Here is a 72089-nt window from a genome sequence, read left to right on the forward strand (position 1 = left end):
TTGTGGGAGGGTACACTACACATTTTTTTAATATACGGCTATATTATGAATTTTGCATTATGAGCGGCACGGTGCTAACTTGCAAGTTATTGTCACCGCTCACCTCCCTACAGTGCTGGCATTACAGGTTTACAAAAACCCGGCATTAGCAGGCAATATTGCAGAGTAAAGCAAAATTGAGCTCCATACCGCACTCCAATACCAGCGCTGCGCCGCTGTGGTGTGCTGGTTTTACGTGCTTGTGCACGATTTCCCCATAGACATCAATGGGGAGAGACGACTGAAAAGCCTAACACCTACAATAAAGGAGCGTAAAGCTCTGTAACACAGCCCCATTGATTCCTATGGGGAAACAAAAGTTATGTTTACACCTAACACCCCAACATAAACCCCGAGTTTAAACACCCCTTATCTGCTACCCCTGACATCGCCGCCACCTACATTACAGTTATTAACCCCTAATCTACCGCCCCCAACGTCGCCACACCTACATTTCACTTATTAACCCCTAATCTGCCGCCCCTAGCATCGCCACCACTATACTAAAGTTAAAAACCCCTAAACCTAACCCTAAGTCTAACCCTAACACCCCCTACTTTAATATAATTAAAATAAATCTAATTAAAAAAATCCTATCATTAACTAAATAATTCCTATTTAAAACTAAATACTTACCTATAAAATAAACCCTAAGCTAGCTACAATATAACTAATAGTTACATTGTAGCTATCTTAGGTTTTATTTTTATTTCACAGGCACGTTTGTATTTATTTTAACTAAGTAGAATAGTAAGTAAATAGTTATTAACTATTTACTAGCTGTCTAGTTAAAATAAATACAAATTTACCTGTAAAATAAAACCTAACCTGTCTTACACTAACACCTAAATAAATTACATTAATTAAATCCAATTAACTAAATTACAAAAAAACAAACACTAAATTACACAAAATAAAAAATGAATTATCAAGTTTTTAAAACTAATTACACCTAATCTAATAGCCCTATCAAAATAAAAAAAGCCCCCCCAAAATAAAAAAACCCTAGCCTAAACTAAACTACCAATAGCCCTTAAAAAGGCATTTTGCAGGGCATTGCCCCAAAGAAATCAGCTCTTTTACCTGTAAAAAAAAATACAAATAACCCCCCAACAGTAAAACCCACCACCCACACAACCAACCCCCCAAATAAAATCCTAACTAAAAAAACCTAAGCTCTCCATTGCCCTAAAAAGGGCATTTGGATGGGCATTGCCCTAAAAAGGGCATTTGGATGGGCATTGCCCTTAAAAGGGCATTTATCTCTTTTTCCGCCCAAACCCTAATCTAAAAATAAAACCCATCCAATAAACCCTTAAAAAAAAACTAACACTAACCCCTGAAGATCCACTTACAGTTTTTGAAGACCCGACATCCATCCTCAACGAAACCGGCAAAAGTCCTCAACAAAGCAGTAGAAGTCTTCATCCAAGCGGGCCGACTTCTTCATCCAAGCCGGCAGAAGTCTTCATCCAGACGGCATCTTCTATCTTCATCCATCCAGTGCAGTGTGGCTCCATCTTCAAGACATCCGGCGCAGAGCATCCTCTTCTTACGACAGCTCTTCTCGAATAAAGGTTCCTTTAAGTGACGTCATGCAAGATGGCGTCCCTTGAATTCTGATTGGCTGATAGAATTCTATCAGCCAATCGGAATTAAAGGTGAAAAAATCCTATTGGCTGCTTCAATCCTATTGGCTGATTGGATCAGCCAATAGGATTGAAGCTCAATCCTATTGGCTGATTGCATCAGCCAATAGAATTTTTTCTATCAGCCAATCAGAATTCAAGGGACGCCATTTGGATTAAGTAGATTAAAGAAACCTTCATTCGAGAAGAGTCGTCGTAAGAAGAGGATGCTCCATGCCAGATGTCTTGAAGATGGAGCCGCTCCACGCCAGATGGATGAAGATAGAAGATGCCATCTGGATGAAGACTTCTGCCCGCTTGGATGAAGACTCCTGCGCTGAAGACTTCTGTCGGCTTCGTTGAGGATGGATGTCGGGTCTTCAAAAACTGTAAGTGGATCTTCAGGGGTTAGTGTTAGGTTTTTCTAAGGGTTTATTGGGTGGGTTTTATTTTTAGATTAGGGTTTCGGTGGAAAAAAAGCTAAATGCCCTTTTAAGGTCAATGCCCATCCAAATGCCCTTTTCAGGGCAATGGGGAGCTTAGGTTTTTTAGTTTGGATTTTATTTGGGGGGTTGGTTGTGTGGGTGGTGGATTTTTTTTTTTTTACAGGTAAAAGAGCTGATTTCTTTGGGGCAATGCCCTGCAAAAAGGCCCTTTTAAGGGCTATTGGTAGTTTAGTTTAGGCTAGGGTTTTTTTTATTTGGGGGGGGGCTTTTTTATTTTGATAGGGCTATTAGATTAGGTGTAATTAGTTTAAATATCTATTAATTTATTTTTTAGCTTGTGTAATTTAGTGTTTGTTTGTTTTTTGTAATTTAGTTAATTGGATTTAATTAATGTAATTTATTTAATTGTAGTGTAAGAGTAAGTGTTAGTGTAAGACAGGTTAGGTTTTATTTTACACGTAAATATCTATTTATTTTAGCTAGGTAGTTAGTAAATAGTTAATAACTCTTTACTAACTAGTCTACCTAGTTAAAATAAATACAAACTTAGCTGTGAAATAAAAATAAAACCTAAGATAGCTACAATGTAACTATTAGTTATATTGTAGCAATCTTAGGGTTTATTTTAAAGGTAATTTTTTAGTTTTAAATATGAATAATTTAGTTATTAATAGTAATTTTTATTTAGATTTATTTTAATTATATTAAAGTAGGGGGTGTTAGGGTTAGACTTAGGGTTATTTTTAGGGGTTTATAACTTTAGTATAGTGGCGGAGATTTTTGGGGCAGCAGATTAGGGGTTAATAACAGTAATGTCGGTTGCGGCGATGTTAGGGACAGCAGATTAGGGGTTCATAATATTTAACTAGTGTTTGCGATGCGGGAGTGAGGCAGTTTAGGGGTTAATATGTTTATTATAGTGGCGGTAATGTCGGGAGCGGCAGATTAGGGGTTAATATTTTTATTTTAGTGTTTGTGATGCGGGAGGACCTCGGTTTAGGGGTTAATATGTAGTTTATGGGGGTTAGTGTACTTTGTAACACTTTAGTTATGAGTTTTATGTTATTGCTTTGTAGCATAAAACCCATAACTACTGACTTTCAGTTTACGGTACGGATCTTGAAGGTATTGGCTGTACCGCTCACTTTTTGGCCTCCCAGGCAGACTCATAATACCGGCGCTATGGAACTCCTATTGAAAAAGGACTTTTTGAAATCTGCGGTAGTTACGCTGTGTTACGGCCAAAAAAGTGTGCGGTACAGAAATATCTGCAAAACTCGTAATACCAGCGGTAGTAAAAAAGAGCCTAAACGCTGCTTTTTCACTCATACCGCAAAACTCGTAATCTAGCCGATAATTAGTAAACAAAAAAGCAAAAAAACATACAGCAGTGCCTAAGATGGCAACTATTAGATAGAGGGGTGAGGGTAAGAGAGCTGTTTGGGAGGGATCATGGATCAGTGTTTGGTTGAGAAGGACTCCCTACATTACAGAAATTTTAAAAAATATACATATTAAAAAAAAAAAAGCAATCCCTAAACTGCATACTTGCAGACTGTCTACTTAAGATGGTGGTGACCAGTGACGGAGGGAAGAGAGCTGTTTGGGAGGAATTAGGTAGGGATCAGGAGTGGGAGGTATCAGGTTGGAGGGTACATGACAGCTATAATTATCCTTACAAGCTACCTGATTACCCATTCACTGCTGGGCATTTCATAGGTGTGGTGCACAGCTGCAATTAGTGACCTTCTCATTACAAAAAGCAATAGCAAAGCCATATATGTCTGCTATTTCTGAACAAAAGAGGATCTTAGATAATCTTTTACAACCATTTGTGCCATAACTGAACAAGCAGTATGTAAATATTTTCAGTGAGAAACCTAAAATTTGTGAAAAAGTTATCAATTTATTATTTTAATACATTCGCATTTGGCTGTGAAATATACCAAAATGGGTCCCTACTTCTCTTCTCTTATATTTACTCACCCCTCAAATCCTAAATGTCTCTTCTCCATTTTTAACTCTCTCCTTTATCCACCTGCACCACACCCTTCATCTGCCTTTAGTGCTCAAGATCTGGAAGACTACTTTTTCAACAAAACACTTACCATCCAAAGTAATATCCTAACACTAAACTGCAACCTTCCATCTCCACCCCCGACCACCCCCTCCAACACTCTCAGCACCTTCCCCCAACCACTGAGAATGAAGTGAGTTCCCTATTGTCTTCCTCACACCTCACTACCTGTCCACTTGACCCTATCCCTTCACATCTAATACCTTCTCTGTCTTCTACCCTCACCCCAGCTCTTACTCACATATTCAACCTATCCCTTACTACCGATTCATTCCCATCTTCCTTCAAACATGCAAAGGTCACCCCATCCTCAAAAAACCCTCCCTCAACACCAATTCTCCTGCAAACTACCACCCCATATCACTGCCCCCTCTAGCTTCAAATGTCCTGGAAAAACTAGTTTTCAATCACCTAACTCACTTTTTGTCCCCCTACTCTTTTCTATTTATACTTCCTCACTGGGTAAACGTATTAGTAGCTATGGCTTCAACTATCACCTCTATGCTGGTGATACTCAGATCTACATATCCACCCCTTCACTCTCTCCTTCTGTTCTTTCTTACATCAGTGTCTGCTTATCTGGCATTTCTTCTTGGATGGCCTCTCACCAACTAAAGTTCAACATGTCCAAGACTGAGCTACTTCTAATCCCCCCCTTTAATTCTACCCTGGTTTTTAACTTTTCAATCACTTTTGGTGACACCACTATCTCCCCATCACCCCAAGTCTGCTGCCTAGGAGTTACACTTGACTCCAATCTGTCCTTCATATCCCACATCCAATTGCTCTCTTCATCGAGTCGCAACCACCTACGCAATATCTCCAAAATTCGTCCGTTTCTGAGTGCTGAAACTACTAAACAGCTAATCCACTCCCTGGTAATTTCCCGACTTGACTTCTGTAATAATCTACTAACTGGCCTCCCTCTCTTCCACCTCTCCCCTCTTCAATCCATCCTAAATGCCTCTGCTAGGCTAATCCACTTCTCCCGACGCTCTGTATCTGCTGCACCTCTCTGTGAGTCTCTTCACTGGCTCCCCATTCACAGCAGAATTAAATTTAAAATTCTCATACTGACCTACAAAGCCCTTACCAACTCAGCCCCCCCTACCTGTCCTCACTCATCAACAAATATACTGCAGCGCCCCCTAAGATCCAACGATGACCTGTTCCTTGCATCTTCTACCATCACCTCCTCTTATGCTAGACTACAGGACTTCTCTCGTGCGGCACCAACCATCTAGAACGCACTTCCTAGAGCTGTCAGACTTTCCCCTAACCTTTCCTACTTTAAACACTACCTAAATACCTTTTTGTTCAGGGAAGCCTATCTCCAAATCAGTAACAAATGAATTCCACTTGCCTAATAGCTGCCCTCATCTAACTCCACACTAACATCATTCTCACCTTTGCAGTCCCACCTCCTGTTTCTCACCCTCCTACCCATCTAGATTGTAAGTTCCCACGGGAACAGGGCCCTCAATTCCCCCTGTATTTGTTTGTTAAACTTTGTGTGGTGTCTTTTATATTGTATTGTACTGTACTTTTATCTTTGTACCCATGGACAGCGCTGCGGAATCTGTTGGCGCTTTATATACACACACACACACACACACTGTGCCCTCCACCAATATTGGCACCCTTGGTAAATATAAACAAAGAAGGCTGTGAAAAATGTCCTTTATTGTTTAAGCTTTTGTTCTTTTGTTCAAAAAATACTGTGCTCTCATGGATAAAATTTAATCTGAAGTGTAAAGTGATATAAAACTGAAAGCACAAAGTGTAAATGCAGCAGAACTCTCATGGCATGCCATGCAGTGCTATATTGCAGTGTTTCTTAACCATGGACCTCAAGTACCCCCAACAGGCCATGTTTTCATTATAGCTGAACCAGTTCACAGGTGAAATAATCAGCTGATGAGTGAGAGCAGGTTAGTAACCATGGAGTTACAACTCAGCTGATTATTTCACCTGTGCACTGGTTCAGCTATAATGAAAACATGGCCTGTTGGGGGAACTTGAGGACCGCTGTTGAGAAACACTGTTTTATTGCACTGGACTTCTCAACTTCACAATACAGAAATGCAGGGAACACCCCTTGAAAAAGTAAAGTAAAATCTGCCTTTTCAAAATCTCTCTAGGGATCTTGCAGTGCTGGAGGATAATTTTAGAACATCTCACCTGAGCAGAGAGGTTTTGAAAATCAGGACCTCATAGAGAAACTCTCAAATAGGAACGAGCAACAGCTCAGTCCCTTGTTCTTTGGTCTGTCACAACCTGGGAGGAGCCTGTTTTAACCCAATTGTGGTTTTCACAGAGGAGAACTTTCTTGAAGTATATCATTCTGATCCCGTCTATAAATAACAGCCCACCCCCAAAATACCAGGCAATCCTCATCTTAACAAAGATCATGACAACCCCAGATGATCATCATTTTGGCCTTTACATATGCCTGCTATCCTGACTGCAACACTTCATATTTGTCAAAGTCTCAGAATTGTAATAGGGATAGATTTAAAAGTATAAGATTTTTCTTTTCCTTTTCTAAATGTTAGATGACCTTTAAACACATAAGGTAATCACATTCTGGGCAAGAAGACAACTCAAACATCCCTGTTTCCAGAATAAACCTTTTTTCTTAGTTTAACTGTTTCAAGATTATATATTTATTTTTTCTACTATTTAATATTTAAAGGTACATTTGAATGACTTAATATGACCAAGGAACTATAATATAGTAGTCTATGGGCTAACAGCTCGACAGAATTCCCTTATGAAATGAATTGCATGCCATTCCTGTTCACACTGGTTTGATTTCAGTGTTGCAGTTCACATGTATTGAAAAAATAGAGTATCAGATTATCTGCGCTTATCAAGCTACAATTTATATAAAGCCACCGGAGATGAGAGAATTTCCCCAGCAATCTCACAAGAAAGCACAATGTATGTTTAGAAGGGATATGTTAGAAACATATACACAATCTACAGACCAGGGCGCTAAAAATAAGCTATATAAGTGTAGTAGCTGGTAAGGAATGGTATGCTAGGTAAAAATATATATATTACAGATCTTATATAAAACACATTTAATTATTCATAAATTTGAAAATAATTAATAATATTAAAAAACAGATAATATAAAAATAATAAACACATACAATTCATAAAATACAATTCAAATGATGAAATACAGATCCAAAACATAAAATGCTTAAAATACTGGTGACACAAAATAACGGCAAATTGTAACAAAGTCCATAGAAAGTCTGATGTATAGGAATGCAATTTGTTTGATGCAATTAATAGCAATAAGAGCGCCTTCTATAGAAGGAATTTCTATAAATGGACATCCACAGATAGGATAAACAAACATCATCTGGATTTTCAGTTTGAAGGTACGATCATAAAAATGTATCACAGATGGCCAAAGAACGGGTTCTGCAATGAGACAGGAGATCCTAATCACAAGCATGAAAAAGTAATACACAATAGGTGTTATTCTGCACTTACACAATCTCTTTGTGTATCATCCCTTTTCAATGCTCTCCCCTATGGTTGGCAATAATGTTATCAGTGTGCCTTGCACAGCGTCCTCTCGATCACGGATTTACTCGGCTGTAGGTTCACAGTCAGCTTGTAGTAACTGCGTTGGAGGCTTTTTCACAAACAACGGAAGCCCTGAAGGGCCAAAAACAAGAGCAACGTGTTTCAGCGGATCGCCTTTGTCAAGCTCTATCACTCTATCATAGCTGTGGGCGCTTTATAGTGCAGTTTTAAAAAGATATGGACCTTTAATCACAGATTGTGTTTATTTATAATATACAAATATCTGAAATATTTCCATTAGCTCGCTAGTAATGTGGTGAAATATATGTCAGCTAATATTATTTAGTGAGTATAAGTCTTACAGTTTCTGTAGATATAGTAATCCTTATATCACACAACAGAAAATATTATAAAACTATCTTAAATATTTTCATTAGCTTGCTAATAACGTAGTGAAAAAGATAATTTGGTGAAATATATGTTAGCTAATATTATGGAGCAAGTGTGTTTTTGCTTTTTCCCTATAGAAAGGTAGAATTCCAACTACCAGATATTATCCTCTGATTAAATAGATTTTTTTTATATATTTTTAAATATGATCAAATATTTTTTAATTTTGCTAGTTGTGATTTTGTAACAATTTTCATTCATTTAATTGCATTCCTCCTAATACATTTGTAACAAGCTCAGTGTTATTTCAGTTTATTTAATAATCCCTATGATTTTTTTCAAAGTTCTATTTCTATTTTTGTTTTGATTGATTCCCATAAAGTCTGCAATTTGTATACTCCTATAACTCCTATAATGTTCGCTATTTATGTGTATAACATTTGTAAAGAATCTTTGAAGATATGTAAAAAAAACGGTACTGTATATTATAATTTTTATGATGTTTGATTTTTGAAAAAAAAACACAATCTGTGATTAAAGGTGCATATCTTTTTAAAACTGCACTATAAAGCGTCCACAGCTATGATAGAGTGATAGAGCTTGACAAAGGTGATCTGCCAAAACGCGTTGCTCTTGTTTTTGACCCCTCAGGGCTTCCGTTGTTTGTGAAAAAGACTCCAACGCGGTTACTACAAACTGACTGTGAACCTACAGCCAAGTAAATCCGTGATCGAGAGGACACTGTGCAAGGCACACTGATAACATTATTGTCAACCATAGGGGAGAGCATTGAAAATGGATGCTACACAAAGAGACCGTGTAAGTACTGAATAACACCTATTGTGTATTATTGTTTCATGCTTGTGATTAGGATCTCCTGTCTCATTGCAGAACTCATTCTTTGGCTATCTGTGATACCTTTTATGATCGTACCTTCAAACTGAAAATACAGATGGTGTTTGTTTATCCTATCTGTGGATCTCCATTTATATAAATTCCTTCTATAGAAGGCGCTATTATTGCTATTAATTGCATCAAACAAATTGCATTCCTATACATCGGACTTTCTCTGGACTTTGTTGCAATTTGCCGTTATTTTGTGTCACCAGTATTTTAAGCATTTTAGCAAAGTGTACTGACTAATTAGGAGAGGAACAGTTTAAGGGATATTTGCTTTACTGACTGGGAAGAATAAAGGTGGGGGTAGGTCTGGCGTTGTCATGTTCCTTGTTCAGAGGAGAATTGCCTGGTATTTCGGGGCTGGACTGACCTTACTTGGCAGGATCAGACTGATATACTTCAGGAAAGTTTTCTTCTGTGAAAAGCACACTGGTCTAAAAGAGGCTGCTTCCGGGTGGTAAATCGCCATAGAACAAGCCACTGAGCTGTTGTTCGTTCCTGGTAGAGCGCTTTTCTCTTTGTATGCAAATTATTATGACCCTGGGGAAGTCTCCCTATGGGTGATGGGGGAAACCAGACGTGGACTCCTTGCCCAGTGTGCTTAGAGGAATATGGCTGCACCTCACTGATGAGGCCCATAGGAGGCCGAAACGATCGTCTGGGGTTGTCATGTTCCTTGTTCAGAGGAGAATTGCCTGGTATTTCGGGGCTGGACTGACCTTACTTGGCAGGATCAGACTGATATACTTCAGGAAAGTTTTCTTCTGTGAAAAGCACACTGGTCTAAAAGAGGCTGCTTCCGGGTGGTAAATCGCCATAGAACAAGCCACTGAGCTGTTGTTCGTTCCTGGTAGAGCGCTTCTCTCTTTGTATGCAAATTATTATGACCCTGGGGAAGTCTCCCTATGGGTGATGGGGGAAACCAGACGTGGACTCCTTGCCCAGTGTGCTTAGAGGAATGTGGCTGCACCTCACTGACGAGGCCCATAGGAGGCCGAAACGATCGTCTGGGGTTGTCATGTTCCTTGTTCAGAGGAGAATTGCCTGGTATTTCGGGGCTGGACTGACCTTACTTGGCAGGATCAGACTGATATACTTCAGGAAATTTTCTTCTGTGAAAAGCACACTGGTCTAAAAGAGGCTGCTTCCGGGTGGTAAATCGCCATAGAACAAGCCACTGAGCTGTTGTTCTTTCCTGGTAGAGCGCTTCTCTCTTTGTATGCAAATTATTATGACCCTGGGGAAGTCTCCCTATGGGTGATGGGGGAAACCAGACGTGGACTCCTTGCCCAGTGTGCTTAGAGGAATGTGGCTGCACCTCACTGACGAGGCCCATAGGAGGCCGAAACGATCGTCTGGGGTTGTCATGTTCCTTGTTCAGAGGAGAATTGCCTGGTATTTCGTAGCTGGACTGACCTTACTTGGCAGGATCAGACTGATATACTTCAGGAAAGTTTTCTTCTGTGAAAAGCACACTGGTCTAAAAGAGGCTGCTTCCGGGTGGTAAATCGCCAAAGAGCAAGCCACTGAGCTGTTGTTCGTTCCTGGTAGAGCGCTTCTCTCTTTGTATGCAAATTATTATGACCCTGTTGAAGTCTCCCTATGGGTGATGGGGGAAACCAGACGTGGACTCCTTGCCCAGTGTGCTTAGAGGAATGTGGCTGCACCTCACTGACGAGGCCCATAGGAGGCCAAAACGATCGTCTGGGGTTGTCATGTTCCTTGTTCAGAGGAGAATTGCCTGGTATTTCGGGGCTGGACTGACCTTACTTGGCAGGATCAGACTGATATACTTCAGGAAAGTTTTCTTCTGTGAAAAGCACACTGGTCTAAAAGAGGCTGCTTCCGGGTGGTAAATCGCCATAGAACAAGCCACTGAGCTGTTGTTCGTTCCTGGTAGAGCGCTTCTCTCTTTGTATGCAAATTATTATGACCCTGGGGAAGTCTCCCTATGGGTGATGGGGGAAACCAGACGTAGACTGCTTGCCCAGTGTGCTTAGAGGAATGTGGCTGCACCTCACTGACGAGGCCCATAGGAGGCCGAAACGATCATCTGGGGTTGTCATGTTCCTTGTTCAGAGGAGAATTGCCTGGTATTTCGGGGCTGGACTGACCTTACTTGGCAGGATCAGACTGATATACTTCAGGAAAGTTTTCTCCTGTGAAAAGCACACTGGTCTAAAAGAGGCTGCTTCCGGGTGGTAAATCGCCATAGAACAAGCCACTGAGCTGTTGTTCGTTCCTGGTAGAGCGCTTCTCTCTTTGTATGCAAATTATTATTACCCTGGGGAAGTCTCCCTATGGGTGATGGGGGAAACCAGACGTGGACTCCTTGCCCAGTGTGCTTAGAGGAATGTGCCTGCACCTCACTGACGAGGCCCATAGGAGGCCGAAACAATTGTCTGGGGTTGTCATTTTCCTTGTTCAGAGGAGAATTGCCTGGTATTTCGGGGCTGGACTGACCTTACTTGGCAGGATCAGACTGATATACTTCAGGAAAGTTTTCTTCTGTGAAAAGTACACTGGTCTAAAAGAGGCTGCTTCCGGGTGGTAAATCGCCATAGAACAAGCCACTGAGCTGTTGTTCGTTCCTGGTAGAGCGCTTCTCTCTTTGTATGCAAGGGTGGGGGTAGTGTTTGGATTCTTTTGTCTCACACAGGTATAACCAGGACAATAGAAAGGGGAAGGGCAGTTTCAGGTGAGCTGCAGCTAGCTGTCCCTGAATAGGCTAGCTCAGGGAGTGGCCAAAGGGGGGAAAGGGGGGTTTGGGCAGAAGGTAAAGGGATTAACTGCCTATATAAGTGCCTGCATAACGGATGAGCTCAGAAATAATTATTTTTCTTTTTTCTTACAGCATTTTCAACGGTTCCATTTGAAGAGCTTCAAGATGGCTTCTAGAAACAGAAGAATCCCAAAGAAATTTCTAGAGGGAGAGAATCCTTGGACTACCACTGGGGGGAGGGAGGAGAAGAGGGCAACGAAAAGGAAGAGGAATGCTGGTGGACTTGCAGACAGAGAAACTCAGGGAGTGGTCCTTCCTGATCGGGTAGGGAAGCTTAGGCAGGATGCCTCTGAAGTAAGTGTCGCTCCCCTTCCCGGTGTCCCCTTCCCCTGCCCGCTCGGCGCTATCATATGCGGCCTCTACTGGGTCTAATTCGGGCCAGTCCCCAGCACCACCCCCATTGCATAGGGCACTAGCATTGGGAGATGCATCACTGCCAGGGATTCCGCTGGCGCAGGGCGGACCCGTTACATCGGCTTTTAGCTCGGCCGAGTGGGGGTTACTTATGGGCCAGAGCAAGCTCTCTTGTAGATCAGGGGGGAGGGCTCCAGACAGGATCACCGCCATTATTATTTGAGGAAGACGGTCCCAATGCCGTCTGCGTCCCCTCCCGCACACCGCTGTTATTGGTGCGAATTAATGACGTCATTGTCATGCACGGGGGGCGGGGTCAACAGCACGGCCATTAGGGAGGGACCAGCTATCTTACAGGAGGCAGGTGGTGGAAGAGGGGAACTACCTCCACGTGGTCAGGGGAAACTTTAGGCTACCTTAGGGATTGGCCAAAGGGGGGAAAGGGGGGTTTGGGCAGAAGGTAAAGGGATTAACTGCCTATATAAGTGCCTGCATAACGGATGAGTTCAGAAATAATTATTTTTCTTTTTCCCTCCCTCCCTCCCTAGAAACAACAAAGTCTAGCCCAAGGTAGAGGTCACACGCAAGAGCGATCACAAGCGACACGGCTAAGGGCAGATGCTGTGGTGTTTCCACCACTCAGAATAAGACCGCCCGTGTAGCGCCCCTTAAGGGTTTGTTGGCCAAGAAGCAGGCTACTGGTCTGTTGGTCAGAGCTGGTGGACGGCATAGAAAAATCATGGCGTTTCTTTAGTTACATATTTCGGGCACGGGAAGTGGGTATCCTGGCACATGGGTAAGGCAGTAATGGGGGGAGGTGTGTAGGGTATGGGGGCAGGGGTATTGGTCTGTCGGTCAAACCCACAGGCCCTCCTAGTCTGCAAACCTCTCGGCCTGTTACTTGCAAAATTTATGCCCCTGTGTTGCACGCAGTCACGCTTCTTGGTTACGTGGGGTCACCCAGTTCTCTCGTCATGCTGTTGCATAGAATTGTGTTATCAATTCAAAATCCTAATTGGATTACGGATATGTTATTATCCTAGATGTTGAGGATCGCTCATTTTTCTAATTAGATTTGAATTTAATAAAAACGTGACCTTTTCTAACGCCAAATCTGTGTGTCATTATTTTATGTATGGTAAAAATGAGCTAAGGTTGGAACTAAGCTGAAGTGAGGGGTATTCAGCTAATGAGGATATCTGGGAAGGTAGTTAAAGTGTAAATTCCTTATGTGTTGGATCTGTATTTCATCAATTGAATTGTATTTTATGAATTGTATGTGTTTATTATCTTTATATTATCTGTTTTTTATATTATTAATTCTTTTCAAATTTATGAATAACTAAATGTGTTTTTATATAAGATCTGTAATATATATATATATATATATATATATATATATATTTTTTTTTTTTTTTTTATTTTTACCTAGCATACCATTCCTTGCCAGCTACTACACTTATATAGCTTATTTTTAGCGCCCCGGTCTGAAGATTGTGAATATGTTTCTAATAAATCCCTTCTAAACCTACATTGTGCAGTTCACATGTAAACAAGCCATCTTTTCTGTATTTTGGGAATTTTTGTTCAGAAAACTTCATAAATCCATAATGTTATATTTGCTGGTAGTGTTTAAAGAACATGCACTGGTTTATTTATTTTGTGTAATGTTAGTTTTTTTATTTTTTGTAATGTTTGTTTTTTTATTTTTCTGTAATAGGGTTTTTTTCTGCAATGTTAGGTTTTTTTTTGTGTAATGTTAGATTTTTATTTTTAAAGGTAAAATTAGGTTTTCATTAAATTTACAAGCAAGATTTTTTTTTTAATTTTTCAAGGTAGTTAGGATTTATTTTTTTAGTACTTTTAGTGGTATTTTAATTTGGGTTACGTTAGGCAGTGTTAGGTTAGGGGGTTTAGATGTTAGTTTATAACCTTGCATTGCGGGAGATGGTGGTTTAGGGGTTAATAGTTTTTAACTAGTGTTTGCAATGTGGGGGGGTGGCTGTTTAGGGGTTATTAGGCTAGGGGCTTATGGTAGGGTGTTAGGGTTGTTTTCACTTTCTTTTCTCCATTAACTTCTATGGGGAATGCAAAGTTGTTTGCGCAAGTAGGGTGTCTCCATTGATTTCACAGCGTGAAGTGAACCGCAACCATGACAAATTATGCTGAGCCGGAAAAACCCTGAATTGTTGAAGGGGATAGTTCACCTGTTCACCTGGAGTGCCGTAGCCAGTGGCGGTGGATCAAACCGCAAGTAAATACACAAAAGGAAAAAATAGGCAGGAACTACTTCAATCCGTGAAATATAAAAACATATGTGATGCTTTATTGAGGTTCCAAATAAAAACAACAACACATGCAGACAGGCAGTAAGGAGACTAAAAGTCTGACATGTTTCGTGCCTCCAGGTGCGCTTACTCATATACTGACGTCTATGTCTATACTCTAACTCTTTATAGGCCCAGGAGGCAGCAAATATTAACCCCCTCAGGACCAAAAAGAGGAAAAAACAGAGTAAAAAAAAAATCCAATGTGACACTTTCTGTTAACTGCTAGATAACTTAAGAAAACATGCACAGAAATAAACGTCCTATAACATGACTCAATACTTATATAAGTTTGAATTTAAATTTAGATTTGACAGTGCAAAAACAACATTTTACGAAATTTAACAACATTTTACAAAATTTATCATGAAGAAACATACCCTCATTTAATATGTCAGTATTTTTAAATTTCAAAAGAGCATACATGATATAGTGTGATCAGGCATAACCTTCTAAAATATGCTGCAGCACCGTTAAGCTGTTATTGCAAGCGATGCCTAGGCACATGTGTTAGAACTAGGGTAAAACCAGACATTGTATCTCTTTGATTGACATAGTATCAAATTCATAGTGTACATATGTAGTATAATATAATATAGTACACTGTGTATAGTATTCAAAACATGTTAATAATACAGTTGTTAATACTATGTATCAATGAAAAAGTTATAGATATAATTGTTCCCACCACGCTACATAAATATTGGCAAACGAGGGGGCATATTTAGCCCCCATCGCCGTGACGCAAGTTTGAATAAAATATTCGTTATTAAACAAAAAATAATTATGTGACAATAAGAACTTCAATATCTCACAAATATAATCTATTTCTGCAGGTGTATAGAGTGAATCTCTCTGCATGAAATATTTTACAGCTTGGATGCCCTGACCCTGGGGAATAGAGGTGTAAAGGGAAGCTATATCTATAACACCCCAGGAGAAATTTGACTGCCATTGTATGTCCTCCAATGTAGATAGAAGGTGCGAGGTGTCCTGCAGGTAGCTCAACTGTGACATTGCAATTGGTTGTAAAATGGAATCTAGCCATTCTGAAAGGGGCTCAAATAATGAACCGATTCCTGCCACAATTGGTCTACCCGGAGGACACCTCGCATCCTTATGAATCTTGGGTACGTGATAAAATATAGGACAGATAGGATTATCTGGCACCAATGTAGTAATATCTCCTTCATCAAAAATGCCCAACAGTATGCCATCTTTAACCAATTTTTCCAATTCGTTCTTAAAAATTAATGTAGGATTCCTATCCAATTTTTGATATGTTCTATCATTAAGAAGTTGTCTATAGGCTTCATCAAAATAATTTTGCTTATTCATAATGACAATGCTGCCTCCCTTATCCGAATTGCGTATGACTATATTGTCATTTTCCTGCTAAGATTTAATAGCTCTACGCTCATTGGCAGTCAGATTAAGGGAGGCAGAATTGGCTACAACACCATCTTCCAAAGCAAGTATATCCTTCTGTACAGCCTTTTGAAAAGCATTAATAAATGGTCCCCTATAATTAGTAGGGTAAAAATTGGAATTATGTTTTTTTGGCTTGGGAAAAATGGATGATTGATATTGCTGATTATCATCACTATACATGTTAATCAAAGTGGTAAGTGTACATGCTTCTTCAAAATCAATATGCTTTTTTTTACAAAATTTCTGATGGTGTGTCACACTACTTGGAGTAATGATTTGACTTTGTTTATTTAGTGCAAAATATCTCTTAAGAGTTAACTTACGCACAAATTTGTTAATATCCAGTAGTGTGGAAAACCCTGAGAAATTTCTAGTTGGTGCAAATCCCAAACCTCTTAAAAGAACATTTTTTTTCATTGTCATTGAGAGTATAATTTGATATATTAACAATATTAAGTCCTTTAGTGTCATGACTATCAGTTGATAGAACCTCATTAGGACTATAATCTGAAATCAATGTCCCTTCTTTTTCTTGCTCTTTTCTTCTCCTTTTGTTTTTCCACCGTCTCCTTCTTCTTTGTTTTTTTGATGTTTTTGAGGATTTTTTCTTATCTTTGGTTTGATCATCTGCGGTTCCTCGTCTGCATCCTCCAGTGAAGATTCCTGTAAAAAAGAGGAAGAGCGGGATGGGGAGACAGAAGGAGAAGACAGGGAAGAGAAGGAGCTGGTAGAAACACTAGTACTTTTGGCACTTGCTTCCGAATCTGTGGATTCTCCCTCATCGGTACTGAACACCACTCTCTTGTTATCTTTTTTCTTTAATATGGATTTCGGTTGTCCCCCATCTTGTTGTATCTCATTTTGATTTGCATTTCCAGAATTTTTATTGCCCTTTTGTTTGGCATTGGTATATCTTCTATGTGTATTTTGTCTTCGAAGTGCTGCCCAATTATATACATGATCTTGTTCATAGTCCTCTTTATCACGCAAGAACTTTTTTCCTTTTCTTGCAGCCTGTTCTTCATCAAATGTATCTAGGGACTCATCCATTTTATTTTTGTATGTAATAAATTTGTTATTTTTTTCATAATTTTTCAGACCCTCTTTTGCTGATTTTAGAGTGTCAGCCAGTTTCATACGTTTCTTTTCTTTGACCCTTATAAGGATGTCTATTAGCTTAAGGGAGCACTCAGTGAGTGCAATATTCCAATCCTCTTGATCCTGTTGCTCATCAAATTCAAATGAGGGGTACTTTTTTATTCGTAAACCTCTAGGAATACGTTTGCAATCCCTGTATTTCTGAAAAGCTATGACATCCCACATTAGTCTGAGATCCGTACACATAACATGTGTTCCAATTTTTTAAAAGATTTTTTAATGTCCTGCTGATCTTTTTGTTCCATCTCCAACTCTTCAGAAAAGATTTTATCAAAAAATAACTGTCGTGTTTTCATATCAAAAGCTGCATGTTGGTATTGTATATCCCATGTGGTTTGCTCTGTTTCATCATTTTCTATTTCATAGTTAGGAAGGTCAATCTGTGCTTGATTACTAGCTGCAGTGTCTACACCTGCCATGTCTGCTATGTGTACGGATAGAATTTACAGGTGTCAGGTTATATCTCTAAATCCGGTGGGTATTTAAATAACCCTATCAGCAATATTATGTATGATAACAACGGCTTTAAAACATTATGACCAATATAAACATGGTTATAAATAGTCCTTTATAGAACATTTGAAAACTTGCGTCACGGCGATGGGGGCAAAATTTGCCCCCTCGTTTGCCAATATTTATGTAGCGTGGTGGGGACAATTATATCTATATACTCCTAATAATGTTTGGAGTGATAGAATAGCACTTTACGTACGCTACATAGATGATTTGCTCTTTATATTTAATATTCCTTTTAATGATGATATCTTTAGTGAATTTTTATCATACTGTGACAATAATGAAATGAACCTTAAGTTCACAGGAGAATACAACTTGGAACAAGTTAATTACTTAGACCTAACACTCTTAGCAAATGACAATTCAATTACTACTAAAACATATAGAAAGCCTACTGCAGGCAATACAATTTTGCATGCACAATCACAACATCCACAGCATCTAATAGAATCAATTCCTAAATCCCAGTTTTTGAGGATTAGACGTAATACTAAGCCAGATGAAATTTATGAGGAACAATCTGCTGAACTAAGAGACAGATAAGCTCTAAGGGGATACAAACCTAAAAAATTGGAGAATGTGAGAAACACAGTTAAACATTTAGGTGCTAATATGAATGTTAAATCGAAGCATTTAGATACTGATTTTGATGAGGCCATCGTATTTTCTACACCTTTCAGTCAACAATACCATCAAGTGGTTAAAATAATAAAAAAACATCTCAACTTACTTAAGCCTGATGAAATATTACAGCCATTTATCAACAGGTGCAAATTTGTGCCAAAAAAGTCCAAAACCTTGGCTCAGACATTGTCACATAGTTTGGTAAAATCTGATAACAAACTTCAATCCACTACCTGGTTAAATAAAAAAGGTAGTTTTAAATGTGGAACAAGAAGTTGTTTAGCATGTCCTAATATTCTTCAGCAGGATTTTTTCTTATGTCAATTCAATAAGAAAACTTACCCTATTGATTTTTATGCTAATTGTGGTGCAAAATTTGTCATATATCTCCTTACTTGTAATCTTTGTTCTTTACAGTACGTAGGTAGAACTACCCGCACTGTAAGAACACGTTACAATGAACATGTTAGAGATGAAAAAAACTATAGCAAGGATTCCACAGTAGCAGATCATTTTAACAATACTCATTTAACCAATAAAGCTAGTCTATCTTTTCAAGTTATAGACATTGCTCATGTGCCACCTAGAGGTGGCAATAGGGATAAAATACTAGAGAAAAAGGAACTCTATTGGATCTTAAAATTATGCACACGTCTACCATATGATATGAATCGTGAGTGCGACATAAACTTTTTCATTGATACATAGTATTAACAACTGTATAATTAACATGTTTTGAATACTATACACAGTGTACTATATTATATTATACTACATATGTACACTATGAATTTGATACTATGTCAATCAAAGAGATACAATGTCTGGTTTTACCCTAGTTCTAACACATGTGCCTAGGCATCGCTTGCAATAACAGCTTAACAGTGCTGTAGCATATTTTAGAAGGTTATGCCTGATCACACTATATCATGTATGCTCTTTTGAAATTTAAAAATACTGACATATTAAATGAGGGTATGTTTCTTCATGATAAATTTTGTAAAATTTTGTTAAATTTCGTAAAATTTTGTTTTTGCACTGTCAAATCTAAATTTAAATTCAAACTTATATACAGGGAGTGCAGAATTATTAGGCAAATGAGTATTTTGACCACATCATCCTCTTTATGCATGTTGTCTTACTCCAAGCTGTATAGGCTCGAAAGCCTACTACCAATTAAGCATATTAGGTGATGTGCATCTCTGTAATGAGAAGGGGTGTGGTCTAATGACATCAACACCCTATATCAGGTGTGCATAATTATTAGGCAACTTCCTTTCCTTTGGCAAAATGGGTCAAAAGAAGGACTTGACAGGCTCAGAAAAGTCAAAAATAGTGAGATATCTTGCAGAGGGATGCAGCACTCTTAAAATTGCAAAGCTTCTGAAGCGTGATCATCGAACAATCAAGCGTTTCATTCCTCAAAATAGTCAACAGGGTCGCAAGAAGCGTGTGGAAAAACCAAGGCGCAAAATAACTGCCTATGAACTGAGAAAAGTCAAGCGTGCAGCTGCCAAGATGCCACTTGCCACCAGTTTGGCCATATTTCAGAGCTGCAACATCACTGGAGTGCCCAAAAGCACAAGGTGTGCAATACTCAGAGACATGGCCAAGGTAAGAAAGGCTGAAAGACGACCACCACTGAACAAGACACACAAGCTGAAACGTCAAGACTGGGCCAAGAAATATCTCAAGACTGATTTTTCTATGGTTTTATGGACTGATGAAATGAGAGTGAGTCTTGATGGGCCAGATGGATGGGCCCGTGGCTGGATTGGTAAAGGGCAGAGAGCTCCAGTCCGACTCAGACGCCAGCAAGGTGGAGGTGGAGTACTGGTTTGGGCTGGTATCATCAAAGATGAGCTTGTTGGGCCTTTTCGGGTTGAGGATGGAATCAAGCTCAACTCCCAGTCCTACTGCCAGTTTCTGGAAGACACCTTCTTCAAGCAGTGGTACAGGAAGAAGTCTGCATCCTTCAAGAAAAACATGATTTTCATGCAGGACAATGCTCCATCACACGCGTCCAAGTACTCCACAGCGTGGCTGGCAAGAAAGGGTATAAAAGAAGAAAATCTAATGACATGGCCTCCTTGTTCACCTGATCTGAACCCCATTGAGAACCTGTGGTCCATCATCAAATGTGAGATTTACAAGGAGGGAAAACAGTACACCTCTCTGAACAGTGTCTGGGAGGCTGTGGTTGCTGCTGCACGCAATGTTGATGGTGAACAGATCAAAACACTGACAGAATCCATGGATGGCAGGCTTTTGAGTGTCCTTGCAAAGAAAGGTGGCTATATTGGTCACTGATTTGTTTTTGTTTTGTTTTTGAATGTCAGAAATGTATATTTGTGAATGTTGAGATGTTATATTGGTTTCACTGGTAAAAATAAATAATTGAAATGGGTATATATTTGTTTTTTGTTAAGTTGCCTAATAATTATGCACAGTAATAGTCACCTGCACACACAGATATCCCCCTAAAATAGCTATAACTAAAAACAAACTAAAAACTACTTCCAAAACTATTCAGCTTTGATATTAATGAGTTTTTTGGGTTCATTGAGAACATGGTTGTTGTTCAATAATAAAATGAATCCTCAAAAATACAACTTGCCTAATAATTCTGCACTCCCTGTAAGTATTGAGTCATGTTTTAGGACGTTTATTTCTGTGCATGTTTTCTTAAGTTATCTAGAGTTAACAGAAAATGTCACATTGGATTTTGTTTTTACTCTGTTTTTTCCTCTTTTTGGTCCTGAGGGGGTTAATATTTGCTGCCTCCTGGGCCTATAAAGAGTTAGAGTATAGACATAGACGTCAGTCTATGAGTAAGCGCACCTGAAGGCACAAAACATGTTAGACTTTTAGTCTCCTTACTGCCTGTCTGCATGTGTTGTTGTTTTTATTTGGAACCTCAATAAAGCATCACATATGTTTTTATATTTCACGGATTGAAGTAGTGCCTGCCTATTTTTTCCTTTTGTGTGTCTCCATTGATTTCTATGGGGAATACATGCTCGTGAAAACTCAATTTAGGATTTTTTGCTCTTTTTGGGTTATCGCTTGCACAAAATACGTTTATTTTGCAACTTGAAAACTGACAAGCGCAAAAAGCTTAATGCTAGCGATGTTTTCACTAAAGCTAAAAAAAAAATGTACCGTGCCACTTGTCATCTAGCCCTTAGTGCGTTTATTCCACATTACACATTTATGTATAACAATATTTTCTAGCATTTGGACTGAAAATTTGCCAGACAGCTGAGATAATTAATTCTAGTTTAGGTTGGGAAAATAAAGGTCAAGAGCAATTTACAGATTATGTCATCACTCTTCATGTGACTTAAAAAATTTAATACAGAGGCTGAGAGGGCTACCCTGCTAAAGATTTGAAAGGATTCAACATATGCACCTGAGATTTTCTTTACCTGTTGCTAAAAACTGTAAATTCAGGAATAATTGACCTGTAAATATAATTTGTTTTTATTTTTTCTCTTGATGCTAATGAATAATTTTTAGTTAAGATATATGGAAATCTTGACGAATGTTCAGATAGTGGTATGTAGTGATGTCGCAAACATAAAATTTTGGGTTGGCGAACGCGAACTTCCGCAAAAGTTTGCGAACCGCCATAGACTTCAATAGGCAGGCGAATTTTCAAACCCACAGGGACTCTTTCTGGCCACAATAGTGTTGGAAAAGTTGTTTCAAGGGGACTAACACCTGGACTGTGGCATGCCGGAGGGGGATCCATGGTAAAACTCCCATGGAAAATTACATAGTTGATGCAGAGTCTGGTTTTAATATATAAAGGGAGGGCATAAATCACCTAACATTCCTAAATTGTTTGGAATAACGTGCTTTAAAACATCAGGTATGATGTATCGATCAGGTAGTGTAAGGGTTACGCCCGCTTCACAGTGCGCAGTGTAGGTGATATACCTGCCCTGACCATGCTTTGCAGACCAGGTATCAGTAATCAGATGGACCCTTGCCCCAACACTGTGTGCCAGACATGCCATTATAGCAGACTTATATGGCTTTGGCGTTGCTTTTTGGTAATTAGAAGGCTGCTAAATGCCACTGCGCACCACACGTGTTTTATGCCCAGCAGTGAAGGGGTTAATTAGGGAGCATGTAGGGAGCTTGTAGAGTTAATTTTAGCTTAAGTGTAGTGTAGTAGACAACCCAAAGTATTGATCTACGCCCATTTTGGTATATTTAATGCCACCATTTCACCGCCAAATGCGATCAAATAAAAAAAAAATTGTTCACTTTTTCACAAACTTTAGGTTTCTCACAGAAATTATTTACAAACAACTTATGCAATTATGGCATAAATGGTTGTAAATGCTTCTCTGGGATCCCCTTTGTTCAGATATAGCAGACATATGGCTTTGGCGTTGCGTTTTGGTAATTAGAAGGCTGCTAAATGCCACTGCGCACCACACATGTTTTATGTCCAGCAGTGAAGGGGTTAATTAGGGAGCATGTAGGCAGCGTGTAGAGTTAACTTTAGCTTAAGTGTAGTGTAGTAGACAACCCAAAGTATTGATCTAGGCCCATTTTGGTATATTTAATGCCACCATTTCACCGCCAAATGCGATCAAATTAAAAAAAATTGTTCACTTTTTCACAAACTTTAGGTTTCTCACAGAAATTATTTACAAACAACTTATGCAATTATGGCATAAATGGTTGTAAATGCTTCTCTGGGATCCCCTTTGTTCAGAAATAGCAGACATATATGGCTTTGGCGTTGCTTTCTGGTAATTAAATTAGAAGGCCGCTAAATGCTGCTGCGCATCACACGTGTATTATGGCTAGCAGTGAAGGGCCCAGATAGCAAGGATAACTTGCCACAAACTTGTAACTAACTTTTGCTGTAAGTCGGTATAACTTGCTGCAAGTTTTCACTGGCAAGTGTGTTTACTTGCATCATAATTGCAGCAAAAGTTCTAGTTGACACTTTTTCAACTTGCAGCAAGTTTACCTGGCAAGTCTCTAGCAAGAGCATTTCTAGCAAGTCAACTGCAAGAGCTCTGCAAGTTTGTAGCCAATTTTTGGCAAGTCAACTACAAGAGCTTTGCAAGTCTATTGTCAATTTCTGGCAAGTCAACTGCAAGAGCTCTGCAAGATTGTTGTCAATTTCTGGCAAGTCAACTGCAAGAGCTCTGCAAGTGTCTAGTCAATTTCTGGCAAGTCAATAGCAAGAGCTCTGCAAGTCTGCTGCAAATTTCTGACAAGTCAACAGCAATAGCCCTTCAAATCTGCAGCAAATTTCTCACAATTTAACAGCAAGAGCCCTTCAAGTCTACTGCAAAAGCTCTGCAAGTCTGTTACAAATCTCTAACAAGTCAACTGCAAATCTTTAGCATATCTCTGGCACATATATCACAATTAAGAGCAGTGTCTGCCACAAGAGCACTACAAATTTACTATTATTTACGTCAATCATATTTACAAATCAATAATAAAATGTTTTTTTCCTGCAAAAGTTTATCTATGTAAGTTGTTTGTATGAATTTAATTGATCTTAAAGTTGTATCCATGCATTATCTGAGGTAATATATATTCATATATAAAACTAATATTATGACAGGTAATATATTAAAGGGACACTAAACCCACATTTTTTCTTTCATGATTCAGACAAAGCATGCAATTTTAAGCAATTTTCTAGCTTACTCCTATTATCAATTTTTTTTCCGTTTTCTTCCTATTTTTATTCGAAAAAACAGGAAAGTAAGTTCAAGAGACCATTTTTGGTTCAGCAAAAGGGTATCGCTTGCTGATTGGTGGCTAAATGTAGCTACCAATATGTAAGCGCTACCCAGGTGCTAAAACAAAAATGGGCCAGCTCCTAATCTTACATTTCTGCTTTTTCAAATAAAGATAGCAAGAGAACGAAGAAAAAAGATAATAGGAGTACATTAGAAAATAGCATGCTCTATCTGAATCATAAAAGCAAAACAATGGGTTTAGTATCCCTTTAAGTTGAATACTTGATGTATTCTTATATTAGAGTTATATTATAACACTAATATCATTATCTCAGGTACAGTATGGCCCCTTTTTACAGCACACCCCTTTAAGGCATTCCACTTATAAATCAGTCTTCAGTTCTGCCCATCGTTATTATGTTTCATGTTTTTACCTCCCTTTCAGTCTTTTTTGGCAGTCATTTTAATTGATTATTTTCTTTATGAATATTTGTTTTACAGATCTCTCCATATCTGTGCAGATATAAAAAATAATTATTGTATATAACTAACTGCAATTGTTACCAGAAGTTAAACTAGGAAAATCATATTTATTTTTTATATTTTACTGATTTTTTTTTTTTTTTTTTTTTTAATTTTTTATTGAGGTTATAAAAAAGTTTCACAACATATTCATCCAGTTACAATAATAGCGCAATTCTGAAAAAAAAAAAAACATCCTTATAACATAAACATAATTTGAATAAATTCTATATGCCTTCGGAGGAAAACGTGTAGAATAGTCATGTAAGTTACATCTGTGTCCCGTAGACATAACGCCCCTATGAAAAGGTAGACATTAACAACAGATACTAGGCATATGAGATTGCTAGGATTAGCCTTGTACACATGGATGTTGATACCGGGATATATGTTTGTACATAGAATAATGGAACCTCAATTTTATATTTTATATATAAGAGATATAATAGATGTGGCCCACGCCTTACCGTGAAGAAAATTAATATGTTCATTTATTCAAATAGGGTTGAGGTAGTCGTGGGGCAGTAATTGTTTAGGCATTCACAGACCAAGGTGGTCTAGAAAAGAGAAGAAAGAAGTCAGCGGGCAAGAGCCGCTTATGTTAGAAAAGGAGGGGAATAAAAGGGAGTGGGGGGCGGAACTATTTAGAATGCCAAATTAATAATGCAAGTAGGGCTATTAGAAGGCTTATTATACTGTTACAAATTTACAGGTAGAGTTATGTGTAGAGGAGAAAATTCAAATATATAGAGGGTAGGAGGTTACTGCATGAGCTCCTCTCCTGGGAGAGTGCCAGCTCTAGGCGATGTGGGTAAAAGGGATATGGGTATGACCCGCAGGCAGCAAGTACCGGCGGGAAAGGGAGGAGAGGGGCTCAGCAAGGACCAGTATTTTATCCAAATAAAAACTTTCACATAGAAAGTGTGATTAATTAGGGGTCTCATTAGCATAAGGCTTTCAATGCATTCCCTGCAGGTAATTCAAATAACAGATTCTAGTGGACCAGAGATCTATTAATTGCTGCACTTTTGTGACAGACTTATATTACGCATTTAATATTCAAACATAGCAGTCTAAGAAAGGAAGGTTATGCTATAGACAATATGACATTGAAACTGCTGAAGACATATACTACATAATGGGGAGTTGAACCTGCAGTGGGATATCTCAGTATGGTTGATCATACAATTTTACTAATTAGCAAAATTATTGAAGTCCTTCTATCCATGTAAGATGAGCTACTTAAAATGTAGGGGAGTAATACTGAAAGCGTAAAATGAAAAGCCAGACATACATCATCCTATAAAACTTAAATTCCTGAGTGGCTTAAAAGAATTATGTTGCTATGTACTTAAGCTCAAACACTTAGTTATACATCTCATACATAAATAGTGTAAATAGATATAGCCAGTTTTAACAATCTCTTTGTGCTTAGCCAAAAAAGGCTTCTAAACCGACATAAACATTTTGAGAGAGCATTTAATGTTAAACTATCATAGGCTTGAATCCTAATACTATTCTTTGAAGTATATTAATGAAACTATAAGGTATCTAGTTTCTAGAGCAAGTGTTTCATAGACTAGTAAATACAGTATGTTTGGTAAGGTAGGGGTCCAGTAATGAATTTTTCCACTCTATATTGTCAGACCAGCCTCAAAGAGCACACTAAGGAGTAGCTATATAGGGGCCCTAAGGTAGTGCTACTTATTAAATATTATCTTGTACCAAGTGTAATTTAAACATAAGCCATGTGTCCTAAAATAAAAATATATGGATATGTTGCAGTAATCCTGCGTTGGGGATTTTTATGAGATGAGTGAGGTAGTAGCTGACCTATGGACATAACATATTGACCACATGGCTCTCTTACTTAGCAACTAAGATTGGTTGGACCTTTTTGAACCATATTAAACCATAGTAAATACAAACCTAAACATTTTATAACTAAACTCAGGTAAAGTCCCGGATGCATTTATTAATACTTGGCCTATGTAAGGCACTATCACGCCAGGGGATCAGTCTAGGAGTATGTAGTGATTCAGCCTACCCCTGTGTTAGGAGTCACAAAAGCAAGAGCAGTATCCATTTGGGAAGCGGCACTCCATAGGCAGCTGAGAGCGTGGTAGGTAAGTGTCAGGGGAAGCCCCAAAATCAAAGTGCCCATCTGTGTATGTAGGGAGAGTTTACCTTTGAGGGTGAAGTATGCGGGGTAGGTCAGCAAGGTAGCCGCGTGCACCGTATAGTTTGTTCCTACTCTATGACATGAAGCGGCGATCACGCAGACCGGTTGAGCAGGTGATTTCTTGCCAGCGGTGGCCCAAACAGTCGGAACTCGTATGTCAGCTGCCAGAGCCGGAGATGAGTCCTCGTCGGGATAAGTGGTGTTCTGCGAGCTTATGTCAGTCCCATCGGGTCTCTGAGTAAAGTTATCTCCTGAATCACACTGTACTTCTCGCGTGATAGGGATGTGGGTAGCAAGGTCCTTGCAGATGTTAGGTGGCATAGGGGGACTCCCCTCCGGTCCATACCATTCTGCTTGTAGAGTAGTTATAGACATCTGAAAGAACTGCCTGAGAACTCGATAGTGCCGGTCTAATGAGAGCACCGCGCTACATTCCCACTGATCTGTGATGTACATCATGGTAGGGTTACGACAGTTAGACTTCTCCAGAATTGGTTTTAACGGCCCCAAAGAGCTGCAAGGAGGTAACATTGGCTGTTACAGATTTGGGGCATATAATAGAGAATCAGTATACAACAGATAGCTTCAACCATGTGCTCCACAAGTTCTGTAAGATGGCCGCTCCTCATATAAAACTTGTGCGAGCTGCAGATGGTAAAGAAACAGTCGGGTTTGTTAGTTCAGGTCCGCTCTTTCTCCCTGATCTCCTTCATATAGTTCTGTAGGTCCATAGATATAAACTGGTAAAGTTTTAAGATATTCTGAGCAGTCTGGTTATAAATAAAAGATAGTGTTTGAGCAGAGCTCTCTTAGCATGCGACCGCTCAGTAGCTTGGCTTGCTCCGCCCCCCTATTTTACTGATTTTAATAAAATTAGCATTTGCCTGTCTGGTAAATATGATCTGTTAACCTCAATACTGTATGAAGATAAAAATATTCACCAAAAAATCCTTTAGAAATGACTCCGTAAAAACAACAGCATTAACTCTTACAAAAATAATTTAAAGTTTTATTAGGCTTCAAATTTTCCAGGTATTAAAACATTTTAAATATGACATTGTAATAAACCAGAGAATAACTTATAGTATAGGCCTAGGGTACAAGTATAATGCAGATGCACAATAATGTTGACAGAACAACAAAAATATAATATGATGTCCATCTGTATCTGTTCTATGATCTTGAATTTGGCACCGGCCTGTAAAAATAAAAACAAATATTACATAAACATGGGCATTCTGTGCTAATTGCTTAGTCTACAGCAGAACTTTCATTTGTAGAACTAAAAAAGTAAATCTGACAAAAAAAATAACATGCCTTTATTTCAACTTCAAGGTTGGGATGAATACTAAAAAAGAATTGTATTTTTAACTTCCATAAATTCTCATGTCAATGCAATTTCCATCTAGATATTAACATATTTGGCCACGTTCCTTCCTAATCAAACAGATCACTACCTGCCAATGGGATGCTTAGAACCTATACTTTAACCCCTTAAAGACTAGCAACGTACCCTGTACATCACTCGGCTTTGAATAGGGAAGTGCTATTAAATGCGCGGTCTCGCCGCCAGTGTTGAGGCCACACTATTTACGATGACAAGAAGGGAGGGTATAATAGCGCAGTACCGCCACTTGTGGCGGGACACATGCTATTTAAAAAAATATAACCCTTAATGAGCGGCAACATACATGGTAGATCTCAGTCGTTAAAGGGTTACTATATTGAGACTTTTTTTCCTTAAGATATTTATATTTTACTTCTCTAGAAATCAATGTGCACTATTTGATACCCTATGTTGTAATTTAAATTTTTGGTTGTGTTCCTAGACTTTTGGAGATAAAAGAGGGAAAGTCACAATGTGCAGTTTATTTCCTTTTCAATTGTGTTTTTTTCCTTTTACAAAATATTAAGTAATATGCTATCTAGATGTGTCATATTCTAAATCTTCATATCCCCACTTCCCTTCCCAAAGGAAAATGATATAGCAGAGTAGCATTTAGTAAGACAGTATTCTATTTACTTCTGTGATACTCCCATGCTGTGTGAGGCGCTGCACTGCTTGCTTATTTAAAGGGACATTAAACACTAAGAGCCAGATTACAAGTGAAGTGCTAAATATTGCTTGCGTGCAAGCAATATTAGTGCTCCATTGAGTAATACCAGCGCCCGCTAATATTAGCTGGTATTACAACTCAAGTGTAAAATTACGCAAGCTCAGAATCTAAGTGCAGTGAAGGGGGTAAGTAGCTCAGCGATGCAGCAAATATAACACCCAACTCCGACCAACTTTACCCCCAAAATACTACCTAGTGCAAATATTTTATTAAAACATAAAAATAATACAATTTGTATTTTTTTTATAAAATACACTACACTGTATTTTGGGGGCATTTGGGGCATATTTATAAAATTGACCAGAGATCTGATCTCTGGTAAATTTTATAAGCGCTAGTTGCTACCACAAGCATATAGTAGCAATAACCAGACACTTCTAATGGCTGGTTATTTATTGCGTGCCTGCAAAAGGGCACATTTGTCTACTTGCGGGCGCGCAATAAATTAGCGCTCCACTTATAATCTAGCCCTAAATAAATGCTAGATAGAATGAAGCATTGAAAGAAAAGGTTAGTCTGTGAATAACATATAGATGTATTTTTTAAAGTTATATTTGGTGTTTAAACATTAACAAACTAAGTGTAAAGTTTTAGTGTCTATAAAACAATGGGATCTTACTTAGGTTACATTATCTGCTGTGGCCAATTAGGGACAGTTATAAATTTATCACTAGAGTGTGCAGCCAATGGCTGTGTGGAATATAACAGTGTTCTGCACTTCCATTTCTAACAGGAACTGAAAAGCTCACAACTTCAGAATAGAATTACAGGAAAATGGGGACAAAATAAATAATGAAAGTGTGTATATACACACACAGTTTATCATTTTATATTACTATCTGAAGGTGTTTATTGTCCCTTTAAAAGGGCCTTAATAGTAAAAAAAAAAAATGACATCCTTTAATGTAAATTTAAGACTATTGACCCTGCACTACTGTGAGATTAACCCACACAAAGGCTTTAAACACACAATGGAAGTACTGATTGGTACCTGCAGAGCACTGCTGGTCCAGAGCAAAAACTGCCAACTGCTGCTTATCTAATCAGAAATACTAGTTGAATGACTAGCACTCATGATTGGATCAGCAGCACTTCCGCTCAGGATCAGCAGTGCTCTGTGGTTCCAAGCGGTACTTCTACTGTGTGTTTAATCCCTTTGTGGGTTAGTGCAGGGTTGATGGTCTTAAAATGAATTAAAACAAATTAAAGCATGCATTTTTTTACTAATATGCTCTTTTAAAGAAATATATATTGTTTTATCTTAAGTTGCATGTTGCTGAAGCACTGAAAATTGTAAAGGGAGTTTCATTTAATGTTCCTGTGATAGGAGCATTCCTTTGTTTGAAGAATGTTTCTTTTTAGACAAGATTTATAATTCATTAACATTTTAATTGATATTAGTTGATAGTGCAATAAAAATCCTGTCACAAAGAAGCACCACTATCAAAATGGAACATTCCTTTCAAAGGGTCAGCTCAATCCAAGCACAGAGAAAACTCCAACATGGCTGCTCTATTTATGACCATGGGAGGATCAGGGAAGTGAGTAAAACACTCCCCTGCTGTATCACATCCATATAAGCATGTTGTATAAACAGAAATAAAACACTCCCCTGCTGTATCACATCCATATAAGCATGTTGTATAAACAGAAATAAAACACTCCCCTGCTGTATCACATCCATATAAGCATGTTGTATAAACAGAAATAAAACACTCCCCTGCTGTATCACATCCATATAAGCATGTTGTATAAACAGAAATAAAACACTCCCCTGCTGTATCACTTCCATATAAGCATGTTGTATAAACAGAAACAAACACTCCCCTGCTGTATCACATCCATATAAGCATGTTGTATAAACAGAAATAAAACACTCCCCTGCTGTATCACTTCCATATAAGCATGTTGTATAAACAGAAATAAAACACTCCCCTGCTGTATCACATCCATATAAGCATGTTGTATAAACAGAAATAAAACACTCCCCTGCTGTATCACATCCATATAAGCATGTTGTATAAACAGAAATAAAACACTCCCCTGCTGTATCACATCCATATAAGCATGTTGTATAAACAGAAATAAAACACTCCCCTGCTGTATCACTTCCATATAAGCATGTTGTATAAACAGAAACAAACACTCCCCTGCTGTATCACTTCCATATAAGCATGTTGTATAAACAGAAACAAACACTCCCCTGCTGTATCACATCCATATAAGCATGTTGTATAGACAGAAACAAACACTCCCCTGCTGTATCACATCCATATAAGCATGTTGTATAAAAAAAACAAAAAACAATTATAAAAGAAATGACTCAGTGGGGTGATTTAAACAAGAAAAAACATAACTGCTTACCTGTGACCACAAACAATTCTTGTGTGGGATTGGCAATCCCCTATGCATCTTCTCATTTCATGGTCAGTAATGTCTTTATAGACCCTTTGACATGTTTCTGTAATAGAAAACAACATCAAATAAATGAGTATAAAGGTAGATATGCAAAATTATTAGATAAAGTCTGTTCAGCAATAGTCTGTCCCGTTACATGGGCATAATACACTTTGTGATTATAACATGAATTATTTAATTATAAATAATAAAACAACTTTGCAGTATACTTTCATTATTTTGCCCGCTTTGCCTGTAATGTAATGGTCTATGCAAAAGTTTTCCAGTGGCCAAATTTCACCACCATTTTCCTTATTTGGAGGAGCTAATCCTGATGTACTTCATGTGACAGTCACTCTAGTCACATCCTACTGTCAGTAGGCTTTTCCTCGTTTTATGTATGTTATCACAAAGTCACATCATACTGTCAGTATGCCTTTCCTTGTTTTGTTAGCACAAAGTCCATGCTAAAGCCAATTAGAAAGATATACAGACTATTGTTAATCATTTGAGGTCTGAAGCCTGCATTACCAATTTTCAGCATAGTAAAAGCACATATTATTCAGAGTTAAAGGGACATGAAACTCATTTTTTTTCTTTCGTTATTTAGAAAGAGCATGTCATTTTAAACCACTTTCAAATTTACTTATTTTACCTAATTTGCTTCATTTTCTTGATATCACTTGCTGAAAAGCATATCTAGATATGCTCAGTAGCTGCTGATTGGTTGCTGCACATAGAGGCCTTGTGTGATTAGCTCACACATGTGCATTGCTATTTCTTCAACAAAGGCTATCTAAAGAATTGAGCAAATTAGATAATAGAAGTAAATTGGAAAGTTGTTTAAAATTGCATGCCCTATCTGAATCATGAAAGTTTAATTTCGAATAGATTGTCCCTTTAAAGGGACATGAAACCCATCATTTTTCTTTCATAATTAAAATAGAGCAGGATTCTTCAAACCATGGGTCGGGACCCATTACTGGGCCACAACACCATGTGTTCTGGGTCCCGACTTGTGTGTGTGTTGTAGGAGTGTGTGTGGTGTATTGTATGAGATTGTGTGTGTGCTGTGCATGTGTTGTGTATGAGAGTGTGTGTGTGTTGTATTAGTGTGTGTGTTATATGAGAGAGTGTGTGGTATGTGTGTTGTATGAGTGTGTGTGGTATGCGTGTGTTATGAAAGTGTGTGTGTATGTGTGTGTTGTAAGAGTGTATGGGGTGAGTGTGTATTATATGATAGTGTATGTGGTATGTTTGTTATATGAAAGTGTGTGTTGTATGAGAGTGTGTGGTATGTGTGTTACATGAAAATGTGTGTTGTATGAGAGTGTGTGGTATGTGTGTTACATGGAAATGTGTGTTGTATGAGAGTGTGTGGTGTGTGTTGTATGAGAGTGTGTGTGTTATTACGTTTTACAACGCTTTCATATTTGACTATAATCATGAATAAAGCATGCACATATTTTAGTTTCTTTGCCAAAAATTGCAGCTATCATGTTATTTATTTCTTACAAAATTATTTCAAGACCAAGTATAAAAATTGGGTCCTAAAGGTATGTGGTATCATGGCACTGGGTCTTGGGGGGAAAAGTTTGAAGAACCCTGAAACAGAGCATACAATTTTAAACAACTTTCCACTTTACATCTATTATTTAATTTGCTTAATTCTCTTGATATCCTTTTTTGAAGAAGCAGCAATGCACTACTGGGAGCTATTAAATTCATTGGGTGAGCAAATAATGTGAAGTATACATGTGCAGCCACCAATCAGCAGCTACTGAACATACTTAGGTATCCTTTTCTATAAAGAATACCAAGAGAACAAAACAAATTAGATAATAGAAGTAAATTGTAAAGAAAATGTATGCTTACCTGATAAATGTATTTCTTTTTTGACACAATGAGTCCACGGATCATCTTAATTACTAATGGGATATTCACCTCCTGGTCAGCAGGAGGCGGCAAAGAGCACCACAGCAGAGCTGTTAAATAGCTCCTCCTTTCCCTCCCACTCCAGTCATTCAACCGAAGTTAAGGATAGAAAGGAAAAACCAACCATGAGTAGCCCTTGGATTCACACCAATAGAGATATTTACGACAAATCTTATGGTAAATCTTTCTAGTTACAGGCTTACGAGTCTGAATCATGGTCTCTATGACCGAGTCAGAAAACCCCCGCTTGGATAAAATTTAGCGTTCAATCTCCAAGCAGTCAGCTTCAGAGAAACTAGATTTGGGTGAAGTAAGGGCCCCTGAATTAGAAGGTCCTTCCTCAACAGAAGTCTCCAAGGTGGCAGAGATGCCTACTCCACCAGATCTGCATACCAAATCCTGCGAGGCCAAGCTGGAGCTATGAGGATCACCGATGCCCTCTCCTGTTTGATTAGAGCAATGACCCGAGGAAGAAGAGCAAACGGAGGAAATAGGTATGCTAGACTGAAGGTCCAAGGGACCACCAGAACATCTATCAGCTCCGCCTGGGGGTCCCTGGACCTCGACCCGTATCTCGGGAGCTTGGCATTTAAGAGCCTTTATTCTATCCTGGATCTCATCCAAAGAAGTTTCTGTCCTGAGAGCCTCAGACAGTGCATCAAACCAATACACTGCCGCACTAGTGACGGTAGCAATACACACAGCTGGTTGTCATTGCAGGCCCTGGTGTACAGTGTGAGTAAACCCTCTAACTTTTTGTCCATAGGATCTTTGAAGGTACAACTATCCTCTATGGGAATAGTAGTTCTCTTAGCTAAGGTAGAAATGGCTCCTTCCACCTTAGGCACTGTTTGCCAAGCCTCTTTGTTAGAGTCGGCTATGGGAAACATCTTCTTAAAAATAGGAGAGGGAGAAAAAGGTATGCCCGGTCTCTCCCATTCCTTAGCAATTATTTCATAAGCTCGGTCAGGGACCGGAAACACGTCTGTCGAGGAAGCAACCTCGAAATATTTGTTCAGCTTACTAGACTTCTTAGGAACAACCACTACCGTGGAGTCACTGTTGTCCAAAGTAACTAAATCCTCCCTAAGTAACAGACGGAGGTGTTCTAGCTTAAACCTAAAAGATACAACCTCAGAATCAGCCAGAGGAATTACACTTTCTGAATCTGAAATTTCTCCTTCAGATGCTACAGCGGTATCCTCCTCTTCGGTATTCTGGGAGGGCACCTCCGATATTGCAACAATTGCATCAGAAGCTTCGCTTACTAAATGTCTGATTTTCCTTTTTACGCTTTCCCTGCCACATTGGAAAAGCAGACAACGCATCATGAAAGAAGCTATGTCTTTTAAGGTAACTCCAGCGGGAGCTAGAGCAGAAGTGCAGGGCACTGCTTGTGAGGGAGGTAACATTCGGGACGCTTGGGGAGAAAGCTGCGGCATATTTTGAACCTCGTCATAAGACTCTTGGACAGTATCGGCTTTAGAAAAATTTTGCTCAGAAAAAATATTTTCCCTATAATTTAAAGTCCTCTCAATACATGAGGGACAGAAAGGGATAGGTGGTTCCACATTTGCATCAAAACACAAGGAGCAAGTGACATCTTGCAAGTCTCCTTGGTCCATACTGTTCACAATGAGTAAATTAATAAATAAAAAACCTCAAAAATGAATTAAAATTTTTGTAATGAAAATATGTTACTGTGTCTTTAAATTTAAACAGGTAACTTTTTTACCCAACTATGTCAATTATGAAAATATCACAATTTGAACACTACAGACACCTTTACACCTCAGTAACCCTGCTGAGGTGCCTACCTGACTGCTAAACAGGAGTCAATGTCCCTTTTCTTGTGGTGCAGGAACGATCCGGACCACAGCAATAAGAATAGTGCCAACGGATAATGCTAGAAACGCCTGCTTTACTGGAAACCATGCGTTTCTAGTGACACGCTACTGAACGAAGCCCATCGTGGGCGTTACTATATGCACCTCATCTCCTGATCAGCCTGTTTGCTAAGTAAAGCCGTCGGGAGACACAAACCACCAGAGCAAATGAAAAAGCTTTACTCCCAGCCCCAGTGCCTGCAGATATGGTTGTCTAAAATCCTCTCCAGTCTAGGAGAGTCTGTAGTCCCCAAACATAAAGCGCCCCTTCCTGTATGAGCCTTATATGTTAATTTTTCCAATAAATGTTCACACCTTTATCTCTGAGATGCTTTGTTTCCTGCGCCCCAGAATAAAAAAGCAGCACTTACCTTGTATCTGCCTGACAGCAAGGCAGCTCACAGGCTTGAGAGGTCCTATCCCTCACATCAACCTGTGGAGAAATAAAAGTCTGAGTAAATTATATGGGAGGCGCAGTGAGAATTATGTCCCACAAGTTCCCATTGCTCTAAAGCCACCACTGCTCTACTGAAGAGACTGATATGGACTACGGCTACACTCTAGGACAAAGCAGCACAATCTTGCACTACTTTAAAAATAATAAACTCTTGATTGAAGAATTTTATCTAACAACTCACTTTACCACTTCCTAGCACTAACGTAGGCAAAGAGAATGACTGGAGTGGGAGGGAAGGGAGGAGCTTTTTAACAGCTTTGCTGTGGTGCTCTTTGCCGCCTCCTGCTGACCAGGAGGTGAATATCCTATTAGTAATTAAGATGATCCGTGGACTCATCGTGTCATGAAAAAGAGAAATCGTTTAACCCCTTGAGTGCTAACAACGGCTCTGAGCTGTCACAGGGTTTCCCACTCTGGTGCTAACAACGGCTCAGAGCCGTCGCTAGCACTCTCTCACCTTGAGGGAGATCTGGGGGCTCCCACCCGCTCCTACCCCGGCGATTGGGCCTGCATAGTGACAGGCATCACCGGGCTTCACGTTATGCATGGTGATGTCACACGCAATGACATCACCGTGCAACTGTATTTAACATTAACAATGTTAAATATCGAAGCAGGGGGCATGCTGCTTAGAAGCCTGTATCTCAGGCATCTAAGCAGCTACAGACCCCAAGACCCACTGTTGAAATTGTAATCGTCTAACCTTTCCAACAGTGTAAGTCTTGGGGATCTGAAAAAAAAAGGAAAAAAATAAATATATATTTTAAAAAATATAAAAAAAAAAAAAAAAAAAAAAAAAGCTTAGCACCAAGGTGGGAAAGTGCTTAGCACTGAAGGGTTAAAATCTCATGCTCTATACTGAATCATGAAAGACAGAAAAACCTTGGGTTTCATGCCCCTTTAAATTATAGTAAATGGTGCAAAATAAAAAGTATATTGCAAAGTTGCATAACTAAACATTTTATATTGTGATCTCAATGTGTGTTATGCCCCTTTAAAGCATATATGTCTATATGTGTGTACATATATATTAAAGTGATGGTAAATCCTAGCGTTTGTGAAACGCTAGGATTTACCATTGGAACAAATAAAGGGGACTTTCATTCATGACGTATAAAATACTTCATGCTGAAAGCTCCTTTTTTTGTTTGCAGCGTTTGCCGCACTGAGCTGCTAAGGCAACCTACGGCAGAACGGAATTTGACTGAGGTGACGTTTCCATCTCTTAGCCAATAGCCTTGCAGGAAATTCGAGGCCTGTCACTTTAATGTTTTTATGTGTATATATGACTGTAAATACATATATACACATATAAATACAATAATATATATGTATACATATTTATATATATATATATATATATATATATATATATATATATATATATACATACATACATACAAAAACATCTTTAGCAATATATGTGTCTCAATGTCAAAGCCATTTGCCTGCCTTTTTTTTTTCTAGCACCCGAGATCTCATATCTTTTGAACCCTTAAAACTTTTTTTGTGCAATATTTTTTTTAAATAATTTTTTATTAGACTTTCGGCTAGATTGCGAGTTTTGCGTTATGAGTATAACGCTGCTTTTTCACTATCGCTGCTATTACGAGTCTTGTAAGTACAGTTGTACCGCACACTTTTTTGGCCGTCACGCAACGTAACTACAACACCTTTCAAAAAGTCATTTTTCAATGGGACTTCCATAGAAGTTGTTTGTATTTTATTTTTTTATTACAGGCAAAAGAGCTGATTTATTTGGGGCAATGTCCTGCAAAAGGCCATTTTAAGGGCTATTGGCAGTTTAGTTTAGGCTAGGGGTTTTTTATTTGGGAGGGGGGCTTTTTTATTTTGATAGGGCTATTAGATTAGGTGTAATTAGTTTAAATATTTGATCATTTATTTTTTTATTTTGTGTAATTTAGTGTTTATTTTTTTGTAATTTAGTTAATTGTATTTAATTAATGTAATTTATTTAATTTTAGTGTAATGTTAGGTGTTAGTGTGAGGCAGGTTAAGTTTTATTTTACAGGTAAATTATTTTTTTATTTATTTTAACTAGATAGTTAATAAATAGTTAATAACTATTTACTAACTAGTCTACCTAGTTAAAATAAATACAAAATTAGCTGTTAAATAAAAATAAAACCTAAGCTAGCTACAATGTAACTATTAGTTATATTGCAGCAAGCTCAGGGTTTATTTTATAGGTAAGTATTTAGTTTTAAATAGGTATTATTTAGTTAATGATAGTAATTTTTATTTAGATTTATTTTAATTATATGAAAGTTAGGGGTGTTAGGGTTAGACTTATTTAGTATTAGTGATGTGGGAGGCCAGAGGTTTAGGGGTTAATAACTTTAGTATAGTGGTGGTGACGTTGGGGGTGGCAGATTAGGGGTTAATACATTTATGTAGGTGGCGGCGACATTGGGGGCGGCAGATTAGGGGTTATTAAATTTATGTAGGTGGCGGTGACATTGGGGGCAGCAGATTAGGGGTTAATAAGTGTAGGTAGGTGGCAGCAACATTGGGGGCGGCAGATTAGGGGTTAAAAATTGTAATGTAGGTGTCAGCGATGTCGGGGGCAAAAGATTAGGGGTGTTTAGACTCGGGGTTTATGTTAGGGTTTTAGGAGTAAACATAAATTTTCTTTCCCCATAGGAATCAATGGGGCTGCGTTACGGAGTTATTGCAAGTGTTAGGCTTTTTTTTTAAGCCGGCTCTCCCCATTGATGTCTCTGGGGAAATCGTGCACAAGCACGTAAAACCAGCGCTGGTATTTGTGTGCAGTATGGAGCTCAACGCTGCCATATTGCCTGCTAACGGCCGGGTTTTTGCAAACCTGTAATAGCAGCGCTATTAAAGGATTCCAAAACTTTTGTTTTTTGTTTATACCTGGACCACAAATTTCATAATAAAACATTTATATATTATAAATTACCTACTTTTAAACTCCAAGGATGTTTCCTGACATAATAAAATTAAACTTTAATTTTCGATGCTGATGTCATCAATCCCCACCCTCCAATATGGGTTGTGCACGATAAGAATACATTTCCAACCGGATTGCGCTATCATGCATATAATTAAGTGACAATTTCGTCACCATGTGCATGCGTACTGTGATCCCTAAACTCGCGCATGCGTACTGCGACCCATGATCGTCCAAATTGTAAGCAAAATAAATGTTTCATTAATTATTTGTTTGTAATTAATGTAAATAGGGTATTAATGCTCGTTATTTGTAGGGAGATTCTCGCAGCGCACCGCTCTTACCTGCTCTGTACAGCTCCGTCATCCACTCTGCTATCGATACAGCGGGTCTGCTAGTTTGCTGAGAGTAACGTTAAGGTAGATTAAGCATATCGCGCATGCGCATCATCCGCTCTGCTATTGATACAGCGGGTCTGCGCATGCGCATCACGGCAATAAGTCGCCATTTGTATAACCTGGGTTATCGGTCGGGATTAGACAATGCAAAAGCATAGCCGGCGGTGGGTTTGGAAATAGTTTAATTTTACTAACAGGATTTCTACTAAACTGTAGTTATTTGAAACAGAATGTACATTACAAAATGATGTAAAATTTATACATTTTGCAATTGCATATAACTTTTTTTGTGGGTTTAGTGTCCCTTTAAAGGTGAGCGGTGGAAATAACTTGCAAGTTAGTAGCGAGCCGCTCATAACGCAAAACTCGTAATCTGGCTGATGGTTATTTACCTGCTCTCATCCAAGGTAATCCAGAAAATCTGCCCTGTTGGGGAGGCCTGGGGACAGGTTTGAAAACCACTGCCCTAGATCAAAATAATTGGCAACTGATATTAAAGGGACTGTTAACAAGGATTATTTTTTAGGGAATAGGGATTTAATCTCAGTTTCTTGCTGCAAGTCTTTTAATTTACGTTAAAGATTTTGATTACAGTAGAATCATTTCAAAAAGTAAATTAAAACATTTGCAGCAAGAAAATTAGATTAAAATCACTAATTACCTTAAAATATTTACTTTATTTTGTAATGCATGTTAAATAAAACACCCTAACAGCTCACTTGCATATGAATAATACTTTTTAATGTAGGGCCAAATTAAACAAGCAAGGGTTACATTATTAACCCTTCAGCATCTACATAGCAGGACATAGTTATTTTAAACTGCACAAATACTGTAACCCACACCAAAAACAATACCAAATATTAACCCCTGCCAGGCTTCTGAACAGCATCAAAGCAATTCATAAAATACAGCTTGCACCCTTCTAGTACTACTATATATCAGAAAGTCACACGCAGATGCAGTTTGTTTGCTAATGTCTGTATATTTCATACACTTAACAGTAACATCTCTCATATAAAAGAATAAAACAGTGATAGATTTTACTAAAAAAGTTTTCTTATTACAAAAATGCTCATTTTCAAACAGAAAAATAAAGATGCACATTTCAATTGTATTTGGATTATCCCTTTAACATTTAAATCTAGTTGTGTTTGTATGTTCTGTGTAATGCAGTAGCAGGTGGCTTACTAATGCTGCTAAACAAATCATTAGTGTATAATTATATGTTACACATGTGTGCAGAGCTAGTGAGATAGTTGTGTTTGTATGTTCTGTGTAATACAGTAGCAGGTGGCTTACTAATGCTGCGAAACAAATCATTAGTGTATAATTATATGTTACACTTGTGTGCAGAGCTAGTGAGATAGTTGTGTTTGTATGTTCTGTGTAATACAGTAGCAGGTGGCTTACTAATGCTGCTAAACAAATCATTAGTGTATAATTATATGTTACACATGTGTGCAGAGCTAGTGAGATAGTTGTGTTTGTATGTTCTGTGTAATACAGTAGCAGGTGGCTTACTAATGCTGCTAAACAAATCATTAGTGTATAATTATATGTTACACATGTGTGCAGAGCTAGTGAGATAGTTGTGTTTGTATGTTCTGTGTAATACAGTAGCAGGTGGCTTACTAATGCTGCTAAACAAATCATTAGTGTATAATTATATGTTACACATGTGTGCAGAGCTAGTGAGATAGTTGTGTTTGTATGTTCTGTGTAATACAGTAGCAGGTGGCTTACTAATGCTGCTAAACAAATCATTAGTGTATAATTATATGTTACACATGTGTGCAGAGCTAGTGAGATAGTTGTGTTTGTATGTTCTGTGTAATACAGTAGCAGGTGGCTTACTAATGCTGCTAAACAAATCATTAGTGTATAATTATATGTTACACATGTGTGCAGAGCTAGTGAGATAGTTGTGTTTGTATGTTCTGTGTAATACAGTAGCAGGTGGCTTACTAATGCTGCTAAACAAATCATTAGAGTATAATTATATGTTACACATGTGTGCAGAGCTAGTGAGATAGTTGTGTTTGTATGTTCTGTGTAATACAGTAGCAGGTGGCTTACTAATGCTGCTAAACAAATCATTAGTGTATAATTATATGTTACACATGTGTGCAGTTAGTGAGATAGTTGTGTTTGTATGTTCTGTGTAATACAGTAGCAGGTGGCTTACTAATGCTGCTAAACAAATCATACACAACATGTGTGTGTGCAGCTAGTGAGATAACTCTTTATATATATATAATCTAATGGTTGATCTTACCTGATTGCAGTTGCACATGGCTTGTCTGCAGCACACACAGAAAGTTCATGGTAGTGAGACAGTGAGTGCAGTCAAATGCCGCAGCGCCCTCTGTGGTGGTAAGACCACACTGCACACAATATTATATGCTAAATACAGTCTAATGTAAACTGTAGCTAATAGTATGGATGACAAATGAACTTTAATTTATTCCAGAACACAACAATAATACAATGCCTCGCTATAAAACTATGTATTATTTAGCTTTAGAGTCAGAATTTAAAATACAAGTTAGCCATCTTAAAGGGACATTCCAGCAAAATGTGCATCATTGCATTTCTATTTTGAATAGAATCATTTTTCCAATACACATGCATTAGCAAAAATGCTCTAAAAAAATATATCACTGTTTAAATTTACCTTTCCTAATAGGAGCATAAAAACTCTAATTTTAAAAAGTGTATCTGCAAAGAGAGCCAGTGGTGGTGTACATGACACATGCTGAGTTAGTTCCCATGCAATACCAGCTCTGAGCACATGCAGTGTACTTAAGTATGCTTCACATGTACACTGTTTTTTGTGTACTTAAAGGGACAAACTACTCCAGAATTTGTATTGTTTTAAAAGATAAATAATCCCTTTATTACCCATTCCTCAGTTTTGCACAATCAACACAGTTATATTAATATACTTTTTACCTCTGTGATTACCTTGTGTGATGATAGCAGGATGTGATGTCACTAGCATGTGGGCGGGGCTTAGGTCCGGTGTCTGTGTCGCAGTTAGTTTAGTACAATCAACCTGTCTGGATGTGTATTGTTATGCTCTGTAATAAAATAGAGTTGTACCATCATTGCTGTGTCCTGCATATGTCCTGCATCTCATGACATGGTGTCAGAAGTTCTGGACTGCGCTTCTGTTCCTGATCGATTGCAATGTCAAAGTTTACCCCACCTGAGCCTTTTGACTTTTCTCAGCCTGCAGCTTGGCCCACATGGCGTCAGCGGTTTCAGCGCTTCAGGATTGCATCCAAACTGAACAAGGAGAGTGGTGAAGTACAAGTTAATTCTCTTTTATACTCCATGGGGAAAGATGTAGAGCCAGTGTTCAATGCTTTTACTTTTCAAGAAGGGGAAGAAGTTAACTTTGATATAGTTATGGATAAACTCAGTGCCCACTTTGTGCCCAAAAGAAATGTGATTCATGAGAGAGCTTGTTTTCACAAACGTAATCAGCGTGTGGGAGAATCTGTGGAGTCATTTGTGCGCAGCCTGTATGAATTAGCTGAATTCTGTGAGTTTGGTGTTGCTAAAGAAGAGCAAATCAGAGACAGAATAGTTATTGGAATTGCAGATGCTGAAGTCTCCCTGAAGCTGCAGTTAGAACCTGATTTAACGTTAGAAGGGGCTATTAGGATGGCCCGCCAGAGTGAACTGGTGAAAAAGCAAAGTGCTGATCTGAGGTCTGAGAGTATTGTGGATGAAGTGCAACAGTCTAGAAAAATTACTAGTGAAAGGCACAGTGTGAGCGGTAGATCAAAAGTATTGGAAAGGCCTAGAAGTGGATGGGCGCAACATGGCCGATGCACACGGTGCTACCGGGCTCATGATCAGAGTGCTATATGCCCGGCCAGAGATAAAAGATGCAGAAAATGTAACAGAATAGGCCATTTTGAAGTGGTGTGTAAAACTGAATACATTAAGGAGATGCAGGTGGACAGTGACCAGGAGGGTCAGGAAGTGTCTTTTGTGGGGTCTGTTGTGGAACGGACAAGCTCAGAGGAAGATTGGAAAGTTACTTTTACTGTAATGGGAGCCAAAGTTGATTTTAAGATTGACACAGGAGCTGATATCACTGTAATGTCTTTTGCTGAATTTATGAAACTGCCTAGACAGCCCCAGCTGGCGAAGGTTACTACAAATGTTCATAGTCCTGGTGGCCGCATTGATTGTGTGGGGAAATTTCTTGCCAGCTGTGAGTACAAACAAAAAAAGTTCACCATGTGGGTGCATGTGATCCGAGGTCAGTGTGTTAACAGTTTATTGAGCAGAAAAGCAGCCTGTGACTTGGGCCTCGTGGCCAGAGTGAATGAGATCTCTGAAGATATGTTTGGCGAGTTGGGCCTACTGAGCTGCAAACCTGTCCGTATAGCACTTAAAAGTGACGCAGTCCCGTACAGTATTTCTACTCCTCGTAGAATTCCGTTCCCGCTCATGCCTCAAGTGGAGAAAGAGCTCATGCGCATGAAGTCTATGGGGGTTATTGAAGAGGTTGTTGAAGCAACTGATTGGTGTGCACCCATTGTTCCTGTTGCAAAGAAAAACGGAAAGGTGCGCATCTGTGTGGACCTGAAAAGGTTGAATGAGGCAGTGAAGAGGGAGAGATTTGTGCTGCCGACATTGGAAGATATAGCCCCGAAGTTGGCTGGGGCGAAGTTCTTTTCCACATTAGACGCTTCTAGCGGCTTTTGGCAGATCCCCCTGGATCCAAAGTGCCGCAAACTGACTACCTTCATCACTCCGGTAGGTCGGTTCTGCTTCTGCAGACTTCCCTTTGGGATATCCTCCGCTCCTGAGATCTTTCAGAGGGAAATGAGTTCTCTCCTGAGTGGCCACGTGGGCACAGCAGTCGTCATGGACGACATTCTAGTGTATGGGTCTACAGTGGAAGAGCATGATCAGCGTTTGAGTTGTGTGCTGCAGGCTATCAAAGAGTCTGGGCTGAAGCTGAATAAAGAAAAATGTCATTTTAGGAAAACTGAATTATGCTACTTTGGGCATATCATCAACGGGGATGGCATCAAGCCGGACCCCGAGAAAATTCGGGCTATCGAACAGATGAAAAGCCCTTCGGATGTACATGAGCTGAGACAGATATTGGGCCTTGTAAATTACGTGGGCAAGTTTCTTCCAGATTTATCTACAGTTTTGCACCCTATCACAGAGTTGCTTAAGAAAGATGTTGCCTGGGTCTGGGGACCCTCACAAGAAAAAGCGTTCCTGCATGCTAAGTCCCTGCTGGGGTCTGCCCCAGTGCTGGGGTTCTACGACCCTTCAAAAAAGACTGTGGTTAGTGCTGATGCAAGCAGTTATGGGTTGGGGGCTGCACTCCTGCAGCTGAATGACAACAAACTACAGCCCATCGCCTACTGTTCCCGCACACTGACGGCTGCGGAGGCAAAATACGCTCAAATTGAGAAAGAGTGCCTGGCTGCAGTTTGGGCCTGTGAACGCTTTCAGCGTTATCTAGTGGGTTTGGAGAAATTTAGTCTGGAAACTGACCACAAACCGCTAGTCCCTCTTATCAATTCTTATGACATCGACAAAACACCCTTGAGATGCCAGAGACTTTTAATGAGACTACTCAGGTTCAATGTTCAGGCAGTGCATGTGCCGGGGAAGCAGCTGGTTGTGGCAGATACACTGTCCAGGCTCCCGCTGGCTGCTGCTGAAGAATCCTCCACAGAATCGGATGTAAAAGTGTATGTTGATTCAGTTCTGGCCTCTAAGTCCATTTCTTCAAGGAAACTGGAAGAGATAAAGAAAGAGACATATTTGGACACAGATCTGCAAGAAGTTATAAGGTACATAAGAGATGGCTGGCCCGAGAGCCGGGCAGCCTGGATGTCTTTAAATGCTTACCAGCCAGAGAGGTCGCAGCTCACAGAGCTGGAGGGGTTGGTGCTGTTCCAAGACCGTATTGTAATTCCTGTCAGCATGAGGAAGGAGATGTTAAACAGGATTCACGATGGCCACTTAGGCATTACAAAGTGCAGAGAAAGAGCAGCTACAGCTGTGTGGTGGCCTGGGATCAGCTCCGACATTGCAAATCACGTGTCTAAATGTGCCTTTTGCCGGGAACGCCGGCCTACTCAGAGAAGGGAGCCCTTAATGTCTACTCCGCTGCCTGCGGGGCCGTGGCAGAAAATAGCTGCTGATTTGTGCGAACTGCACGGGAAAAAGTTTCTTGTTGTTATCGACTACTATTCCAGGTATTTGGAAATAGCACCCCTGAATGATATCACAAGTCAGGCCGTTATCATTCGCTTGAAGAGCTTGTTCGCCCGCTGGGGCATTCCAATGGAGCTGGTGAGTGATAATGGCATGCAGTTCGCTTCTACAGAGTTCAGTGCTTTCAGCAGGGAATATGATTTTGTACATTCCACGTCAAGTCCACATTATCCGCAGGCCAACGGAATGGCTGAAAGGGCAGTTCAAACAACAAAATTCATTCTAAAGCAATCTGAACCGTACCTAGCCCTCTTGTCATACAGGGCGACGCCCATTCAAGCCACCGGGTTTAGCCCGGCACAGCTGATGCTAGGACGCCAGATTCGCACCACTTTACCCTCAGTGGGTGTCTTCAAGCCGCCTGGCCCTGTTCCTCGGGACGAAGTCCTTAGGAGGGATGAAGAGGCCAAAAAGGGTTATCGTTTCTTCTACGACAGGAGACATTCTGTCAGGCCTTTACAGGAACTGAAAGCGGGCCAAAGTGTCAGAATTAAACTGGATGATGAGAAGAAATGGAAGACGCCTGCTACGGTAGTGGGCCGCTCTCCAGAACCAAGGTCTTACACAGTCCTTACAGAGGGAGGGACGGTTACACGCCGTAACCGAAGACATCTTCAGCCTGTACCTGAGAGTCTGGAACCGGATACCTCAATACCACCGCCGGTGGGATCCCCTGTTCTAAGAGAGGTGCCTTCCCCTCAGCAAGATCATAGCGGGGATATATCTTTGCCTCCAGCAGACTCTTGTTCACCATCTTCTGTATCAGAGGACAGTTCATGCAAAGTTACATCAAGCGGAAGAGTGGTGATGCTTCCGGCCCGATACAGGGACTGACTTTAGCTAGAACAGTGACCGGAAGTATGGGCAGAATAATCCCATGGTCACTGTGGACTAGGGTAGTCTACCCCGATGTCCAAGTCAGGATGTAATTTATTTGTTCATGTTTTCTAATCTATCTGTTTTTATAATGTTCTAAAACAAAATGTTGTTGTATACCCTGTTGGTGTACCTTGTTAGTTAATATATGCGAATGTATGCTTTGTCTTTGAAAAAGGGGAAGATGTGATGATAGCAGGATGTGATGTCACTAGCATGTGGGCGGGGCTTAGGTCCGGTGTCTGTGTCGCAGTTAGTTTAGTACAATCAACCTGTCTGGATGTGTATTGTTATGCTCTGTAATAAAATAGAGTTGTACCATCATTGCTGTGTCCTGCATATGTCCTGCATCTCATGACACCTTGTATCTAAGCCTCTGCAGACTGCCCCTTATCTCAGTTATATTAATATACTTTTTACCTCTGTGATTACCCTGTATCTAAGCCTCTGCAGTCTGCTTCTTATCTCAGTTATATTAATATACTTTTTACCTCTGTGATTACCTTGTATCTAAGCCTCTGCAGACTGCCCCTTATCTCAGTTATATTAATATACTTTTTACCTCTGTGATTACCTTGTATCTAAGCCTCTGCAGACTGCCCCTTATCTCAGTTATATTAATATACTTTTTACCTCTGTGATTACCCTGTATCTAAGCCTCTGCAGACTGCTTCTTATCTCAGTTATATTAATATACTTTTTACCTCTGTGATTACCTTGTATCTAAGCCTCTGCAGACTGCCCCTTATCTCAGTTATCTTAATATACTTTTTACCTCTGTGATTACCTTGTATCTAAGCCTCTGTAGACTGCCCCCTTATTTCAGTTCTTTTGACAGACTTGTATTTTAGCCAATCAGCAATGACTCATACATAACTACACAGGAGTTAGCACAATGCTATCTATATGACACACATGAACTAGCAGTGTCTAACTGTAAAAAACGGTCAAAATGCACTGAGATAAGAGGCGGTTCAATGGTTTAGAAATTAGCATATGAGCCTACCTAGGTTTAGCTTTCAACAGAGAATACCAATTGAACAAAGCAAATTTGATGATAAAAGTAAATGGGAAAGTTGTTTAAAAGTGCATTTTTTATTATCTAGTTTTGACTAGACTGTACCTTTAAGTATGCTTTGCATGCATGCTCACAGTAAAAGTTCTCACAAAAGGCACAGTGAATGATAATTTTAGTAATAGGTGTACCTACCTTTGTTTAGTAGATGTCATTCTTTGTTTATTAATCTCATTTTCTTGCTGCATGTGTTTTCATTTCTTTTTTTCACTTCTTGAAAGCTTCTCCTGTGATGCCGAATAAAATCTTTAACCCTCTCATTTCAGCTGTCTCTTCAGATGTGTGCACATAGAAACTTTTGGCTGAAAATAGAAGCCTTAGGCCTAGATTTGGAGTTCGGCGGTAGCCGTCAAAACCAGCGTTAGAGGCTCCTAACGCTGGTTTTGGCCGCCCGCTGGTATTTGGAGTCAGTGATTAAAGGGTCTAACGCTCACTTTTCAGCCGCGACTTTTCCATACCGCAGATCCCCCTACGCCATTTGCGTATCCTATCTTTTCAATGGGATCTTTCTAACGCCGGTATTTAGAGTAGTTTCTGAAGTGAGCGTTAGAAATCTAACGACAAAATTCCAGCCGCCTGAAAATAGCAGGAGTTAAGAGCTTTCTGGCTAACGCCGGTTCATAAAGCTCTTAACTACTGTACCCTAAAGTACACTAACACCCATAAACTACCTATGTACCCCTAAACCGAGCTCCCCCCACATCGCCGCCACTCGATTAAAATTTTTAACCCCTAATCTGCCGACCGCCACCTACGTTATACTTATGTACCCCTAATCTGCTGCCCCTAACCCCGCCGACCCCTGTATTACATTTATTAACCCCTAACCTGCCCCCCACAACGTCGCCGCCAGCTACTTAAAATAATTAACCCCTAATCTCCCGACCGCAAAGCGCCGCCACCTACGTTATCCCTATGTACCCCTAATCTGCTACCCCTAACACCGCCGACCCCTATATTATATTTATTAACCCCTAATCTGCCCCCCTCAACGTCGCCGACACCTGCCTACACTTATTAACCCCTAATCTGCCGAGCGGACCTGAACGCTACTATAATAAAGTTATTAACCCCTAACCCGCCTCACTAACCCTATCATAAATAGTATTAACCCCTAATCTGCCCTCCCTAACATCGCCGACACCTACCTTCAATTATTAACCCCTAATCTGACGACCGGAGCTCACCGCTATTCTAATAAATTGATTAACCCCTAAAGCTAAGTCTAACCCTAACACTAACACCCCCCTAACTTAAATATAATTTACATCTAACGAAATTAATTAACTCTTATTAAATAAATGATTCCTATTTAAAGCTAAATACTTACCTGTAAAATAAATCCTAATATAGCTACAATATAAATGATAATTATATTATAGCTATTTTAGGATTAATATTTATTTTACAGGCAACTTGGTATTTATTTTAACTAGGTACAATAGCTATTAAATAGTTAAGAACTAATAATAACAAATTTACCTGTAAAATAAATCCTAACCTAAGATATAATTAAACCTAACACTACCCTATCAATAAAATAATTAAATAAACTACCTACAATTACCTACAATTAACCTAACACTACACTATCAATAAATTAATTAAACACAATTGCTACAAATAAATACAATTAAATAAACTAGCTAAAGTACAAAAAATAAAAAAGAACTAAGTTACAAAAAATAAAAAAATATTTACAAACATAAGAAAGATATTACAACAATTTTAAACTAATTACACCTACTCTAAGCCCCCTAATAAAATAACAAAGCCCCCCAAAATAAAAAATTCCCTACCCTATTCTAAATTAAAAAAGTTACAAGCTCTTTTACCTTACCAGCCCTGAACAGGGCCCTTTGCGGGGCATGCCCCAAGAATTTCAGCTCTTTTGCCTGTAAAAGAATAAATACAATACCCCCCCCCCAACATTACAACCCACCACCCACATACCCCTAATCTAACCCAAACCCCCCTTAAATAAACCTAACACTAAGCCCCTGAAGATCTTCCTACCTTGTCTTCACCATACCAGGTTCACCGATCCGTCCTGGCTCCAACATCTTCATCCAACCCAAGCGGGGGTTGGCGATCCATCATCCGGTGCTGAAGAGGTCCAGAAGAGGCTCCAAAGTCTTCCTCCTATCCGGCAAGAAGAGGACATCCGGACCGGCAAACATCTTCTCCAAGCGGCATCTTCGATCTTCTTCCATCCGGTGCGGAGCGAGTCCATCTTGAAGCAGGCGACGCGGATCCATCCTCTTCTTCCGTTGTCTCCCGACTAATGACGGTTCCTTTAAGGGACGTCATCCAAGATGGCGTCCCTCGAATTCCGATTGGCTGATAGGATTCTATCAGCCAATCGGAATTAAGGTAGGAATTTTCTGATTGGCTGATGGAATCAGCCAATCAGAATCAAGTCCAATCCGATTGGCTGATCCAATCAGCCAATCAGATTGAGCTCGCATTCTATTGGCTGATCGGAACAGCCAATAGAATGCGAGCTCAATCTGATTGGCTGATTGGATCAGCCAATCGGATTGAACTTGATTCTGATTGGCTGATTCCATCAGCCAATCAGAAAATTCCTACCTTAATTCCGATTGGCTGATAGAATCCTATCAGCCAATCGGAATTCGAGGGACGCCATCTTGGATAACGTCCCTTAAAGGAACCGTCATTAGTCGGGAGACAACGGAAGAAGAGGATGGATCCGCGTCGCCTGCTTCAAGATGGACCCGCTCCGCACCGGATGGAAGAAGATCGAAGATGCCGCTTGGAGAAGATGTTTGCCGGTCCGGATGTCCTCTTCTTGCCGGATAGGAGGAAGACTTTGGAGCCTCTTCTGGACCTCTTCAGCACCGGATGATGGATCGCCAACCCCCGCTTGGGTTGGATGAAGATGTTGGAGCCAGGACGGATCGGTGAACCTGGTATGGTGAAGACAAGGTAGGAAGATCTTCAGGGGCTTAGTGTTAGGTTTATTTAAGGGGGGTTTGGGTTAGATTAGGGGTATGTGGGTGGTGGGTTGTAATGTTGGGGGGGGGTATTGTATTTATTCTTTTACAGGCAAAAGAGCTGAAATTCTTGGGGCATGCCCCGCAAAGGGCCCTGTTCAGGGCTGGTAAGGTAAAAGAGCTTGTAACTTTTTTAATTTAGAATAGGGTAGGGAATTTTTTATTTTGGGGGGCTTTGTTATTTTATTAGGGGGCTTAGAGTAGGTGTAATTAGTTTAAAATTGTTGTAATATTTTTCTTATGTTTGTAAATATTTTTTTATTTTTTGTAACTTAGTTCTTTTTTATTTTTTGTACTTTAGCTAGTTTATTTAATTGTATTTATTTGTAGCAATTGTGTTTAATTAATTTATTGATAGTGTAGTGTTAGGTTAATTGTAGGTAATTGTAGGTAGTTTATTTAATTATTTTATTGATAGGGTAGTGTTAGGTTTAATTATATCTTAGGTTAGGATTTATTTTACAGGTAAATTTGTTATTATTTTAACTAGGTAGCTATTAAATAGTTCTTAACTATTTAATAGCTATTGTACCTAGTTAAAATAATTACAAAGTTGCCTGTAAAATAAATATTAATCCTAAAATAGCTACAATGTAATTATAATTTATAGTGTAGCTATATTAGGATTTATTTTACAGGTAAGTATTTAGCTTTAAATAGGAATCATTTATTTAATAAGAGTTAATTAATTTCGTTAGATGTAAATTATATTTAAGTTATGGGGGTGTTAGGGTTAGACTTAGCGTTAGGGGTTAATACATTTATTAGAATAGCGGTGAGCTCCGGTCGTCAGATTAGGGGTTAATAATTGAAGGTAGGTGTCGGCGATGTTAGGGAGGGCAGATTAGGGGTTAATACTATTTATGATAGGGTTAGTGAGGCGGATTAGGGGTTAATAACTTTATTATAGTAGCGCTCAGGTCCGCTCGGCAGATTAGGGGTTAATAAGTGTAGGCAGGTGTCGGCGACGTTGAGGGGGGCAGATTAGGGGTTAATAAATATAATATAGGGGTCGGCGATGTTAGGGCAGCAGATTAGGGGTACATAGGGATAACGTAGGTTGCGGCGGTTTACGGAGCGGCAGATTAGGGGTTAAAAAAAATATGCAGGGGTCAGCGATAGCGGGGGCGGCAGATTAGGGGTTAATAAGTGTAAGGTTAGGGGTTTTTAGACTCGGGGTACATGTTAGAGTGTTAGGTGCAGACGTAGGAAGTGTTTCCCCATAGGAAACAATGGGGCTGCGTTAGGAGCTGAACGCTGCTTTTTTGCAGGTGTTAGGTTTTTTTTCAGCTCAAACAGTCCCATTGTTTCCTATGGGGGAATCGTGCACGAGCACGTTTTTTAGGCTGGCCGCGTCCGTAAGCACCGCTGGTATCGAGAGTTGCATTTGCGGTAAAAATGCTCTACGCTCCTTTTTTGGAGCCTAACGCAGCATTTGTTTGAACTCTCGATACCAGAGTTAATTTTATGGTGCGGCCAGAAAAAAGCCTGCGGAGCGTTAACAGCCCTTTTACCGCCAAACTCCAAATCTAGGCCTTAGTATGTTGCTCCAGGGCACTAAGATAACAGCAGCTGTCCCTTTAATAACCAAGTTTTCAATATTTAAAGGGGCAGATAGCAAAATAAAATGTTGGTGGAAAGGATTATTTCATTAATATTAAAAAGATATGTTTCCGTCATGAATCCTCACCTTTTTAATATATTTCACGAGAATTTGAATTGAAAGCTGACTCCTGTACTATCCCTCTGTGAGGACCTTTATGCAAAGCCTGTCACTGAAAGCTATTTACATACCCCTTAAGTGTGTGCCCTGCTCTTTTGCTATCTGTTTATGAGTATTATGACTGCGCATACACAGCGCTCATCACTTTACGCAGAACAGCAAATAATGGTAGCGATTATGCAGATCCGGATTTCTTTTTCAACAACAAGTAACTCACATGCGTTGCCCGTTACAAGAGACTGAGCATTTTGAATGGGAGATTTCTGAACCACGAGAGCGAGTCCACAGCCTATACATATTGATTCAGTCCAAATTATATGGGGTGGTGAGGAGAAGCATTGAACATTAGGTAGAAGCGACTTGCAGATACTAAAGTTGATTACCAGTGTAGTATTTGATTTGGACTTTGCAGTATTGATTTTTCCCCACAAAAAAAAAGTTTTTTTTGTTTAATTTTTTAAATATACTAATTGGCTTTTACCCACTTTAACTCAGTATTTATTATAATGTATTACTGTGTAAACGCAGACAAGGTCTCCTGCCTTTTCTACAAACACTTATATTGTGTGTCCCATTTAAAGGGACATGAAACCCAATTTCTTCTGTTATGTGTGATCAGTCCACGGGTCATCATTACTTCTGGGATATAACTCCTCCCCAACAGGAAATGCAAGAGGATTCACCCAGCAGAGCTGCATATAGCTCCTCCCCTCTACGTCACTCCCAGTCATTCTCTTGCACCCAACGACTAGATAGGATGTGTGAGAGGACTATGGTGATTATACTTAGTTTTTATAACTTCAATCAAAAGTTTGTTATTTTACAATAGCACCGGAGCGTGTTATTGCCTCTCTGGCAGAGTTTGAAGAAGAACCTACCAGAGTTTTTACTATGATTTTAACCGGAGTAGTTAAGATCATATTGCTGTTTCTCGGCCATCTGAGGGAGGTAAAAGCTTCAGATCAGGGGACAGCGGGCAGATGAATCTGCATTGAGGTATGTAGCAGTTTTTATTTTCTGAATGGAATTGATGAGAAAATCCTGCCATACCGTTATAATGACATGTATGTATACTCTGCACTTCAGTATTCTGGGGATGGTATTTCACTGGAATTACTCTGTTAAAAGTACATTAAACCTTTTAATAGGTATTTATTATGTTAAACGTTTTTGCTGGAATGTAGAATCGTTTGCATTTTCTGAGGTACTGAGTGAATAAATGTTTGGGCATTATTTTTCCACTTGGCAGTTGCTTGTTTTAATTGTGACAGTTTCGTTTCTCTCTCACTGCTGTGTGTGAGGGGGAGGGGCCGTTTTTGGCGCTCTTTGCTACGCATCAAAAATTTCCAGTCAGTTACTCTTGTATTTCCTGCATGATCCGGTTCATCTCTAACAGAACTCAGGGGTCTTCAAACTTCTTTGGAGGGAGGTAGATTCTCTCAGCAGAGCTGTGAGACTTATATATTGACTGTGATTAAAAACGTTGCTCTGTAATTTTTATGCTTCAAATTTAATCATTGTTACTTTACTAATGGGAACAAACCTTTGCTAAAAGTTGTGTTGTTTTTAAGGATTGATGCTATAACTGTTTTTTCAGTTCATTATTTCAACTGTCATTTAATCGTTTAGTGCTTCTTTGAGGCACAGTACGTTTTTGTTAAATAAGATTGTAACCAAGTTGCAAGTTTATTGCTAGTGTGTTAAACATGTCTGATTCAGAGGAAGATACCTGTGTCATTTGTTCCAATGCCAAGGTGGAGCCCAATAGAAATTTATGTACTACCTGTATTGATGCTACTTTAAATAAAAGCCAATCTGTACAAATTGAACAAATTTCACCAAACAGCGAGGGGAGAGTTATGCCGACTAACTCGCCTCACGTGTCAGTACCTGCATCTCCCGCCCGGGAGGTGCGTGATATTGTGGCGCCTAGTACATCTGGGCGGCCATTACAGATAACATTACAAGATATGGCTACTGTTATGACCGAAGTTTTGGCTAAATTACCAGAACTAAGAGGCAAGCGTGATCACTCTGGGGTGAGAACAGAGTGCGCTGATAATACTAGGGCCATGTCTGATACTGCGTCACAGCTTGCAGAGCATGAGGACGGAGAGCTTCATTCTGTGGGTGACGGTTCTGATCCAAACAGATTGGATTCAGATATTTCAAATTTTAAATTTAAATTGGAGAACCTCCGTGTATTACTAGGGGAGGTTTTAGCGGCTCTTAATGATTGTAACACTGTTGCAATACCAGAGAAATTGTGTAGGTTGGATAAATACTTTGCGGTACCGGCGAGTACTGACGTTTTTCCTATACCTAAGAGACTAACTGAAATTGTTACTAAGGAGTGGGATAGACCCGGTGTGCCGTTCTCACCCCCTCCAATATTTAGAAAGATGTTTCCAATAGACGCCACCACACGGGACTTATGGCAAACGGTCCCTAAGGTGGAGGGAGCAGTTTCTACTTTAGCTAAGCGTACCACTATCCCGGTGGAGGATAGCTGTGCTTTTTCAGATCCAATGGATAAAAAATTAGAGGGTTACCTTAAGAAAATGTTTGTTCAACAAGGTTTTATATTGCAACCCCTTGCATGCATCGCGCCGATTACGGCTGCGGCAGCATTTTGGATTGAGTCTCTGGAAGAGAACCTTAGTTCAGCTACGCTGGACGACATTACGGACAGGCTTAGAGTCCTTAAACTAGCTAATTCATTCATTTCGGAGGCCGTAGTACATTTAACCAAACTTACGGCTAAGAACTCAGGATTCGCCATTCAGGCACGTAGGGCGCTGTGGCTAAAATCCTGGTCAGCTGATGTAACTTCTAAGTCCAAATTACTTAATATACCTTTCAAGGGGCAAACTTTATTTGGGCCCGGTTTGAAAGAAATTATCGCTGACATTACAGGAGGTAAGGGCCACGCCCTGCCTCAAGACAAAGCCAAAGCTAAGGCTAGACAGTCTAATTTTCGTCCCTTTCGGAATTTCAAAGCAGGAGCAGCACCAACTTCCACTGCACCAAAACAGGAAGGAGCTGTTGCTCGTTACAGACAAGGCTGGAAACCTAACCAGTCCTGGAACAAGGGCAAGCAGGCCAGGAAACCTGCTGCTGCCCCAAAGACAGCATGAACCGAGGGCCCCCGATCCGGGACCGGATCTAGTGGGGGGCAGACTCTCTCTCTTCGCCCAGGCTTGGGCAAGAGATGTTCAGGATCCCTGGGCGTTAGAGATCATATCTCAGGGATACCTTCTAGACTTCAAATTCTCTCCCCCAAGAGGGAGATTTCATCTGTCAAGGTTGTCAACAAACCAGATAAAGAAAGAAGCGTTTCTACGCTGTGTACAAGATCTGTTATTAATGGGAGTGATCCATCCGGTTCCGCGGTCGGAACAAGGACAAGGGTTTTACTCAAACCTGTTTGTGGTTCCCAAAAAAGAGGGAACTTTCAGGCCAATCTTGGATTTAAAGATCCTAAACAAATTCCTAAGAGTTCCATCGTTCAAAATGGAAACTATTCGGACAATCTTACCCATGATCCAAAAGGGTCAGTACATGACCACAGTGGATTTAAAGGATGCTTACCTTCACATACCGATTCACAAAGATCATTACCGGTATCTAAGGTTTGCCTTCTTAGACAGGCATTACCAGTTTGTAGCTCTTCCATTCGGATTGGCTACGGCTCCAAGAATCTTCACAAAGGTTCTGGGTGCCCTTCTGGCGGTACTAAGACCGCGAGGAATTTCGGTAGCTCCGTACCTAGACGACATTCTGATACAAGCTTCAAGCTTTCAAACTGCCAAGTCTCATACAGAGTTAGTTCTGGCATTTCTAAGGTCGCATGGATGGAAAGTGAACGAAAAGAAGAGTTCTCTCTTTCCTCTCACAAGAGTTCCATTCTTGGGGACTCTTATAGATTCTGTAGAAATGAAGATTTATCTGACAGAAGACAGATTAACAAAGCTTCTAAATGCATGCCGTGTCCTTCATTCCATTCAACTCCCGTCAGTAGCTCAATGCATGGAGGTGATCGGCTTAATGGTAGCAGCAATGGACATAGTACCCTTTGCACGTCTACATCTCAGACCACTGCAATTGTGCATGCTGAGTCAGTGGAATGGGGATTACTCAGACTTGTCCCCTACTCTGAATCTGGATCAAGAGACCAGAAACTCTCTTCTATGGTGGCTTTCTCGGCCACATCTGTCCAGGGGGATGCCATTCAGCAGGCCGGACTGGACAATTGTAACGACAGACGCCAGCCTACTAGGTTGGGGCGCTGTCTGGAATTCTCTGAAGGCTCAGGGACAATGGAGTCAGGAGGAAAGTCTCCTGCCAATAAACATTCTGGAATTGAGAGCAGTTCTCAATGCCCTTCTGGCTTGGCCCCAGTTAAAAACTCAGGGGTTCATCAGGTTTCAGTCGGACAACATCACGACTGTAGCTTACATCAACCATCAGGGAGGGACAAGAAGCTCCCTAGCAATGATGGAAGTATCAAGGATAATTCGCTGGGCAGAGTCTCACTCTTGCCACCTGTCAGCAATCCACATCCCGGGAGTGGAGAACTGGGAGGCGGATTTCTTGAGTCGCCAGACTTTTCATCCGGGGGAGTGGGAACTTCATCCGGAGGTCTTTGCCCAAATACTTCGACGTTGGGGCAAACCAGAGATAGATCTCATGGCGTCTCGCCAGAACGCCAAACTTCCTCGCTACGGGTCCAGATCCAGGGATCCGGGAGCGGTTCTGATAGATGCTTTGACAGCACCTTGGAACTTCGGGATGGCTTATGTGTTTCCACCCTTCCCGCTGCTTCCTCGATTGATTGCCAAAATCAAACAGGAGAGAGCATCAGTGATTCTAATAGCGCCTGCATGGCCACGCAGGACTTGGTATGCAGATCTAGTGGACATGTCATCCTGTCCGCCTTGGTCTCTACCTCTAAGACAGGACCTTCTGATACAGGGTCCATTCAAACATCAAAATCTAACTTCTCTGAAGCTGACTGCTTGGAAATTGAACGCTTGATTTTATCAAAACGTGGGTTTTCTGAGTCGGTTATTGATACCCTGATACAGGCTAGGAAGCCTGTTACCAGAAGGATTTACCATAAGATATGGCGTAAATACCTATACTGGTGCGAATCCAAAGGTTACTCCTGGAGTAAGGTTAGGATTCCTAGGATATTGTCCTTTCTACAAGAAGGTTTAGAAAAGGGTTTATCGGCTAGCTCATTAAAGGGACAGATCTCAGCTCTGTCCATCTTGTTACACAGGCGTCTGTCAGAAAATCCAGACGTCCAGGCCTTTTGTCAGGCTTTAGCTAGGATCAAGCCTGTGTTTAAAACTGTTGCTCCGCCATGGAGTTTAAACCTTGTTCTTAACGTTCTACAAGGAGTTCCGTTTGAACCCCTTCATTCCATTGATATAAAGTTGTTATCTTGGAAAGTGTTATTTTTAATGGCTATTTCTTCGGCTCGGAGAGTCTCTGAGTTATCAGCTTTACATTGTGATTCTCCTTATTTGATTTTTCATTCAGATAAGGTAGTTCTGCGTACAAAACCTGGGTTCTTACCTAAGGTAGTCACTAACAGGAACATCAATCAAGAGATCGTGGTGCCTTCCCTGTGCCCGAATCCTTCTTCAAAGAAGGAACGTCTTCTACACAATCTGGATGTAGTTCGTGCCCTCAAGTTCTACTTGCAGGCAACTAAGGATTTTCGACAAACGTCTTCCCTGTTTGTCGTGTACTCTGGTCAGAGGAGAGGTCATAAGGCTTCGGCTACCTCTCTCTCCTTCTGGCTTCGTAGCATAATTCGTTTAGCCTATGAGACTGCTGGACAGCAGCCTCCTGAAAGAATTACAGCTCATTCTACTAGAGCTGTGGCTTCCACTTGGGCCTTTAAGAATGAGGCCTCTGTTGAACAGATTTGCAAGGCTGCAACTTGGTCTTCGCTTCATACTTTTTCCAAATTTTACAAATTTGACACTTTTGCTTCTTCGGAGGCTATTTTTGGGAGAAAGGTTCTTCAGGCAGTGGTTCCTTCTGTATAATGAGCCTGCCTATCCCTCCCGTCATCCGTGTACTTTTGCTTTGGTATTGGTATCCCAGAAGTAATGATGACCCGTGGACTGATCACACATAACAGAAGAAAACATAATGTATGCTTACCTGATAAATTCCTTTCTTCTGTTGTGTGATCAGTCCACGGCCCGCCCTGTTTTTTAAGGCAGGTAAATATCTTTTAAATTATACTCCAGTCACCACTTCACCCTTGGTTTCTCCTTTCTCGTTGATTCTTGGTCGAATGACTGGGAGTGACGTAGAGGGGAGGAGCTATATGCAGCTCTGCTGGGTGAATCCTCTTGCATTTCCTGTTGGGGAGGAGTTATATCCCAGAAGTAATGATGACCCGTGGACTGATCACACAACAGAAGAAAGGAATTTATCAGGTAAGCATAAATTATGTTTTTTTTCTTTCATGATTCAGATATAGCATGCAATTTAAAAAGAACTTTTCAATTTATTTATTATTTGTTTTGTTGTTTTGGTATCCCTTGTTGAAAAGCACACCTAGGTAGGCTCAGAAGATGCTGATTGGTGGGTGCACAAATATGCCTCATGTAATTGGCTCACCCAATGTGTTAACTAGCTCCCAGTAATGATTGATTTTCTTCAACAAAGGATACCAAGATAATAAAGCAAAATAGATCATAGAAGAAAATTTTGAATTTTTTTTAAAATTGTATTCTCTTTCTCAATCATGAAAACATTTTTTTAGGTTTCATGTTTTATTGCTTTAATGCTTTTGTAAGATATAGGCAAACAGAATAAATGGGTGTAGGTGAAATGATAAAAGTATATATTGTACAACTGATGGATGGTGGGCTAAGACAGCAAGATTACTACTTTTTCTATTTATTATTGTAAGGATGGTGATTACAGACAATTTACCTTCAAACCACATATTGGGCTAGATTACAAGTGGTGCGTTAAATATTTATTTTGTTCGCTCGTAAACACAGCTGAAAGTAAACTTTTAACATGGGCAGGTTAGCGCTTGTATTACATGTTGAAAGTAAATCATTTGAACATGAGTAAAACCTGCATGCTAACTTCAGGACTTTGAATATTATGATCCCCTTAACTTCTTCTCCATATAGTTTTCAATAGAGCTTGCTTTTAAAAAAATACTTATTGTTTGCGCACTAACCCAACACTGTGTAAGACCTACAGCGTTATAGCTGAAGTAAGTTAAAGCACCTTTTCATATACCATACCTTTTAACCCTTATAAAATATATATATGGGTGTAACACTTTATTGTAATGTACTTATGTTGTATTTGGTGCACATTTTTTTAAAAAACCCTAACAGTTTGCGCTAGGGGGGCGATTGACTAATGTGCGGGCGGACATGATCCGCTGTAGCAGATCATGTCCGCCGCACATCAATAAATGCTGACAACATACGCTGTCAGCATTTATCATTGCACAAGCATTTATAGTGAAATGCTTGTGCAATGCCACCCCCTGCACATTCGCGGCCGCTAGCAGGGGGTGTCAATCATCCCGATCGTATCCGATTGGGCTGATTGCTGTCTGCCACCTCAGAGGTGGCAGATGAGTTAAGGAGCAGCGGTCATAAGACCATTGCTTCTTAACTCCTGTTTCCAGCGAGCCCAAAGGTTCGCGCGGAAACAGATGCATACGGGTGTTGATAAATCGACCCCTAGAGCTTCACTCGCACAAACTTGACAAATTCAGTGCATTTGCATGCATAGGTGTCTGCTCCCCACCATGATCCCTGACTATAATAGTCCAGACTGGACTGGAGTCAGATGATTCAAAAAGAGAAGTGACCTTTTATTATGATGTGTTTTATTAAAGTGAAAGCAATATTGTTAAACAGAGTTGTCTTATCGGATGATAAAAAAAACATGCCAGCATAGAGATAGAAGAAATTCAGAAAAAAATATTGACAATGATTCCCTTGAATATATTTTAGTTTCTAATTCAGAATGAGGATTATGGCCCTTTGTTACATAATAAATATTTAGTTTGCAGCTTTTCAAAAGGTAAATAGTAAAATTCAGTTTCATTATATATTATCTTATATAATATATTTTAATATATGTTGAAATAATTCCTAAAGGTGCTAAAAGTGACATAGCTAGTATAAAAAGATGAGTCAAAGAAATTATTACTTCCACGGTATGACTTCAATGTAAGTATAATCAATGCAAAGTATCTTCAAGTCAATAAATATGTAAAATCAAGGAATAGTGAATTTTTAGATACCAAAATTAAAATTATGTAGGGGAAACATAAAGGGCAAGAATAAGGGACATATTTATCAATGTGCGAGCGGACATAATATGAAGTAGCGTATCATGTCCGCCACACATCAATAAATGCCGACAACATATGCTGTCGGCATTTATCATTGCTTCAGCAGTTCTTGTGAACTGCTGGTGCAATGCCGCCCCCTGCAAATTGGCCGCTAGCAGGTGGTGTCAATCAACCCGATCATATTCGATCGGGTTGATTTCTGTCTGCCGCCTCAGACCAGGTGGACAAGTTATGGAGCAGACGGACAAGTTATGGAGCAACGGAGCTTGATATATATGCCCCTAAGAGTGGAGCACAATTTTGCACTCCTGCGAGCGTGTTATCTGCACTCAATTTTTTACTATTGTGCACCCAGTTGTGCACTTATTACAGGTTGGAAGTAACAATTTTGCTCTCTCGTTGTCGCATCCTTGTGCAGAAAAAAAGGCTATGCGAATTTGAGAGCATAGGATCGTATTCCTCCTAGGCTTTAATGGAGCCTTATTTTGAACAAGAACAAAAAAATAACAGCTGTCATGTGTGTTTTCATATTTTTGCACTCTTTTAACTTTGCAATGCAATATTTTTATGCAATAGTTTCTATCAGACAGTGTCAATATGAATGTAACTGTACTGTTACATATGTTTTTGATGTGTATCGGGCAACTATTTAGTCGAGTGTAACAGTTAACCAGAGCTCTGAAGTCACATTAATCCAAAAAACCTAAATCGTGATTGCACTCTTGCGTTCGCATTTACTTTCAATTTGCAAAATTAATGGTCTTATCTGTATGCCCAAAAGGGAGCAAACTTGCACATTAATTCATACGCAAAAAATAGTGTGCCACTTGTAATCTGGCAGAAAATTTGCAGCTAATTTGTAAAGCAAATCTATTCTAAAGACGTTTTATGCAGACTTGCAACAAATGTGCTGCAAACCTTTGAAGCTTGGCAAGTCTAGCAAGAATTTAGCAATTCCTTTGCAATTTTAACAGAAAAAAACCCCACATGCTATACACAATTGTGGCAAACTCAGCAAATTTACAACGCAAGTCTATTCTGAAGACTTTCTACACAGACTTGCAACAAATGTGCAGCAAACTTTTGAAGCTTGGCAAGTCTAGCAAGAGTTTAGCAATATATTTGCAATTATTTTTACAGACAAAAAAACAAATGCTATACACAATTGTGGCATACTTGCTGCAAATTTACAAAGCAAGTCAATTCCAGAGACTTTCAATAAAGACTTGCAACAATTGTACAGCAAACTTTTGAAGCTTGGCAAGTCTAGCAAGAGTTTAACAATTCATTTTCAAACTTGCAGCAAAAATACATGCTATCTGGGGGGTCAATTATGTAGTTTGTAGGGAGCTTGCAGGGTTAATTTTTAGCTTTAGTGTAGAGATCAGCCTCCCACCTGACACATCAGACCCCCTGATCCCTCCCAAACAGCTCCCTTCCCTCCCCCACCCCACAATTGTCCCCGCCATCTTAAGTACTGGCAGAAAGTCTGCCAGTACTAAAATAAAAGGTGTTTAATTTTTTTTTCTTTTTAGCATATTTACATATGCTGTGGTGTAGCATCCCCCCTTAGCCCCCAACCTCCCTGATCCCCCCAAAAACAGCTCTCTAACACTCCCCATCTACCTTATTGGCGGCCATCTTGGGTACTGGCAGCTGTCTGCTATTATTTCACAGTCAAAAAAGTGTTGTTTTTTTTAAATGTACACTACTGTTACACCAGATATGAGTGGTGGCACTGGGCAAGTGGGCACAGTATACGCTGTGAGCCTGACACACAAGCTGGCAGGCAGGCAACTGCAATTAGATTATACAGGAAAAAAAAAGCAGACTGATGTTCTAGCCCTAAAAAGGGCTTTTTGGGGTGCTGTCCCTACAGCAAAGATCAGATGAGTCCTTCAGGACTGTAGTGGACACTGAATACACTAGCCTAGCTATCGGTTTCCCTATTAAATCAGCAGCAGCTACACTGTCCCTTCTCTCACTAAGAATGCAGCTTCCGAATTAATCTAAAATGGATGCTGTCTAGGAGGTGGGAGGGTCTGGGAGGGAGGGTCTGCTGCTGATTGGCTGGAATGTGTCTTCTGACTGTGAGGTACAGGGTCAAAGTTTACTCAATGAACAGGAATAGGGGGCGGACCGAACATCGCATATGTTTGCTGTCCGCGCCATCCGCGAACATGCTATGTTCGCCGGCGAACTATTCGCGACATCACTAGTGGTATATATTGACTAGGGATGGACGAATGTTTTGCAACTTTCGATAAATGAAACTAATTTTAACACATTCGTTTCTCATTTTGAATATTTGTACAATATTCTAACATTCGTTTAATGTAATAGTATTTCTAATGCTTTCTTTAAATGTAATATTCAATTTTAATTTTTCTAATAATTCAATTCGAATTATGCAATATTCGAATTATAAAAATTTTAATTTATATATTTGTAATAGTATTTCTAATGCTTTCTTTAAATGTAATAATCAAATTATGCAATATTTTAAATAAAAACATTCAAATTGATATATTTGTATCTGTTATGTATCAATTTACTAAATTCCCTACCACATGAACTATTGAACTTCTGAATAGTATTTGTTAACTCAAATGTTACATTCCAAATTTTGAATGTAGCCTCCGATCTAATTATGAACATTCGAAATCGAATGTGACATTCGAAAACTGTAAATAGCATTCAATTATAGAATTTTTAAGACTATTCGTTCTTATCAACATACGATTATGTTCTAACATTCAAATTAGAATATAAACACATTCGCCGATCCCTAGGATTGACCCCTTGGATGTTTGGTAGTAGTGATGGTCTGAGACTGAAACAAAATGTAATTTTAATTCACAGCATTGTGATGTTTGGCATGTTAGAAACAGATTTAAGACTGGAATGGTGCCATGACATAGTGGTCAGAACTCCTTTTTGTCCAGACCTCTGGTGGTGCAACCTCTTTTAATTTATTGCATCAGACTTCCTTGTATGTACTTGATATTGCTGTACCTTGCTGCAACACTTACTGAATATGCTGCTATTGTGAATAGGCTAAGAGGGTCCCTGCTTGAGATTGGCTTGAGATTTACCTTTGAACACAATTTAAAACAAATTAATTATTTGGATCTGACTTTGGTAGGATTGGACAATGGGGAAATTGAGTCCAGGTTGTATCACAAGCCAATCTCAGGAAATTCCCTGCTATTGGGCACCAGCTGTCAGCCTAAACATGTGCCATTTGCCATTGCAAAAGGGGAATTCACGAGACTCAAGAGGAACTGTTCTGATCCATTGGACTATCTAAAACAGTCACAAGACCTTGAAAATTGATTACAGGCTAGGAAATACCCCCGGAAAGCTATTCAAAAGGTGAAATGGGGTATACAAACCAGATCGAGAGAGAGTTTTTTAGAATCCAGGGAGTCCCGCAAGAACAACTTTTAGGGGATGACTTTTCTGACAGGACATAGTGTCCAATATCCTCATCTGTCAGATAGTGCGTAAACACTTTACAATCCTAGCTGCTGCTGATCAACTTGTGAATACAGTCAGCAAGGGACTAAGATGTTCATATAGAAAAAGTCCTACTTAGGGTTCGATTTTATCACCCACTCTATTGAAATCTTTTGAGGACACTAGTCATTCATGGGATAAACACTTGGGTATGTACAGATGTGGACACCATAAGTGTAAACCTTGTGACTTTTTGAAAATAACTAAGACATTTAGTAGTACAGTCACTAATAAAAGTTACAATATTGGTGCCTGCATGAACTGTACATCAAAGTACGTGATTTACCTCATTGAATGTACCCAGTGTAAAATACAGTATGTTGGACTCAAGGGACAGCAATACTAGGATCAGAGAACATCTTTCCTCCTTTAATACTAAGAAATTGTCTACACGTATAGAACAACATTTTGGTATATATCATAAAGAAAATTTGAACACTTTTTCTTGGTGTGCTATTGAAAAGATTCAGAGACTTAAGAGGGAGGGGCGATATTGATTAAACAAGCGTGAGGCATTCTGGATTTTTACACTGGGTACAAGATTGCCAGCAGGACTAAATTCTAGATATGATGACATGAACCATTGGGAATAATTTGGACAGCCATGATGTGGTTGTGGATTTAATTTTGACAATATAGCGTAATTTAGAGTACTGATGGGGTATGGATTGAGTATTTATGGGATACTATCTATGATTTCACTCTAGGTTAGTATATTATCTAGATTAGTATATCTTCTGTTATCTCTATCTTTGCAGTTTTATAATCCCAGATAATATTGTGGTTATAGGCTATATTGTATTGATTGTATATATTTGAATATATATATGTGTGTGTGTTTTTGTTTGCCTTTGCATAGTAACCAATCCAAGGACATGAATTGATATTTGATTGATTATCCATTTTCGAACTACTATATACTTATTGTAGCAGTGCCGCGCATATATTCATATGTACAGGGATATCTATGCACGGTGCTTTAATCATATTCATTGTATTATCTCAGTAAGTATGTTGCATTAGTTAATGGATTTTTTCTAGACTTGTGCACAATCGAAAAATTTGGTTCGTTTCGTGCTGTAAAAAAATTTGGTTCGAGACATTCGTAATAATTCGGTATTTGTGGGTAATTCAGTTTCAGAATTTATTTGTGTCGTTCTGAATTTTGAAATTCAGATGCATTCGAAACCGTTACCTAATTATTATTAATGTCGGACCGAATCTTTATTACAGACCGAATCGTTATTTCTAGTTAATTTTTTCCGGTGATTGCAGAAAAAAATTATGTCAAACTGCCGCTGTCACCCACACCGCCACTAAATAAAGCTATTAACCCCTAAATTGCCGCCCCCTACATCACTAACACTACCTTAACCTATTAACCCTTAAACCGCACCCCCACATCACCAACACTAACTAAACCTATTAACCCCTAAACCGCCGTTCCGAAACATAGCCAACACGAGCTAAACCTATTAATCCTTAAACCGCCCCCCCGCACATCGCCAACACGAACTAAACCTATTAACCCCTAAACCGCATCCCCCCCACATTGCCAACACAAACTAAACCTATTAACCCCTAAATCGCACCCCCCCCACATCGCCAACACTAAATAAAGCTATTAACCCCTAAACCCCGGTTCACAAACATCACCAATACTAACCAATACTATTAACCCCTAAACCGCCGGCCCCAGATCACAACAACCTAAATTAAACTATATTAACCCCTAAACCTAACACCCCCTAACTTTAACATAATTAAAATAAAACTAAATTAAAGTTACAATTATTAACTAATAATACCTATTTAAATCTAAATACAAAGTAACTTACCTATATTAACCCCTAAACCTAACACCCCCTAACTTTAACATAATTAAAATAGAGCTAAATTAAAGTTACAATCATTAACTAAATAATAAATATTTAAAACTAAAGACATACTTACCCGTGCAATAAAAGCTAGCTACAATATAACTAATAGTTATAGTCCAAAACAATAAAAATTATTCCTATTCTAATACCCTTTAAAAAAAAAAAAACACCACAAAAAAAAAAATAATAATCTATAATTGCAACAGCCAATAGGATTTTTCCCCCTTTAATTCCTATTGGCTGATAGAAATCTTTCATCCAATAGAAATGTAAGGGACACCATCTTGGATGACGTCACTTAAAGGGAACCTTCATTTTCCAGCGATGACCATAAGAGGATGCTCTGCGCCGGATGTCTTGAAGATGGACCCGATCCACGACGGATGGATGAAGATAGAAGATGCCGTCTGGATGAAGACTTCTTTCCGCTTGGATGAGGACTTCGCCGGTGGATCAAGATCGAAGAGGCCGCATGGATCAAGACTTCTTGCCGCTTGGATGAGGACTTGGCCCGCTGGATGAGGATGGATGTCTGAACTTTGATAACTGTAAGTGAATCGTCTGGGTTAGTGTTAGGTTTTTTTAAGGGTTTTTTGGGTGTTTTTTTTTTTTTTTTAGGTTAGGGTTTTGGGCAATGTAAAATAGATAAATGCCCATCCAAATGCCCTTTTCAGGGCAATGTTTAGCTTAGGTTTATTTTGATTTTTATTTATTTAGATATTTAGGTTTTTATTTTATTTATTTAGGTTTTTATTTGGGGGGTTTGGTTGGGTGGTCGTGGGTTTTACTGTTGAGGGGTGTTTTGTATTTTTTTACAGGTAAAAGAACTGATTTTTTGGGGGGCAAAGCCCCGCAAAAGGCCCTTTTAAGGGCCATTGGCAGTTTAGTGTAGGCTAGGGTTTTTTTTATTTTGGGGGGCTTTTTTATTTTGATAGGGCTATTCGATTAGGAGTAATTAGTTTTATTTTTGATAATTTTGTTTTTTATTTTTTGTAATTTAGTGTTTATTTTTTTTGTAATTTAGTAAATTGTATTTTATTAATTTAATTTATTTCATTTTATTGTAATGTTAGTTTTTAGTGTAAGGCAGGTTAGGTTTTATTTCACAGGTAAGTTTGTATTTTTTTTAACTAGTTAGTAAATAGTTAATAACTATTTATTAACTAGTCTACCTAGTTAAAATAAATACAAACTTACCTGTGAAATAAAAATAAAACCTAAGCTAGCTACAATATAACTATTAGTTATATTGTAGCTAGCTTAGGTTTTTTTTTTTTTACAGGTAAGTATGTATTTAGTTTTAAATAGGAATTATTTAGTTAATAATTGTAAGGTTTATTTAGATTTATTTTAATTATATTTATGTTAGGGTTAGACTTAGGGTTAGGGTTACATTAGGGTTATGTTTAGGGGTTAATATATTTTTGTAGAGTTAGTGATGTGGGAGGTCAGAGGTTTAGGGGTTAATAATTTATTTTAGTATATTTTGTTGTGGGGGGCTTGTGGGTTAGTGGTTAATAGGTTTATTATAGCGGCGGTGTGGGCAGACAGCAGATTAGGGGTTAATATTTTTATTTTAGTGTTTGCCATGCGGGAGGGCAGCGGTTTAGGGGTTAACAGGTTTATTATAGTGGCAACGATGTCGGGGAGCAGCAGAATAGGGGTTAATTAAAAAATTAGTGGCAGCGATGTCCGGAGCAGCAGATTAGAGGTTAATAATTTTATTTTGGTGTTTGCGATGCGGGAGGGCCTCGGTTTAGGGGTTAATAGGTAGTTTATTGGTGTTTAGTGTACTTTGTAGCAGTTTAGTTATGAGTTTTATGTTACAGATTTGTAACATAACATTTATAACTACTGACTTTAGATGGCGGTACGAATCTTGTCAGTATAGGGTGTACTGCTCACTTTTTGGCCTCCCAGGCAAACTCGTAATACCGGTGCTATGGGAGTCCCATTGAAAAAGGATTTTTTTTTTTTTTTTAAAGTGCGGTACTGATGTTGCGTGACGGCCAAAAAGGTGTGCGGTACAGCTATACCTAGAAGACTTGTAATAGCGGCGTTAGGGAAAAAGCAGCGTTATGAAGCATAACAATGTTTTTTCACTCATAACGCAAAAGTCTACCTAGTTAAAATAAATACAAACTTACCTGTGAAATAAAAATAAAGCCTAAGCTAGCTACAATATAACTATTAATTATATTGTAGCTAGCTTAGGTTTTTTTGCACAGGTAAGTTACTTTGTATTTAGATTTAAATAGGTATTATTAGTTAATAATTGTAACTTTAATTTAGTTATATTTTAATTACAGGTAGCCCTCAGTTTACGCCGGGGTTAGGTTCCAGAAGGAATGGTTGTAAATCGAAACTGTTGTAAATTGAAACCCAGTTTATAATGTAAGTCAGTGGGAAGTGAGGGAGTTAGGTTCCAGGCCCCTCTCAAAATTGACATAAGTAACACCTAATACATTATTTTTAAAGCTTGGAATTGAAGACTTTAAATGCTAAACAGCATTATAAACCTAATAATATAGATTGTATCATCATCAAACTAAGTTTAATGAACAAAAACATTTGCTAAACCGCACCCAATAAAATTATCACACAAACACAGACTGTATCATCATCAATCTAAGTTTAATGAACAAAAACAAAATAATCACACAACAGACTGTATCATCATCAATCTAAGTTTAATGAACAAAAATGTTTTTTTACTTGCCTTTTTCTGCAAACAGTTCTCTATATTGAGTCTGCATCTAAGGGAAGTGGCTGCTAGATCTTGTTCCTTTGAAAGCTGATCCATTGATCATGTCTGGCTTGCTTTTCTTTGCATGTGTTTGCTGCAACACAAGCGGACAGCTCCACCTACTGGTTATTTTAATGTATGCATGTGCTAATACTTTCAATAGCAGTCAATGCTTTTCAATAGCAAAAAAAAGGCGTTATTCTGAAACAACGCAAATTGAACCGTCGTAAACCGAGGGCCACCTGTATGTTAAAGATAGGGGGTATAAGGTTTAGGTTTAGGGATAGAGGGTTTTTAGTTTTAGGGGTTAATATAGTTTAATTTAGGTTGTTGCAATCTGGGGGCTGGTGGTTTAGGGGATAATAGGTTTAGTTAGTATTGGCGATGTTTGTGAACGGCGGTTTAGGGGTTAATAGCTTTAGTTAGTGTCAGCGATGTTTTGGAACGGCGGTTTAGGGGTTAATAGGTTTAGTTCATGTTGGCGATGTGGGGGGATGCGGTTTAGGGGTTAATAGGTTTAGTTTGTGTTGGCGATGTTTCGGAACGGCGGTTTAGGGGTTAATAGGTTTAGTCAGTGTCAGCGATGTGGGGGGTACGGTTTTAGGGTTTAACAGGTTTAGTTTGTATCGGCGATGTGGGAAGGATGCAGTTTAGGGGTTAATAAGTTTAGTTTGTGTCGGCTATGTTTTGAAACAGCGTTTTAGGGATTAATAGGTTTAGTTAGTGTCGACGATGTCGGGGTGCGGTTTAGGAGTTAATAGGTTTAGTTAGTGTTGGCGATATGGGGGGTGCAGTTTAGGGGTTTATAGGTTTAGTTTGTGTCGGCGATGTGGGGGGTTGCGGTTTAGGGTTTAAATGGTTTTGTTTGTGTCAGCAATGTTTCGGAAAGGTGGTTTATGGGTTAATAGGTTTAGTTAGTGTCGACTATGTGGGAGGTGCGGTTTTGGAGTTAATTGGTTTAGTTAGTGTTGGCGATATGGGGGGTGCAGTTTAGGGGTTTATAGGTTTAGTTTGTGTGGGGGTTGCGGTTTAGGGTTTAAATGGTTTAGTTCGTGTCAGCAATGTTTCGGAATGGTGGTTTAGGGGTTAATAGGTTTAGTTAGTGTCAGCGATGTGGGGGGTGCGGTTTAGGGGTTAATAGGTTTAGTTTGTGTCGGCGATGTGGGGAGTGCGGTTTAGGGGTTAATAAGTTTAGTTAATTTCAGCAATGTCGGGGAACGGTGGTTTAGGGGTTATACCTTTAATATCGACTTAGAATTAGTGACGGGGAACTGCGGTTTAGGAAGGAACAATTGAAAATTATGAATATAAATAATGGATCCAAAAATTTGGAAACATATTTATTCATTTTCGTATTATTCGGGATGTGCAGATTCGGCATCTGAATTGCCAAACCGGCCAAAATTCGTCCGAATTCCGAATTTGTCTGAAACGAAATGCACATGTCTAATTTTTTCCATCTTATCACTCGTATACTTATCTAATGATCTAATAATAATAATGTTGATTTATCTAATGTTAAGGTTTACCTCCATTTATACGGTGTGATATGTTGGATACATTCCATGACAATAATAGTTCATGCATATAATTTACCTTGTCTGTATATTAAGCGTGTGTTTCTTGACTTATATAAACTATCATGTCCGTATATTGTAATTTATACACTTGTGGGTGTATAATGTTTCTAGTTTATCTGTTAACATTTTTGGCATTATCATGGGCGGATGTCCATTAGGACATCTTGGTCACGAAAATATAGCTGTGAATACTCTCTGATGTACAGGTGTGGTTTCAGGTGGTGAAAATAACATAGGATAGCGTGTTGGGATAGGTTCACATTCAGGAGGGCGTATACCTTTTAACCAATCATGTATGATTTCATGCTTTTTAAATCATTATGTGGGTTAGCACTGTATGACTATGATTGGGGCTTTACAGCTGAAACGCGTAGGCCCATTTGTGTTACGCCCTTGAATGCTTGTGTACCTGGGGTTGCTGTACCCTTTTTTTTCCAAGTGGAATACAATAAATGTATTTGATTTTAACATGACGGACCAACGTTGTTTTCGATCCCCTGCCTATACACATTTTGCCTCTCAGAAACAATAATAAATGTATTTTCCCATGCAGTTGTATCTATCCACATTTTAAAATTGTATTCTGTTTGTTTCTCCACAGACTCCCACCATACTGCACTGTTCAGTTTCTTACAATAATTATTGTAAATACACTTGTACCAAGACGTATGTGCAGTGTAAAAGCTTCTTTATTAGTGTATACAGTATCAACAAGACACTCATGCTTTTAACACCCATAGGAACTTTGTCAAAGAGGTCCTTGCAAGCTTTACATGATGAAGAAGTATTTAATGTAACCCATTTATGCCTCATATCATATATACCCGTAGAATACAGCTGCAGGCAAGATCACATGCTTGTCACTAAAATGAAGCTACCATGAACAATATCTAGTCATAGTTAACATGGTCTGAAGTGATTATAAAGGTGCTAACCTGGATTGCTGGATTCCATATTGATGGTGCAAGTTGGGGTACTCGTCTGCTCTAAACGTGAGTGCTTTGAGGGATTTCCCAAGAAGCAATGAAAATTACAGTTAAGGTTTCATTAGTTCCATAGCATTACATTGCTATGCAATATTTTAATCAATTTGGTAAGAAAGCCCCGGCTATAGGTGGTATCATGTGTACTTAAAGTGCCATAAAACAGGTTGAGATCTGTGCATATACTAAAAGGGCTAATTAAGTAATATAGGCCTAGATTTGGAGTTTGGCGGTAGATGGGCTGTTAACGCTCCGCGGGCTTTTTTCTGGCCGCACCATAAAATTAACTCTGGTATCGAGAGTTCAAAAAAATGCTGCGTTAGGCTCCAAAAAAGGAGCGTAGAGCATTTTTACCGCAAATGCAACTCTCGATACCAGAGTTGCTTACGGACGCGGCCAGCCTCAAAAACGTGCTCGTGCACGATTCCCCCATAGGAAACAATGGGGCTGTTTGAGCTGAAAAAAAACCTAACACCTGCAAAAAAGCAGCGTTCAGCTCCTAACGCAGCCCCATTGTTTCCTATGGGGAAACACTTCCTACGTCTGCACCTAACACTCTAACATGTACCCCGAGTCTAAACACCCCTAGCCTTACACTTATTAACCCCTAATCTGCCGCCCCCGCTATCGCTGACCCCTGCATTATATTATTAACCCCTAATCTTCCGCTCCGTAAACCGCCGCAACTTACATTATCCCTATGTACCCCTAATCTGCTGCCCCTAACACCGCCGACCCCTATATTATATTTATTAACCCCTAACCTGCCCCCCACAACGTCGCCGCCAGCTACTTACAATAATTAACCCCTAATCTGCCGAGCGGACCTGAGCGCTACTATAATAAAGTTATTAACCCCTAATCCGCCTCACTAACCCTATCATAAATAGTATTAACCCCTAATCTGCCCTCCCTAACATCGCCGACACCTAACTTCAATTATTAACCCCTAATCTGCCGACCGGAGCTCACCGCTATTCTAATAAATGTATTAACCCCTAAAGCTAAGTCTAACCCTAACACTAACACCCCCCTAAGTTAAATATAATTTTAATCTAACGAAATTAATTAACTCTTATTAAATAAATTATTCCTATTTAAAGCTAGATACTTACCTGTAAAATACATCCTAATATAGCTACAATATAAATTATAATTACATTGTAGCTATTTTAGGATTAATATTTATTTTACAGGCAACTTTGTAATTATTTTAACCAGGTACAATAGCTATTAAAAAGTTAAGAACTATTTAATAGTTACCTAGTTAAAATAATTACAAAATTACCTGTAA

General features: G+C 39.2%; 1 long non-coding RNA gene across 1 annotated transcript; it reads right to left on the reverse strand.

Moving 5' to 3' along the window:
- Window positions 1–27626: 27626 nt before the first annotated feature.
- On the reverse strand, window positions 27627–41109 carry LOC128655726 (uncharacterized). The gene is made up of 3 exons (XR_008401892.1): window positions 41049–41109; window positions 31127–31223; window positions 27627–27843 (listed from the first exon to the last, which is right to left on the reverse strand). It is a non-coding gene; the product is annotated as an uncharacterized LOC128655726 (long non-coding RNA).
- Between the last annotated feature and the right edge of the window lie 30980 nt (window positions 41110–72089).

This window comes from Bombina bombina, chromosome 4, assembly GCF_027579735.1.
Source record: "Bombina bombina isolate aBomBom1 chromosome 4, aBomBom1.pri, whole genome shotgun sequence".
Taxonomy (NCBI): domain Eukaryota; kingdom Metazoa; phylum Chordata; class Amphibia; order Anura; family Bombinatoridae; genus Bombina; species Bombina bombina.